This window comes from Ricinus communis, chromosome 6 (genome assembly GCF_019578655.1).
Source record: "Ricinus communis isolate WT05 ecotype wild-type chromosome 6, ASM1957865v1, whole genome shotgun sequence".
NCBI classification, from domain to species: domain Eukaryota; kingdom Viridiplantae; phylum Streptophyta; class Magnoliopsida; order Malpighiales; family Euphorbiaceae; genus Ricinus; species Ricinus communis.
Genome location: NC_063261.1, coordinates 25,982,353 through 26,054,441, shown reverse-complemented (window position 1 = coordinate 26,054,441; position 72,089 = coordinate 25,982,353). Strand labels below are relative to the sequence as shown.

The 72,089-nt window shown below is 30.7% G+C and overlaps 6 protein-coding genes and 1 pseudogene across 10 annotated transcripts; 1 reads left to right on the top strand and 6 right to left on the bottom strand.

The window, feature by feature from the left end:
• The first annotated feature begins 13,499 nt into the window (after positions 1-13,499).
• LOC8260111 (tyrosine-specific transport system) lies at positions 13,500-18,462 on the top strand. 2 transcript variants are annotated; one of them, XM_048375575.1, is made up of 9 exons: positions 13,500-14,037; positions 14,178-14,418; positions 14,836-15,226; positions 15,358-15,495; positions 15,582-15,741; positions 15,878-16,031; positions 16,147-16,287; positions 16,739-16,864; positions 18,143-18,462. In XM_048375575.1, exons 1-9 carry the CDS (start codon positions 13,784-13,786, stop codon positions 18,407-18,409), a joined length of 1,872 nt encoding a protein of 623 aa, XP_048231532.1. In that variant the 5' UTR covers positions 13,500-13,783; the 3' UTR covers positions 18,410-18,462. The 2 variants fall into 2 exon arrangements, with proteins under 2 accessions (XP_048231532.1, XP_048231533.1); XM_048375576.1 differs by lacking the exon at positions 18,143-18,462 and having other exon boundaries at positions 13,589-14,037; positions 16,739-17,250.
• A 319-nt stretch (positions 18,463-18,781) lies between these two features.
• Positions 18,782-29,807, bottom strand: LOC8260112 (V-type proton ATPase subunit G 1). Of its 3 annotated transcripts, none has more exons than XM_048375579.1 (4): positions 29,670-29,807; positions 20,439-20,556; positions 19,717-19,817; positions 18,782-19,154 (listed from the first exon to the last, which is right to left on the bottom strand). In XM_048375579.1, the coding sequence occupies exons 2-4, from the start codon at positions 20,524-20,526 to the stop codon at positions 19,011-19,013; spliced, it is 333 nt and encodes a 110-aa protein (XP_048231536.1). In that variant the 5' UTR covers positions 20,527-20,556; positions 29,670-29,807; the 3' UTR covers positions 18,782-19,010. The 3 variants fall into 3 exon arrangements, with proteins under 3 accessions (XP_048231536.1, XP_015581114.1, XP_002529578.1); XM_015725628.3 differs by lacking the exon at positions 29,670-29,807 and adding an exon at positions 22,020-22,145; XM_002529532.4 differs by lacking the exon at positions 29,670-29,807 and adding an exon at positions 21,721-22,007.
• On the bottom strand, positions 27,378-29,798 carry LOC8260114 (caffeoylshikimate esterase-like). 2 transcript variants are annotated; one of them, XM_048375578.1, is made up of 2 exons: positions 29,670-29,798; positions 27,378-28,524 (listed from the first exon to the last, which is right to left on the bottom strand). In XM_048375578.1, exon 2 carries the CDS (start codon positions 28,506-28,508, stop codon positions 27,522-27,524), a length of 987 nt encoding a protein of 328 aa, XP_048231535.1. In that variant the 5' UTR covers positions 28,509-28,524; positions 29,670-29,798; the 3' UTR covers positions 27,378-27,521. The 2 variants fall into 2 exon arrangements, with proteins under 2 accessions (XP_048231535.1, XP_048231534.1); XM_048375577.1 differs by lacking the exon at positions 29,670-29,798 and adding an exon at positions 29,393-29,605.
• Positions 29,808-34,795: 4,988 nt separating the features above from the next.
• LOC107262080 lies at positions 34,796-35,927 on the bottom strand (annotated as a pseudogene).
• A 4,221-nt stretch (positions 35,928-40,148) lies between these two features.
• Positions 40,149-41,046, bottom strand: LOC125370488 (protein TRACHEARY ELEMENT DIFFERENTIATION-RELATED 7A-like). Its single transcript, XM_048376245.1, has one exon. It carries the CDS (start codon positions 40,810-40,812, stop codon positions 40,324-40,326), a length of 489 nt encoding a protein of 162 aa, XP_048232202.1. The 5' UTR covers positions 40,813-41,046; the 3' UTR covers positions 40,149-40,323.
• Positions 41,047-41,180: 134 nt separating this feature from the next.
• LOC8260116 (protein disulfide isomerase-like 1-3) lies at positions 41,181-44,139 on the bottom strand. The gene is made up of 8 exons (XM_015725625.3): positions 43,495-44,139; positions 43,276-43,396; positions 42,973-43,144; positions 42,757-42,872; positions 42,591-42,668; positions 41,906-41,995; positions 41,707-41,784; positions 41,181-41,558 (listed from the first exon to the last, which is right to left on the bottom strand). Exons 1-8 carry the CDS (start codon positions 44,025-44,027, stop codon positions 41,436-41,438), a joined length of 1,311 nt encoding a protein of 436 aa, XP_015581111.1. The 5' UTR covers positions 44,028-44,139; the 3' UTR covers positions 41,181-41,435.
• A 9,991-nt stretch (positions 44,140-54,130) lies between these two features.
• On the bottom strand, positions 54,131-58,433 carry LOC8260117 (WPP domain-associated protein). The gene is made up of 4 exons (XM_002529537.3): positions 55,024-58,433; positions 54,762-54,888; positions 54,490-54,591; positions 54,131-54,317 (listed from the first exon to the last, which is right to left on the bottom strand). The coding sequence occupies exons 1-4, from the start codon at positions 58,044-58,046 to the stop codon at positions 54,252-54,254; spliced, it is 3,318 nt and encodes a 1,105-aa protein (XP_002529583.3). The 5' UTR covers positions 58,047-58,433; the 3' UTR covers positions 54,131-54,251.
• Between the last annotated feature and the right edge of the window lie 13,656 nt (positions 58,434-72,089).

Below are 72,089 nucleotides of genomic sequence, written 5' to 3'. Positions count from 1 at the left end.
TCTTGTCGAACAAAATAAAAGCATTTCTTTTATAGGACAAGATTTTTTGATCGGTAAACTTGAATCAGGGTTAAACCCAAAAATATACGGCAAAAAAGAAAAAGAAAATCTGGAAAGCCAAATTTAATTATGTTGGGTCGGACAAGCAATTGGAAATCCGAATGTTAAGATGAGCTTGGTGAGATTGACCAGGCAATTGCTAATTAAGTCATATGATAAGAAAAGCTGAAGACCCGGTCTTGGTTACCACTTATAAATTAAACATATTGAAAAGATGGTCCAAACAATCTGAGAATTGCAATAAGTGCAAAATGGGCCTAAATGCTTCAGGATTCAGCAGAAGTCTGTTGCCGGAAAATGGAGGAAAGTCCATAGTCCTGAATCCTGAATCCTGACAGGCAGATTATGCAGTTCTGACTACTGATCACACCACATATCTGTCAGAAAATAGAGGGTAAAAATATTCAGACCTTCTCTTTTCGGGTCTCTGCCATTGTAGCCCACAACGAATTTCATTCAAGATTCAGGACTAGCTTTGGGATGCATGTGCAGGAATTCATGTTGAGGGAGAGGATAATTTTTTTCTTTTCTTGGTACATGGAATAGTAAACAGAAAGGAGTATTAGAGATTGAATTCTTATATTAAAAGAAAAAAAAATCGTATTCTTAATCCAACAGCCCGAATAGGAATTTGATAATCCTGTTAATTCACGAGCTAGGTTACACAAATTATACCGACTCCATATTATCAAAGTTTGAATTCGAATATATTCTTTTTTGAATTATTATATCTTAAATTCAAGTACACGATGCATTATGTATCAAGGATTAAATATATGTGTGTTAATAGCCTATTAAGTTAGCGTATTTGTAAATTCTAAAATTAGGCTTATAAGTTCAATTTGATCGACAAATAATATGATTAAAAGTCTGATTAATTAAAACGACAAACACCTAACACTGTAAATTTGAATTCATTGCAAGACACATAAATTATTATACTCTAAAATAATTATTTTACTAAGTTCCAATTTTTATTTTTTATTAAATACTACTAATAATTTTATTATTTTATTTTTATTTTTATATTTTAGTATATTTTATGGTTCTTTTCATATAAATTTATTCTTTTAATAATATAATAGTATTTTTATGAAGAAAATACTATATATTAATATTAAAGAAATTTTAATCAACATAATTAAAATTTAACATAGGGAAAAATAATTTTATATTTCTAAAAATAAAAATAATTTTATTTTTATCTTTTTTTTGTCCTCCCTTAATTTAATTCCAAACATCAACATTATAATTTAAATCTATAAAATGATTTGTAGATTGATTTGTTATAAATTATAAGTTTATCATATGTATATATGAGATTCATAGATTATAGTTCAGAAATTTATAAATTAAATAAAAATATACCCATATGTTAAGATAGGTTCATTAGTAAAAATTAATAAATAAACAGTTTATATTTAATGAACTTAATAAGGATGTTCACCCAAACCGGTAACTCCACCAATCCAAAATATCATATAAAAATATATTAGATCTAAATTGTTTTGGGTTGGAGATAATTTGAAAATGTTCAAAACTGAGTAAGAGTGAGTTAGGTCCGATTTTGAGTTTGAAAAATATAGTAAAATCCGACCTGATCTAATGTAAAGTTAAAAAGTTTAAATCCACATTTAGGACATATGACCTTTTGTTCATGAAATTGTTCTTTTTGATAACTCATAACTTTTCTCATTATATGGATGATTGAATGGTTTATATATATAATATTTTGATGAGTTAAATAATGTATATTTTACTAAATCTAATAGTGCACATGATAACGACTATACTAGTAGCTCATTGGCTAAAATAATTACTTTTTATTATGAATTATGGATTAATTGACGAGTACATGTTTCATTATTTTATAATACAATGCTATTTTTAATCTGACACTAATAACAAATGAATATACACTTTATAAATAATCAACCTGAAATTTATGTTTAATGAACCTAAACTAATACCAGACAACTATACACTTTATAAGTAATACTTGAAATTTATGTTTAATAAACATGATACTAATAATAGATAAGTAATGAATATGTCACATGTGCAAAAAATAAATTAGTATAGGTTAAATAATAACAGGTTCATCATCAACAAACTATAAGTTCATTAAATATACATTTGAGATTCATATAATATAGTACATATATTCATATAATATTAACGGTTTTCATCGTTGCCGGTGGCCTTTTTTTTTTTTTTTTTTTATCTCTTTCTCTTGATTTATCTCCTCTTTTATCTTTCTTTCATTCCTCTTTTCTTTATCTCTATTCAACTAATTTTTTTAATATTTGTGTCCTATGTTTGCGTTTTTCCAATTATAAGATTGGTTATAGATTCACCGATTATGATGTGTTCTTTTTATCCCTTGTATAAAGATTTACAAATTTTCATGCAGTAGAGTTTTAAATTCATTTATGGCGCTGATTTTTATTTTTATTTTCGAAATTGAGCATGAGAAAGATATTTATCCTCATTATTATCTAATTAGACTCATTTTGGGGTGTCGCCTTACAAAATCACCAAGTATAAGTTGGCAATTAATAAGAAAAATCTCTTCCTTATTATATGTATTTCTTGATTATTGTTGTTAATTTTATAATTAAGATGTGCTATTTATCTCATTTAAAAAAACAATGAGAAAGTCCCTATTGACATTGTAGTTGTATTAAAAACTAAGAACTTAGATTTGTGATTTTAAAATAACCATTAACTTTAGCACATTAATTGCTAGATTGAAGATTAGAGAAGTCGTGTCAATGCCATTAAAAATTATCAATACAAACTTTTATTATTTAAGTGAGATTCTTTTCTTTTAATACTTTTTTTATTGTACTTATTGGAAAATAATAGCACAACTTGGGCAAGAATAAAATAAAATTGAGTACAATTAAAAATAAATTCTAATTGAATAGTAAAATTTTATATTTATATTTTTAATTTCGTTTATAAAACCATTTCGATATACAACTGAATAATCTGCATACTTCATTGAGTGGCTATATAAAACCAAAAACAAACAAAGAGATTAATTAAAGGTCTAGTTGGTAACATATGGCCACAAAAGAAGAAGAAGTGATAGCATAAAATATGTCAATGTAAATTAATAATCATGTAAGCTTAATTGACTAAAAGAAAAATTGTAAATACTTATGGGGACCTTTTAAGCAAAGTACCATAAAATTAAGGTGGAATTTATATCAACTCCTAGTGATATATCTGAAATAATACTTTATAGATTATTCATTTGTTTTCTATTTATAAATATAAGATTTTTTTTTACATGTGAACTAATCATATACTAACTTTAAGTGGAGAAAAGAAAAAGAAAAACATATTGACTATAATAAACTAACACAAACTACATATAACTTCATTCCTTATATACGTGATAGGTAAGATACCTTTCTAGTAAATAAACCAAAAGGATGTATAAAAAGTTATAGGCTTAAAGTAAATTGAGCAGTAAACCAAAATAAAAAATGGTAAAAAAAGAAACCTGATTAATTGTTTTAGATTAATGATTTTTTTCTTTTGGAGAAATTAACAACAAAGAAATAGACTGATTTGATATTTAATCTATATTCAGATTATGAATAATAGAAACCTCATTATATTTATAAATATCTCAATTTGTACAAAAAGTCTATTATCCCTTTAACTTTTAAAAAACTTCTTAGACACTCTAACTTATATATTTTATTATTTTTAAACATCTCAATATTGAAGTCAACATACATATATAGAGTATGTCAGCAAAGTTAATGCTAAATATTTTATTTGGTCTTTATAATTTTTATAAAATATCTCTTTGCCTCCTCAATTTTTTTTAATATTTTATAATTTTTAAAATATCTTTTTGATCCTTTTATTTTTTTTTAATATTTCATAAATTTTATAAATATTCTTGAATTCCTATAAAGTTTCTTAATATTTTGTAATTTTCATAAAATATCATTTTGATCCATAAGGAATTTTAAAAAATACATTAATTTGTTAGATTTATAAAATTGAATAATATAGCTTATAATTAAATTAAGATTTTCAGTGTATATAACTAGTATTAACAAAAAATAATAGATAACTCATAAAAATTTCAAGGATTATATATCCATAAAGTAAGTCAATTATGAAGATCAAAATGTAAACAAAGCATATAAGTTTTCCATCTGTATTGTCTAGAAATTTGCAAGCATAAAAAGAAAAAACTTTCAGAATTTCAATATAATTATTAAAATATATTATTTACCTTTAAAAATCTAAACACATGCATGTTAAAAATCTTGAAAGCTTTAAACAAATATTTCATTAAAACTATATTAAATTTTTCTGAAAAATTTAAAATATATTTTACAAAATATAAAAAAGAAGTAGAAAGGTGAAAAAGTATTTTATGAAAATCATAAGAATCAAATATAATATTTGACATTAATTTTACTGACAGTCAACGCGTATGGATAGGACATGTATTCACATTAGCACCAAGAGATTTAAAAGTAATTAAATATACAATTTTAAGTGGTTGAAAGATTTCTTCAAGAATTCATGAGGGTGTTAGGTTTTTCTCATACAAATTAAGGTGCCAATAGATGTATTGAACGAATAAAAACATCAGTAACATATAAGACCTAATTTATATATTATATGTTATGTTATAGCAAAAGTATATTCAAACCCTAATTTATCATTATGGGTAAAAGAGAAATACCTTTTGATTAGGGAACCCATTCATTACGAGATGAAAAGTTTCAGGAGAAAAAGTTTCTGGAACTCACGTACCATATAGTAAATGGGTTTGCTTCCTTTTTGTTTAGGGTTAATGGACTGTTTTGGGATATTAAAAGTTTATTAGGGATTGAAATTAAAAAATTAATATTTCTTCATTCTTTTTAAACGATGAATTTGAAATTTTCCACCTCTTAAGTGGAAAATTAAAACTTTCAAAAATGAGATATTTTAGAGAATATGAAGAATTTTCTAAAATCCATGGATTTTTAACTTTTTTTTCCATTAACCAAACAATAGATTTAGTTTAAGCCGATAGATTTCATAAAATCCATCATCTGAAATTCCTCAATCTAAATGAGTTCGATTGTAAGAATATTAAAAAAAATAACTCAGTCCTGTTAGCATTTCTCTTTTTTCTTTTGGATAAAAGTCATGACTAATAAAAATGAAAATCATTGAAATCAAGAAGTACAAAAGAAAAATCTCACTTGAATAGTAAGAACTTATGTTCATATCCTTCAATCACATTGACAAAACTCTTTTAATTTGTAACTTGACGATCTGTGCATTCTATTCGGTGGTTATTTTAAACCACAAGTTGACTCTTTGATCTTTAAATGAGTCTGCTTGTGCGAGTATCAACAAAAAGAATTCTTACTATCAATATTTCAACTCCATAAATTCAATGAATGCATCCATAAAGAAAGATTCAAATTTCATAAGGGTATATTCAAAAGCTCCACAAAGGGGATAAAAAACTCCACGAAGAAGAAATCAAGAAATTCTAATAATAATAATATTAAAGAAACAAACAAACAGATATGAAAAGATCTGTATTTACTTATCAAAATAAGATAATATAAATAAGGGAAAACCATCCCAAATACCCTAACCTTTAACCATTTTCGCGAATCTACCCTCACTTTTAAAACGTATCAATTTGATCCACCATGTTTGCGTCTTGTATTATTCCTACCCACCCGTGTTTTGGCGTGTGCCAGTAATGACATGGCGTCCACACGTGGCTCCACATGTTTGTCTACGTGGCTGAGCATAATGAAGGACCTCAAAACTCACCGTTTCGTCCTAACATTTCTCCAATTCTTTTCCCCCAATTTTTTCCTCGGTGAAATCCCCAATTCAGTATTCTAGGGTTTCTAATTTCTATTTTGCCTTTAAAACCTAGGGTTTTCTTGTTCCTCTCATGGCAAGTCTAAATAGAAGGGGCATCGTCAAGATCTTCTATTGTCAACAATTGATAGTATTTATGTGAGAGTGAAGTAGCATTTTATGAATTTGAGAGACCAGCGAAGCTGATGATATGAAGGAGAACGAAAAATTCCGGGTGTCTGTGACGAGGTTGCTCTTACATTGGGGTAAGCTTTGTTAGCAATATTAGGATTTAGTTATTTTATTTTGAAAGATTGAATAATGTATGATGATTTCGTTTCAATTTGGTCATGTAGGGGTGGAGCTGTATTTTGTTTAGTTGTCATGACGATTAGGTGAATGAGAAGAAGTTTGGCAATTGGGGCGGAGTTATGCTCTTACACTGACGATTGTAAAAAATGTGAAGGAACATTTGATGCTTTTCAAGTTCGGTTTCTGTGGTATGGTTGAACATTGTAATGAATGATTGTGAAGCTGGAAAAGTCATGGCAGAGAAGTTTGATGAAGGAAAGTTTGATGTTTGATGATCAGTTTGTGCTTGTTCTTGCCAGACAGGAGTTGCATTGCCAGACAGGCTTTATGGTTGATGTAGCAAGGTGTAGGATTTGGTTTTGTTGTAGATGGGTGGGTTGAATCTTGTAATCAATGGTGAATTGTATTACCAACTTTTATAATTGATTATGCAATGAAGCTCTTATTTTTCTGTTAAGATATTTTGCATATATTCCTTTTGGCTTTGATGAAGTAAAATAAACCTATAGTTAATATGACAAATTCACATTTGGACAGATAAAATAGGCATTAAACAGCCTTTTATCATTACTGTAATATACAATCCTTACAAAAATCATGAGGTACATTAAACATATGTCTTAGAAAAGAGAAACACATAAAACAATACATATGAAGACAAACTAATTGATATGGTACAAATGACAGTTTTGTTCCATGCAACTTTATAAGCTCTAACAAAAATACAGTACTACAACTTCTCTAAGGCAACTTCTTAAACTTCTGCATTGGCTTTGGCAAAACATGTTGCCCTTCTTGAATCACCAATTCTGCATTGTTACTAGTCTTTGTCTTTGTAGGTACCAACTTCTGTTTGCCTTTAGAACTATCTACCACATTCTCTTTGCCTTTGGAACTAGCTACCACCTTCTCTTTTGCCTTTGTAGCTGTTGAAGTTTGGCTACAAACTTTCACACTTTATACATGAGTAGCTGTAGTTGATCTTTGTTCCTTTGTAGCTGTAGTTGATCTTTGGGTGTCAGACCTCTTTCTGGATTGCCTTGCTGCTGTTGTTGTTTCTGTATAACCACTAACAGTCCTCACATTCCTTTTCCCTGGCATCTGCATTATGCTATTTTATATTTAGAACATGAAACATATGAAAACACACAAAATTAGAGATTCACATCTGACATGTTGAGTAATGCAGCAATATACACACAACAATTATATTAGTAATGCAACAATAAAAATGCCACTTTCTAGTAATAACAAATGCAAATGCATGTAGTAATAACAAATGCAAATGCATGTAGTAATAAAAGACGCAAATGCAAATGCAAGTGCTCAAAAGTTGTAGTAATAATAAATGTATTTTTCGTACAATGTTATACCCACGACAATAAGATTCCCCACCACTTGCATTGCTTTACCCATTCAATGTATTAACAAATACATACCTTCGTTGTCTTTTTCTGGAAGAAGCCATCTTGCGGGGGACCACAGACACGAGCTTCAACAATATTGGACCACAGAAGAAGGGACAAAGATAATATAGCAAATTCGGCGAACTGCGCGAACTTAGGCTATATGTGTGGACGAAACGAGATTGAAATTAGAAGCCCTAGAATACTGAATTGGGGATTTCGCCGGGGAAAAAATTGGAGAAATGTTAGGACGAAACGGTGAGTTTTGAGGTCCTTCATTATGCTCAGCCATGTAGACAAACATGTGGAGCCACGTGTGGACGCCATGTCATTACTGGCACACGCCAAAACATGGGTGGGTAGGAATGATACAAGATGCAAATATGGTGGACCAAATTGATATGTTTTAAAGTTGGGGTATCTGGGATCGTTTTCCCTATAAATAAAAAAAGAAAGAGAAATGTATTAAGTGTTCTAAAAATAATAATCTTTAGAAACAAAATATGGTGAGTAATATTTAAAAAAAATGAATAAAAATTTTAAAAAAATTTACCTAATATTTTCTTTGATGCTAAAAGAAGATTTAAAAGAAAATAGAAAAAAAGAAATGAAGAAATAGCAAAAATTGTAAGTAAGGATGAATATGGATATTTAGGACATTTCTCAAGTAAAATGAGTTAAATTATTACTTTTTAATTTATAAAACCTATAAGAAACATCATAATATATGTAAATTAGTAGGCTCAAACACTTGATTGAAAAAAATAATAATTCAAATACTAAAATAGAAAAGTTAAGACACTAAATTTATAATTATCTTAAATAGAAAAGAACAAACAAATTTGAAATATTAGTAAAATATGTGTATATTGGCAAATGAAGTGAAAAAAACTTGATTCAGTTCATTAATTCATAATCATAAATTTCTTAGGTACAAGGACTTATATAGACTCTTATTTACAAGACTCATATTTTAATACAAATTAGGAACCTAAAGAATAGGAACGTATATGGAAGGAGATAGATACATGAGATATATATTATTTAGGAGAAAAACAATAAATCAATTTTTTTACACTTCCCCTCAAGTTGGTGCATAGGGATTTTGCATGCCCAACTTGTCTAATGCTCGGTAAAAAATTTTCCTTGATACTGCTTTAATAAGGATGTCGACAAGCTGATCTTCATATCAAACATGAGGGACTTGAATTATCTTGGCTTCTAATTATTCCTTAATAAAGTATCTGTCTATCTCCAAATGTTTTGTTCGATCACGCTGAACTAGATTATGAGCTATATTGCATGCAACTTTATTATCATAATATAGTCTCATAGGACTAATATGTGGAACTCGAAGCTCATGTAGTAAATTCTTAATCCAAAGTAATTCACAAATATCTTTAGCCGTTCCTCTATACTCGGCTTCTATACTAGACTAAGCTACAACACTTTGCTTCTTACTTCTCCATGTAATAAGATTTCCTCTAACAAAGGTTAAGTAACCTGTTGTAGATCGCCTATCATCAATAGAACCAGCCTAATCTACATCAGTATAGCCCTCAATAGATAAAGTTGTCCCTTTAGTGAATATAATGTCTTTCCCTGGAGAGAATCTCAAATATTGCAAGATACGAAGAACAACGTTCATATGATCTTCACTTGGAAAGTGCATGAATTGACTTACTACACTTAGAGAATATGCCAAATTCAATGGAGTATGAGCAAGATACATTAACCGACCTACAAGTCTCTGATATCTTTCTTTATTCGTAGGTACTTGCTCAGAAAATATGTTGAGCTTCATATGTTTACTAGCAGGAGTGTCAACTGGTTTGCAAGCTAGCATACTCACTTCTTTAAGCAAGTCCAAAGTATACTTTCGTTGAGATAAGAATATACCTTGCTTAGGTCGTAGTACCTCAATTCCTAAGAAATACTTGAGATCACCAAGGTCTTTATTTCAAACTCTTTAGAAATATAGTTTTGTAAGACTATCTTTTCATCATCATCATCTCTTGTTACAATCATATCATCAACATATATGATAAGAACAATTTTTCTTCCCTTCTTATGTTTTGTAAAAAGAGTATGATCAAAACTACTCTGTTTATAGCCAAAGGCCTTTATTGAACCTTCCAAATCAAGCTCTCGGAGATTGTTTCGACGCATATAGAGACTTCTTTAGCTTTCGGACTTGCTTACTTCCTTCAACTTGAAGTTTACATTCTAGAGGTAGTTCCATGTACACTTCCTCTTGGAGATCTCCATAAAAAAAGTATTCTTTACATCAAATTGATGTAGAGGCCAATTTAAATTCACAGCCAATGGCAGAAGAATTCTGTCAGTATTTACCTTGGCCACATGACCAAAAGTTTCTACATAATCTATCCCATATGTTTGACTATACCCTTTCACAACAAGCCGAGCTTTGTATCTCTCCACACTTTCATCTGTCTTGTATTTAATGGTATAGATCTACCTACACCCAATAAGTTTTTTTCCATTTGGTAGATCAACAATCTCTCATGTTTCATTCTTTCGAAGAGACTTCATTTCTTCATTGCTTCTCTCCACTTCGAGTCTTTTAAGACTTCCTGCACATTGTTAGGTACATAGACAAAAGATAATTGATTTATAGATAATTCACATATCTTCTAGAGCCTATGGTATGAAACATAAGTATTTATTGGATATTTAGGTTCAGAGTTCATCATGGGTTCATAACTTGATTTAGGCTTTTCTCAAGTAGTTCGGTTTGGGAGTATTCTAACAAAGGGTTCACAAGTTATCTGAGATTCAGCTCGGGATGAGTCATCAAGTAAAGGCGATACTAATTGCGATGCTTCAAGCTCAACTCTATTACCTTGATTCCGAATATCAAGCTCGCAATTCTCGGTTGATCCAAGGTCGAGAAAATAATGTTCAGATGTTTTGACAGGTCGAAAGTTTCAGTTGGAAGAAGGTCGAGAGTCTTTGTTGGAAGACCGAGTTGTGTTTATGGAAGGTCGATTGTGTTTGAAGGTCGGCAAAATATTCAAGGTTAAGTTACCTTTAAAGGTCGAGTTGCAAGTCAATGTTTCTCTCCCCCTGACTTGCAATAGGAAAATACATCTGATGTTCATGAAATTGAACATCCATACTGACATACATTCATTGAGTTAGAGGGTGATAACACCTAAATTCTTTTTGATAAAGACCATATCCGATAAATTTACAACGAATAGCACGAGGTTGGAGCTTACAGCGTGTGTGGTGAGGAAGGTAAACAAAGGCTATACAACCAAGGACTTTAGAAGGTAAGTTCGGTAATGATGGTGAGATAAGGCTTTTATTTAATGTATCAAATTGGGTATAAAAGTCTAGGGTACGAGATGAAATTCGGTTTATGAGATAAGATGCTGAGAATAAAGTTTCTCCTCAATATTGGAGAGAGATATTGCTTCAAATAGAATAGCTCGTACCATTTTCAAGAGATGCTGGTTTTTACTTTATGCAACCCCATTTTTTTAGGAGAATAAGGATGATGTGGTTTAATGGATTACACCATATTGTTGAAGGAATTGTGTGAGTACATGATTAATGAATTCACCTCCATTATCCGTCTGTAGTACTTGAACTGAAGTTTATATTGAGTTTGCACCATCAAATAGAACTTCTTGAATAATGAGCAAGCCTCCTACTTACTTTTCATTAAGGCATATCCATGTCATATGACTATAATCATCAATAAAAGAAACAAACCACCGAGCTCCATTCAAGCTCGATACCTTTGCAGGTCCCCAAACATCAGAGTTTATAATCATAAATGGTGCAAGACTTTCATTTAAACTAGTCAGAAAAGAGACACAATAACTTTTTGTCAGTTCACAAGTTTTGCATTTGAGGTTTAAAGTAGATATTTTAAAAAAAAAGACCTAGGAAACAAATATTTTAAATATTCAAATGATACATATCCAAGGCGCTTATACCATAACTAGATCGTATCTCCTATACTTGTCAATACCAAGCTATTATTTCCCAAACTTGATTTAGTCAAAGCACTTAAGCTAGATGGTGCAAGGTCAAGACAATAGAGCTTTCCTTTTCTAGTAACATAACCAATCATCCTCTTTGTCTTGATGTCCTTAAAACACAATAATCAGGTAAAAAATTACTATATAATTCAAAGAGGTGATTAGTTAGGATACATATATTAAATTGAAGTTTAGAGATGGAACAATTAAAATAATGAATGACCATTTACGAGTAACACTAGCTTCTGTATCATTGGTTGTAGATACAATGGATTGTTCGATTATTTTTAGCTCGTTAGGTGTATTAAAAGATATAAGATCAGTTGATCCAGAATCAATAATCCATCTATACGACCTAACAGTGGTAGAACTACAAAAAGAGTTGCTTGGTGGTTCTGAAGATATGTATAATGCAACAACATCTAGCGAGGAAGGTTGTTCGGCCACAACTGTTGATATTGATGCAGTTTTTTAGTTTTTAAATTCTTTTTGGCTTTAGACAGATCCCACTATTCAGAATATCCAATCAGATCATAACATATGCTTTGAGTATGACCTGTCACACCATAATGTGTACATTTCTTTTTTGAATTTGTCTATTTATTACCAATGCCAAAGCTACAAGTAGTATTATCCCGAGCTGACGAGTTAGTTCTTTTGGCGAGCAATGCAGTTAACTCCGAGGAAGCCTGTTCTCCAGTCAAAATTTTTTTTCGATTTGCTTCTCAACGAACATATGCATATGTTCGTTCAAGGTCTAAACTCGGATCCATTCGAAGAATTTCTCCTCTCACTTGTTCAAACTCGACATCAAGTCCGTTTAAGAAGATGTGGATTCTCAACTTCTCTACAACTGCTTTATACATAGTCACGTCTTCAGAATCTTTCATTCTTATTTTATCCCGATGATCAAGCTCTTGAAATATCTTAACTAGCTAGCTATAGTAGGTTGGAATCGATCTGTCAAACTGTCGACTTAGGAATACTCGTTGATTAAGAGCAAGAACCTGAGTTCCGTCTGATCCATCATAGAATGTTTTTGAAAGAACTTTCCAGATTTCACAAGCTGTATGAATACGAAGATATCTTTTCATGATTAGTGTCATTGATGTGAGTAACCAACTTTTAACTTTCTGATTTTCAGCATACTACTTGGAGTAAGACGAATTAGTTTATTCGGGTTGAGGAGAATCTCTCATAATATAATTCAATTTTTTATGCCCAGTGATATGCATCTCTATGATTTGAGACTATGTGTCATAATTAGTTTCGGGTGAGGGTTATTACAGGTCTAAAGCCCCAATTTTCAAAGTTGACATGGATAATTTGTGGTAATGGTATGGTGGTTGGTTTAGTAAGGGTTTCAGATGGAGAGGAAGACATTTTTATAATAAAAATTTTATACAAGCTACTCAGATATCGTAAAGAAACTTAATTCAATTAATTAATTCATAATCATAAATTTCTTAGATACAAGGACTTATATAAACTCTTATTTACAAGACCCTATTTTAATACAAAGTAAAAACCTAAATAGTAGGAGCATATATGGAAAGAGATAGATACATGAGATATATACTGTTTAAGAGATAAATAACAAATCAAATCTTCTACATGAAGTAGGACTCCATATATATTCTACCATGTAACATTTTTATAGTTTATTTGCTAAAAATTTCTTTTCTTTCTCTTTTAAATGTCTTTTTGTGTCTTTCTGTACGAGATGAAACAATATTGATTTCAAAATTAAACAAAAAAATAATTTTTCTTGTAATTTTGATAAATCATTTTCTTATTAGATTGTCTATTAATAATTAATATAAATATCAACATCTATAATTAAGTGTCACTCTCTAAATTTCAATTCAAATTATTATATAAATTTTTTTAAATTTTAATACAACTTTTTATTTGAATATCAAATTGTAGATGAATTGACAAATTTACTAATATTTGGCTTATTAAATAATATATTAAAAAAATTAATGAAAATATTTTAGTAAGAAAATAGCTAAAGATAATGATATTAATTGAAAAAAAAAAAAAAAAGATAAAATCTTTTGATCTTTTATACAAATTGAAAATGACCTGTATCATTTACTACTTGTCAACGAAAAATGTTGTAATGGTCCTCCTAGCATGCCTTGTTGCAAAAAGATCTTGTGGACCGACCAATCACATTCAACAAATGGTCCACTTCCAAGATATATGGGGAACTTGCATTTATGCTCCATTCATTCCATAGCTCTATCATCTCTCTCAGTAATGGATATACAGCGCATGCCTTCATCTTCTTCCTTGTATTATAAAGCCAGTAAAAGTGCCAATCCACCATGGCCAACAAGTGGTCACCGACTAGAAAGAACAAAACTTTGCTTCAAGTATTACAAAATGTAGGAAGCAGCTCACCTAGTTTCTCTTTTTTTATGTTAAAGATGGACTCTGGCGCCATTGAGCCAAAGCTAGTTCTTTCTGTTTATGCCAATATTGTTAATGGTACATGTAACTGAAAAAATCTCTCTTCTTTTCCCAGCTGTGGCAATCGTATGTGTGCCTGCATATGGCTGCAGCAAAAGACATGGCCTGGTATTCAAAGACCTATTGTGACAAAGGCAAAGAAAGGTTCCATAGAATTGACTGATGAGGAGGAGAAGAATCCTGCTGTTAAGGTTGTAGCTGATAAGAAAGGAACTATTGCTGGTGCTGTTGCTCTTATTATTGGTACAAGTATTGGTTCTGGGATTCTTGCTCTTCCTCAAAAAGCTTCTCCTGCTGTAATTGTCTCTCTAATCTATTTCTTTATTATCTGTATATTCTGATATGTTGTCATGCTTTTCAAGAATTGTGAAAATTATAACGTTAAATTCTATTGATTTTAAGAGGAAAAGTAAATTGGAACCTTTTTTTTAATGGTTGCTAAAAACACACCAATCATGTTTCTGTTTAATTCAGAAACTTTAAATTATGTCTTCTTGAATAGCATTTCTAAGTTTGAATAGAAGAGAAGGAGCAGAATCTTCATAGAGGACATCTGAGCTTGCTGCATATGAAACTTGAGGATATACAGGGTAATAGAAGATGTTTCTAATATTTTCCTTTAATTAGAATCTAAAACATTGAATCAATCTTGTTGAGAGAGGATCATAAGAAAGAGGTGTTTCCATAGTCATTGATAGTATTTCAACTTGCAGGGAATTATTCCAAGTTCAGTTACCATTATAGTGTGTTGGGGCTTTCTCTTACTTGAAGCACTATTACTTATTGAAATCAATGTGGGTTTGAGGAGAAAGAAGAAGAAAAGAGGAGGTGAAGGTGAACTAGATGTTATATCATTAAGGACTATGGCTCAAGAGACTCTAGGAGATTGGGGTGGAACTTTAGCCACTATGACCTATGTCTTCTTGGGTTATACTTCAATGATTGCCTATAGTTCTAAATCTGGGGAGCTCCTTTTCCATTTGATCAATCTTCCTGAACCACTCTCAGGCTGTTTGTTCACTGCTCTTTTCACTATGCTAATCTCCATTGGTGGCACTTCAGCCACTGATCAAGTCAACCAATGGCTCACTGTTACCATGATAGGTATACAGAGATTAATCTGTTGCTACTAGGGAATTTGCATGATGACATATGATAGCATGAATTTGTTGCAAAACTTTTACAATTATTAATTATTTATAGTTGTTAATAATAATGAAGGAATTGATGCACAGGTTTGCTGATAGCAATAGAGGTGCTAGCAGTTGTGCTTGGAGGGTGGTCAGGATTAGAAGGAAGTTGTGACTGGGGAAAAGTCCCGACTACAGTTCCTGTAATAATCTTCTCTTTGGTATATCATGATCTTGCTCCTGGTAAATACATAGTACAGTATTCAGAATTCACGAGTTTTATAAGCTGCAGAATGCTTCTTGGTTTAATATGATTGATAATCTTGCAGTTCTTTGTGCATATTTGGGTGGTGATCTGCCGCGACTGAGGGCTTCAGTTCTGCTGGGTAGCCTTGTCCCTTTACTGGGATTGCTTGTTTGGGATACAATTGCACTTGGACTTTCAGCTCAGACTGATCAAGTTGTTGATCCTGTAGAATTACTGATGAGGTCTGCATTCTTTCTGAATTTAGAATTTGAAGACTACCACCTCCTTGGCCAGTGCTTTCGTTGAGCTTTCTTCGTGTCCCAAGTTATTTTTGACACTGAAAATCCTGAATCTCATAGTCATTTGTTCTTGGTCCAGTGTGAGATGGAGTGGGGTGTCATACATGGTAGAGGCCTTCTCACTTCTGGCAGTAGGAACATCATTAATTGGCACCCTCCTAGGCTTCTCTGAATTCTTCAAGGAGCAACTCAAGGATCTTTCATGGCATTCATCTGCTACACAAATATTACAGGTAGCAGTTATTCCGTATCCAACTCTACCACCTTGAGGAGTTCAGTAAATGTAAGCTTTCTGCTACATGTTGCAACATATCACTAATCATTCGATGCAATTCAAAACTATTGCAGGAACGAAACATGATATTCGTGTTAAATAATTGGTGGGAAAGAAATAAAATTAGCTTCACAGCAATGGCAATGGTTGTTGCTCCAACACTGCTTGTCTCAACCAATGTTCCCGATGCCTTCTCTGCTGCTACAGATATTGCTGTAAGTCAATCATGCAGGCACGAAATACATTCAATTGCATAATGCCCGTTTCATAAGCTATAAAAGAGGAAACATTAATTTCAAAATCAAGTGAAGCACTTCTTTTAATCTCTAAGAATTTTGAGCCACAAATTGTTTCCATAGAGATCATTATTTTAGCATATATAGTTACTTTAACGGATTAATCTTGTTTTGTACTAATCTTTTTATCCTAGTGCTGGTATAACTTGTATAAAGCTGGCTAGTAGATGCGAAACTGCGTGATGACATTGCCATTGCGCTAATATTTCAATAATCGAGTGTCTGTGTGGTAGTGCAATAGTTTAAGGCGTGACAACTCATTTCCTTTATGAATTTCTGATTTACAAGAACATATTTGTATACAAAGGCTGTAATAAAATACTTGCATGATAATGTTGTTCTTATTATTGGAACTTTTAATATGGAACAGGGAGGATACTGCATGACAATGTTGTATGGAGTTCTTCCACCAGCTATGGCATGGGCAATGTACGACAGAGAAAAGGAGGACACTAAAGAAAAAGTGTTATGGAAAGCTAAGCCTGCACTTGTTGGAGTAGGTATCTTTGCTTGTGGGATAATGGTTGAACAAATCTTTCAGTATTTCTCAGAACTACACCTCTAACCAAACAGTACATAACCCAAAAATTATTATTTGACTACAAATATAACAAAGTCATTTTGAATTGAATCAAGAATTTCATAGCCTATAGCAGGGAAAAAAAAAAAGACATTCTAATCTTGCAGAATCTTGTACTTGGCCAGTAAAGATTTCAATGTCTTGGATGAGGGAGCTATGATATCCTGGAAAGAATTGCAGTATAATACAATGTGGAGCTCATTTGGCAGAATTATCAAAAGCACACTGCTAAATATTTTTGTAGAAAATGTATATATAACTAATGAATGATTAATTACCATAATTCTGAGAATTTTAAACTATCATATTTCTTTTATTGTTAGTCCTGTAATAGTATTAAAAGAAATTATGAATCAGCAAGAAACATAGTAGTCCGTAAACTTTCGACCGAAACACAATTAAACTCTTAAACTTCACAGTAGTTCAATTATATTTATAAAATTTCAAAAATTGAACAATTACATCCTTAAAACTAAATCCGTTTACTTTAATATATAACTGCATGAGAACTAATTAGTTCTTTACATTAAAAACAAATTGCTTTAACTCTTTTGAACTTACATCTTTTACATATGAGAAAATATTAGCTATTGAGCTATTTTGTAATTTTGTCGGCTCCAAAAGTATAATTGTTTTGTTTTCAAACTGTAAAGGATGTAATTGAGCTATTTTAAAATTTAAAGATTTAATTATTCTTTGGGCAAAAATTTAGAGATTTACATGCACCTTTTGCCTTATGAATCCGTATGGCTTTTTTTTTTTTTTTTAAAGTAAATTTATGTCAAACTTTTATTCTGGGAAATAAAGTCAAATCAAAATATAAATTTTTGTTGATAAGAGTAATTTAATTTTGCTATTTTTATTAAACACCAAAAAGTACACTTGGTAGTATACAATTTGTTGAAAATAAATATTAAATCAAAAGTATTTTTTTTTGAGGAATAATCAAAAGTAATTTCTCAATCTTATAAAGAATAATTAATATACATATAAATTTAGCATTTCATCCTTCGCTAAAATTGCTATTGAAAACAAAAAACTTCCCTAGAAGAAACAAGAAAATGGATCAACGGAACCTCTCAGACCTCGGTTACGTTCTGCTATGGCAACTATTGTTTATACTGTATCTGGAGGTTCCATAAGAAAGGCATGCCCTCTCCTTGTTTTTTACTGATGCAAGAAACACTCTCTCAGGTATTTACAAGGAAAGCAATCAATTGGGATCCTTTTCCATTTCGATACAGGAGAAAACTTCAAATGCCAATGATGTTCCAACAAACTGAGAGAATCTTACATGTCAATCTGAGGTCCTGCTACCTCGTTCGTTACAGCCATGAACTGCCTGTAATATTTCACTTTCCATGCTTGTTTTGTGAATTGTGTTTGGCAAAATCCATGCTTAACCCTGAACTTCTCTGTTGTATTTTATTGAACCTTTTAAATTTTTATTTATTTTATTAAACCCTAGCACTTTATTCTTTATTTTATTGAAGACTACTTCTACATATTTCAAGAGGCTTTTATCTATTCTATTGAGAACTCAATGAAATAAAATAAAAATTAAAAAACCCAATAAAATAAAACTGAAAAGTTCAAAGACTTAAATATACATTTGGCCACTGCATTTCACAAATTGATATATTCTGACATATCAGATTTCTTACATGCACTTTCAATCACATGATATAGACTTGCCATATGAGCGGAATGCACATCATGTAAGAGTAGTCTACATACGATGGGATTCAGAATTGTCATGGATTTGGTAATTTTACTTTTAGGATATAGGGGAAAAGAAAACATAACACTGTTATTATACATGATAGCTAATTGTAAAAGAAAGGATCTCTTAACCAGAGCTAATTTATTTCATGAAGTAATCAAGCAATACAAGCTATAAATTTCATAAATAAACATAATAAAGCAATAGAGGTCATAAATATTTTAGAGAGAACTGAAATAAATGCACTCTCACCAAATCAGAACACCAGTGTCCGAATCAAAATGGTACATGCACAAGGAGAACATTTTAACACGATTAACCTCTTGGTGCAGCCAGTTCCTAGTTCTTCACTGATGTCACATGCTTGAGAAGCATCTGTACCACATCATAGGATATTCTTGATGCTTCTATCTTGAGGTGGTGTATCTTTGTGTCTGTTTCTTGCTCCAGCCGCTTCACATTTGCACCAGAATCCCCGCTACTCTGTTTGTTTTTACATGAGCGGAATCATGTGACGTTCTAAGTAAAATAATATTAATAATACAAGAATCTAGCAGAAGTAGCAAGCAGTTGATTTGCGTTTGACTCAGTCTATAAATAAGCAGCTCAACTACTATGACCAGGAAATCTGGTGCGTGTGTGTGTGTGTCTCAGTTGCATGAGAAAACATGTGCATGCACTTGGGTATAGTAATGGCAGCTAAATTAGACCAAAACTATCAAGAATGGTTCAAAATTTGAATTGATTATCAACAAGGAAAAGAAATAAAAGGCATCAGCATCAAAGCTGATCATAAAATATGATTGTGAATCATCAAATACATGCCTGTAGCATACAAGTCTAGCACACGATTTATAGATAATCAATTGTCTTGAAATTATGTTGTATATCTCCATGAATCCAATCACCTAAAGCTAGCAAGATGCTTCAGATTGCAGATAGATATGACTGGCTGTGACATGCATCAATTTCTTTTTCTTTTTTCCTTTTTCAAAACAAAAAAAGTGAAAAGTTAATTCTGACATCTTTGGTTTGGCGTTCTCACCTCTGCAACCTTCCTCTGAAACTCAGCTTCCATGTGAGCACGGAATGCAGCAATATCCTTTTCAGCCTCTTCCTTGGCTTGTTTCAGTCTAGCCATTTTTTCTACAGGAAAAGAAACAGGACTTATTAATATCTCAATGAATGTGATGACTTCCTCCATCATCTCTTTTAATGAACAAAAGGATGGAGGGAGTGTGGGGTGGGGGTTGGGGGATAAATTTGTTAAAACTTAAAGGTTCAATTAAGAATTGCTTCCCTTAAATTCACCTCAAGGAAAACTACAAACTTATAGTTATGCATATAATTCTTTGAGAATAATATAATACTAAAATTTTCACTTCAAGCCATGTTTTGCATGTATAAAAAGTCAAAGCTCTTGCCAAATAGATGGGGAATTTTATGGTAAATAAACAGCAGCTGGCACTGATAAAGGCTAGAAAGCTGATCTTCCTGACTACCCAATTAGAATCCATCCCATTCTTTTAGCCTCCTCATAAACAGACAAGAGATGCAAATAAACAAGAAGGTTGTATAGTAAAGTCCTAAGTGCCAAGATAAAATAGTTCATCAAGATGCCTAGTATCCTTAGCACAAAGATGATATCAGAAGATAGTAAAATATCAGAAGTTATACAATCACAGGGATGATAGATGATTTAAACAGAATGTCAGAAGTGTGACTTTCAGGTAAGAGCAAGATACAAGGAAAAGGGAGAATACTTACGACTTCTGGCAGCATTGACAATATGCTGAGCTTCCTGTTCTGCAGCTAGCAGGAGTTGAATTCCATTCTGACCCCTGTTGGAATCCATTCTTCCAGGAATTTCTAGTGGATTACTAAACTGTGAAGCAGAACACAAATGTTATTCTTAAAGGGAGAGAAAATGAATATTAGCACTAGATAATATGAGAACAAGATAGCTCTTCCAGTAGCATAGACAAGTGGCTTGTGTAAGGATCCATTCAAATGAACAATATCATCAGATCAATCACAAACATTTGGAGAAACTTCCATTTCAGAAAGTTTAAATACAGACAGAAGTGAGCCAGCAAAATGGCGTCCCTTTCATACAAATAGTTTTAACAAATCGTACTAAATTTCACATCAAACAAACAGTAAGTAACTCCACTCCTGTCCTCATTCCTAAATAAAGTAAAAAGAAACAAGAAGTGCACTTGATTTGTATTTATTTAGATAACCAGGTCTAGAACCCACATGGGAAAATAGCAGTTCATATTAAAAGGACCGGATAACATTAAACTTCAGGATGTGAAAAGTTTACAACCCCTAAATCTAACAAGGGGTTGTGGGTAAGTTAACACCAAGCCTGACTAGGGAAATGCAGACGTGCTAAAAGTAAAAGGTTATGCCTATTGAATATGGAGTATCCAATTCACTCACAAGCCACGAAATAGCTGAATCAAAGAAGGCCCCATAACCAAAAATAATAGGAAGCTCATGCTTAAATAGCTCAAAAGCTATGAACTAACATCTTAGTTCAGAGTACAAAAGTCAATGAAAGAATGACTTCATATCAGATTGGTAACTTGATTATTTAGTCCTTCCAATTATTCTTAAGAAGATATAAACTTATGTTATCGCGAGTCCAAAGAAAAACTAAATATCCTTGATAATTATAGGACTCAGAAACCAATAATTTAACAAATCCACAGGAAACAATATCAACCAAGAGAAGAGAAAAGCCATTGTGCTGATATCCTTCAAGATAATCAATAAGTATTACCCAAATTTATCCATTCTTCCACTATCTCCCTAGAGTAAAATCAATTAAAAAACAACTGAGTCTCCAGATTCCAATCACTACCCATCATTTACAAAGAAAAACCCATAGATCGAAAAATCTAACTGATCTGATCCGTTACCTAGTCTTACCATATCAAGAGTTCTACCAATGAATTATCCCAGCTCAAGAAACAGGAACCCACATAAATAAAATAAAGAAAACATCAATTGCACAACACTAAACCATGAAATCAGGTCATACCCAACATGAATTTCATCTAGGATTGATGATTAAGCTTCAGATTTATCTGACATGTTCAAGAAACTGAAGATCACAAGATCAGAAAGTTCTTATCTTTACTGAAAACGTTAGTGACCTATAATTAGAACCCAAAAGAAAGAAAAGAAAATTTAATAGAAATAATGATTGTAACAATGGGATTTAAAGTAATCTAAAAAGCACAGAGAGATAGGCTAAGAAATAGCAAAAATCAAGAAAAACAAAAGAGAGAAGAAAAGAGAGAGAGAGAGAGAGAGAGAGATAGAGAGAGATTGACTGACCTGAAGAAGCGGTGCTGTGTTGTATTGATACGATTAGTGTTGGAAACTTTCACTGGAAACAAACACGTTCAATTGCTGGGAACTGAACTGTAATATTGTCCAATCCAGAACTGGTGTTCAATTACGAAACTAGCCTTATACTTTTTTTTATTAATTTTTAATTAGCCTCAATTTTCAAGTATCTGTCCTGCATTCTTTATAAATTACATGACCTCCCGCGGTTATGTACTCTCATTTTTCAATTATATATTGTAATCTTTTTAAAGTTGATTATAATACATTCTTTTTATCTTTCTATTAAAATAATTTATCAATATAATATAAAAGGATGATTTTATTTTTAAAAACATTATCAAGTTTTTTAAGATGAACTACTACGATTTATATGTTGCTGATGCTAGATTTGAAGGAATCCTCTGGCTGTTACTACAGATTATTGATTTGCAAGTCTCTAGAGTGATAAGGCAATTAAATTGAAAATCTGGTATTGTCTAGGGTTCAAAAAATCTTTTGTCATTCAATAACAAAACTTTCATAATCTAAGTTCTTTTTTAGTGACTTATTTGTCTAGTTACCCAAAAAACTCTCTTCCTAAATGAACCTAGGGTTTTCAAATAACGGTAATTAATATTCATAAGGGCAAACAATACTTAACATTTTGCCTTTAAGTGCTCTCTTGCAAGTTTTAGGAATAATATCTTGAAATTTCAAGTAAAAATAAAATAGAGCAGTGTCATGCCCGTGACCAATGATTCCCCCTCTGAAGCAGCTGAATGAAGGAAAGATAGAAAATGAACAAAAGACTCCACCACTTCTAATCCTAACCATGAACTTTAAACTTCACGCTTGTGACATAGGCTTCACGCCTATGAAGAGTTCCTCTCTTGAGTTTTTGGAGAAAAGGGACATAAGACTTCATGACCTAGCTGTCCCAACCGTGGACATCAACCATTATGGTTGTAACAATAAGTTCACACTCATGAAGATAAAATTCCCAACCGTGAACAATTATTCACGGGTAGGACGACTGCCTTTTTTATAGACACTAGTTTAGCAGTAAGGAATGTCCGTGAAGAAAAGATCATGCCCGTGAAGCTACATTTATTATGGTGGTTGAATGACTATTTACATTTTCTACGAAGCTCCAACGACTCTATTTTCCCTAGAAATATAAAAACATTATTGTCAGCACCCATTTTCTTGATCTATATATTGAGGGAATTACAAAAAAAACCCAATGTTAAGAGTCACTACCTTTCACAAGTTTTGGGAGGTTGAGGATGAATAAATCTCATTTAGGTTTGAGAATAATTGAACTAACATTACTTTCTAGAATCAATTTGGACTCAATTATTAGAAAAAATTAAGTTTAAGGGGAGAAATGATAGTTTCCTCAAGTTCAAGGACTAAAATACAAAACTGTCTAAAACGTTTTGATCCTTAAAGTCAATTGGCTCTGCGTACAACCGAATTGGCTCTATGCAGAGCCAATCGCTCTACTCAGTTCAAATTGGCTCATTTTTTGAATCTGACATTTTCTATATGTATTTTGACTTAAGAACGCCAAAAAGTATCAAAAGAAGATTCTAGAAAGTTTTTATGATACTTATTAGGATTTTACAGGATTTTTATTGGATATTAATGATCGATAAAAGGAAATCTTTTTTCTTTTAAAATTTAAAATCAATTTCAGCTTATATGTTGTCTTAGGGTTTCCTAAAAACCTACCTCTATAAATATATTCTTAGTCCTAATTCTAGGGTTAGCATGTCTTGGCCATTGATAATAATTATTAGCAATTCTTAACTAGTAACAGATATTTGAATTTTTTTTTTTTTTTAATATCTAAACACCTATAACTTTCAACTAACATGCATATAGACTTTATTTTTTTAGTAATATTTAAACACTTTTGTATAATATATGTGGACATATTGAATGAAAACATATGTAAAAAGTGTTAAAATATCACAAGAAAGCAAGTTCAAATGTCTGTTGGTTAAATTGAAAGCTAAAGGGTTAAACTGACTAAATGACTAAAGTTCAGGAACATAAATATGCATTTGGCCAATAAAATTATAATTTTGCTCTCTATTCTTGAATGAAGTAAATATGAGATAAAAGACCTATTTCTTTTAAGATGTGTTTGAATGTATACTCTTTTATCTTTTTTCTTATTTAATTCATATTTGTTCATATTTTAAATTTTTTGTTGATTTCTATTTATTTTTTGTTGATTTTATATATTTTTTCTAATTGAATAATTTTATTGATATTTATTTGATGTTTGGTTGATATTAAACTAGGTATCATTGATATTTGATTAACTTTTTAATCAAACATAAATTGTCTTAAACTTCTTTTCTTTAATTGTTATTTACTTATTAAAGATGATCTAAAATATTAGAAATTAATATCTTTGGTAGAACAATTATATTTTAGTATTTAGATTAGCCTTATTTGTACTTGATTATGGTTGATTTTGATTTGTTTTATTGATACATAAAACAATTCAAGAAGGAAAAGAAATATTGAAGATTTGTTTGAGATTGATATTGGATGTCTAAAAAATAAATTTGAAATTTTTTTAGTTTAATATCTTGATTTTTTAATTTTGTATAATTTATTTTTCTCAAATATGCTTTTGGGAAGAGACACTTTTCCAACCAATACTAAAAATAGTTGAAGTCATGGACTAATTATGAATCTTTTTGAGGATTGAGTTACCATACAATTAGCAAACAGAGAGAAGCAACCGACATGGGAAACAATTGACAAGTGAATAATATTGAGAAAAGTTTATTTTATTATTTATTTTAATTTTTTGTTGTATTCTATTTATTTATTTTAGGGTTTTTTATGTAATTTAATCTTTTTGTTGATTTATGATGTTTTAGTTGATTTATAGGTCTTTAATTTTTTTTAAATTATTATTTACTTATTGAGAAAATTAAAAATATTAGAAATTAGTTTTTTCTGTTAAAATGCGAAGAAATAAATAAATAGAAGTTAGTAAGGGCTTAGATTTTCAACAAATTAATTCTTAATATCATTAGATAAAATATGAGAAAAGTCTACATCAGGAAAAAAATGAGCACACTGTAAGAGAAAAAGAACGATCAAAAAAATTATTACTATTATTATTGGAAGACAAATTAACCACTTTTGCCATCACCACACCATCTATATGAATCTATCAATGAAAGTGTGACATCTCAACCTCTAGGACATATGGTGATACCCAACTACATTTTGTTAAATTGGCAACCATATTTATTGCACTACATTGTATTGCGAGATTGTGAATTGTCTAAGGGTGTTTGGCTTTGCAGTATCCTGGGAATGAGAACTGGGGTTTTTCATGAAAAGTAACTTTTTGATTGGATTATTAATCTTCATGAGATGTTGCATGATGAAAATTTTTTAATGGCTTGCATGATCCTTTGGTCACTCTGATTTGCTCGGAATAAAAGACATTTTGATAAGGTATTTCTTGATATGAACCAAATCCTTGGCACAGCGTGGAAATGTTTGTGCGAGTATAAAGAGTGTAACGCTAAGAAACAGGCTCATCCATATAGAGGTATGGTGAAATGGAGTCTACCTCCAATGGGCTTTATCAAGGTTAACTGTGATGCTACTGTTTCAAATAATCTTCGGGGGGTTGGGGGCTGTATGCAGAGATGAAGCAGGGCGGATTCTGTTTGCTGCTGCAAAATGCAATGAGCATTAACTGTCAGTTGAGTTTCCTAAGCTGCAAGTGATAATTTTTACCTTACAGACTGCCTCTTGCAAGGGATGGAAGTATATTATTGTTGAAAGTGATTGTCTCCCTATTATCATTGCTGCAATGAGCTTGAGAATGTTATTAAAATGTGTCTGGATCTTGCGAGTTTGTTTTTGGTTTGCAAACAGGGGGCTCATTCCCTTGCAAAGATCTACCTTTCTCCAAGTCCATCGGTTGGGGTGGACCACTTTCCTGCATTGTTCGTGAGTTAGAAAATTTGGATCTGGTGTAAATTGTTGTGTTTCTCTTTGCTTTGTCTATGTTCTTATTTGGCCTTTTTTTTGGCTTTTTTACATAGAAAAAGCAAATTCATTTACTCCAGTTTACATTAGCAAGGATTTTATTGAATAGCAAATCTATGGGTTAGAAACAGAATAAACGAGCCAACTAAACCAATCGAAAAATCGACTAAACCGAAGTATAAAAATCGATTCCCTGAATAATATCACTCTACTTTTTATTTTTTTGTTTTAAAACTTTAATTAATTGATTGGTTTTTTTATTTTAATTCAAAACTGAATTGATTGATTATATTTTTACTATTAATTATGATTTTTTTTTAAATATCTTTTAAATATTTATGTTATATATTTTATAAAAAAAAATATTCTTTTATAAATAAGTTAAATATTTATAGGTTAATTAAAAAACTGGTGAACCAAATCCATTTTTTTCTCCTTTTCTTTTTATATATATTTTTTTATTTTTCAATTAACTGAAAATTTATTGTTAAAATATCGACTCTTTGATTAATCAAATTAATAGCTAACTAACATTTGACTAAAAAAATAAAATATAAAAACTAAAAATGATTGGTTTCTTTTTTATGAGTACTTGACTAAAATCTCTAAACAAAAGTATTAGAAATCTAAATAATTAATAAATAAAATTTCAAATAATAGAAGATCTCTAATTAATTTTTTTTAAAAAAATGTTATAACTTTCTTAATTGTAAGAAATAATGTTTGATTTTGAATTAATTTACTTACTAATTCTCCAGATTGTGAGCTAAAGTAGCCATTACATGCATAACTTGTGAGGTTCATCACAATACAAGTTCTACCATCTTTTATGCCTATTTATTTATTCTTTTACTAAACATATAATTTTTTAATCAATTAGACAGATTTGGGCCAAAAATCCTTACTTTATTGAGTCTACAGGAAAAAAAGGAAGATCGTAATCATATCCATTTAGGTTCGAAATCACATGATTCTGTTAAATCATTTACTCCACATGAAGATAATAAATCATTTCACCAACTTCTGCACCACTGGCCCTCTTCTTAAAAATAAAATAATTGAAAAAAAAAATTGTTGCTTAATTCTAAATTTTAACATGTCAATAATTTAGTTAAAAGAAAAATGTTAATTCTTTTTGAAAAAAAAAAAAATCATTTTCATTGCTCACCCTCCATTTCAGACCATTGAATGAACGCATCCACCGGATGTTGGCCAATTAAATTTGATCCAAAATTGGCAAATGAAAACTTAGATTAATATGATATTATCTCTTATCCTTAATATCTTATCCTTAATATCTGTTTTAAATAACAGATAAAATAATAATAATAATAATAATAATAATAATATCCTTTTATTTTAATTTTAAGCTACAGTTATTTTGCCACATTTAAGATGCCTGAAAACCGTTTCAACAACTACTTGGTTACATTCCTACGCGCCACTATCTTCCATGATGGGAAGTGAACAGCCCTAACCACTTCTCCCCCTTTCAGCACGGGATTTCAGCCACTCTACAATATCACCAAACACCAAATTAACATTCTCTTCTGGTTCACCAACGATCTGATGCCACATTCCTGGATAAATCTTCAACGTCTTGTCCTTACTGGCGGCGAGTGTATATAGCTGCTCAACGCAAGCAGGATCACACACGACATCATCACCGCCATGCACAATCAACAACGGAACATCAACTTCATCGAACCTCTCTTGTAACTCTCCACACACTCTTAGCATCATTAGCGCGGTAGCTGCTCGTGGCCTCGCAGCTACTCTTCTCGGACTAGCAGTCGCCAGCTTCCTCTTCCAATTCTCCTTAAAGGACACATCAGGAATTGATCCGCGCGTGGGAACCACAGACCATGTGGGGACCACAGCCGCGACTATAAAAAGCAAATGCTCCAACGGCCACGGAGGTTTGAATTTAGCGCTAATTCCACACATTGCTCCATTTAAAATTAATCCGTCCCACACGCCTTTCTCACGAAGCGTGATGTATAGCGCGATCGCGCCGCCTAAAGATTCAGCGTATAAGAAGGCTGGTAAGCCAGGAGCGTGGGATTGACGAAAGCGGGTGAAGAAGTGAATGCAGTCGTCTACAACGGGAGCGAGGTCGGGGATATGGTAGATGAGGCCGTCAAGGCCGTCGGAGAAGCCGTGGCCTTGGTGGTCGATGGCGCAAACAGCGAAGCCAGATTGAGCGAAGAGGATGGAGGTTAACTGGACGAACCAGCTGGATTCGCCGGTGAAGCCATGGATGACGGCGACGCAGGCGGTGATTTTGGTCGGAGGGAGTGGAGTCCACCATTGAGTGAAAAGTTTGAAGCCGCGGGAGTTTGTTATGTATTCGGAAGAGCAAGTGACGTTGTGGCGGGCATAAAATTCTGAGGCGGACAATTTTCCGAATGGGCTTTCTTCGCTGGCTTCTGCTACTGGGTGCTGAATTGGTGCTGCCATTGTTGCTAAAGTGCACCTGGGGTGCAGAGAATACAAAGAAGAGGTGTAAGGATCCATTCAAATAACCAATATTTAGCAAATCAATTACAAACATTTGAAAAAACTTGTATTTCAAAAAGTCCAAATACAGACAAAAGAAGTGAGCCAGCAAAATAGCGTCCCTTTCATACAAATTGTTCTAACATACCTTACTAAATGAATAATTAAGCAAATCCATACTAAAAAATATCCAACCGAGACAAAAAAAAAATGCCATTCTGGTGACATCCTTCAAGATAATCCATAAGCATAACTCAAATTATAAAAGAACCCTTATACTTCTTTTTATTGATTTTTAATTGGCCGTGATTTTTAATTTGATTCCTAAATTTATATTCAAAGGTTAAAAATATCTGATTTAAATATTTTCAGCAAATAGCTTTATAGACATAAATTAAATATATCTAAGTAAAAAATTTCCTAAATTTGTGTACAATTATTCTTGAGAAGTTTAGAGTCCAAAGAAAAACTAAATATCCTTGATAATTATAGGACTCAAAAACCAATAATTTAACACGAAACAATATCCAACCAAGAGAAGAGAAAAGCCATTGTGCTGATATCCTTCAAGATAATCAGTAAGAATTACCCAAATTTATCCATTCTTCCACTATCTCCCTAGAGTAAAATCAATTAAAAAACAACTAAAGTCTCCAGATTCCAATCACTACCCATCATTTCCCAAGAAAAACCCATAGATTGATAAATCTCACTGCTCTGATCCATTACCTAGTCTTACCATATCAAAAGTTCTACCAATGAATTATCCCAGCTCAAGAAACAGGAACCCACATAAGAAAATAAACATTAATTGAACAACACTAAACCATGAAATCAGGTCATACCCAACATGAATTTCATCTAGGATTGATGATTAAGCTTCAGATTTATCTGACAAGTTCAAGAAACTGAAGATCACAAGGTCAGAAAGTTCTTATCTTTACTGAAAACGTTAGTGACCCATAATTAGAACCCAAAAGAAAGAAAAGAAAATTTCATAGAAATAATGATTGGAACAATGGGATTTAAAGTGACCTAAAAAGCACAGAGAGATAAGTAAGGAAATAGCAAAAATCAAGAAAAATAAAAGAGAGAAGAAAAGAGAGAGAGAGATCGACTCACCTGAAGAAGCGGTGCTGTGTTGTATTGATACGATTAGTGTTGGAAACTTTCACTGGAAACAAACACGTAGAATTGCTGGGAACTGAAATGCAATATTGTCCAATCCAGAACTGGTGTTCAATTACGAAACTAGCCTTATACTTTCTTTTATTAATTTTTAATTAGCCTCAATTTTCAGATATCTGTCCTGCATTCTTTATAAATTACTATGACCTCCTGCGGTTATGTACTCTCATTTTTCAATTATATATTATAATCTTTTTACTTTTTTATCTTTCTATTAAAATAATTTATTATTATAATATAAAAAAATGATTTTATTTTTAAAATGTTATTAAATACTTTAAGATGAATTACTACGATTTACCTGCACTATATTAAAATTGCAATAATTCTGAAATTATTATGTGTCCCATTTATGAAATTAAAAAAATATATATGAAACTTTGTTATATAACCAAAATCAATAATATAATTATAAATTTTAAAAATAATTATATTTAATACTATTTATAAAACTTAATAAAGTATCTAAGATTATATTTCTAACATTAAAATCTTACTACATTAAAAATATATATCTATAAAATTAAAGAAAGCATATATCAAATATTGTATATAAAATTTATAGAAAAACATTTGTTACTTTATTGATTATTTTAATATTATAATTATAAAATTAAATTTACTAACTTCTTAATAGCTTAATAAATTTTAAAATTCATAGAAAATTATTTGATTTAATTTTAAAAATATATCATAACAAACTTATCATGCTTATCTTATTTTTTAAAATTTTAAAATTATTTATTAAAGAGTTCATTATTATAATTTATTTTATTGAAATTTTTATTATAATTATTTATAAAAAATCAAATTATCATAATAAATTTTTATTATCGTTCATTTTGTTATGTTAATACATTTCACTAGTTCATAATAAAAATAAAAATTAATCTCACTTTTTATATTTAAGGACCTGCTAATGCATTGTATCATAATTGAGGGAGAAATAATAAAATATATTTTGAGAAAAATTTTAAAATATTACAAATTAATGTGCTTTGACTAATAAAATATTTTTTTTAAATTACAAAAAAGTGAAAAAGTATATGAAACTAAATTTTAAGAAGGTTATTATTAAAAAATGAAGGATCAATCGGTATATTTCACATAATCTCCGAAAAATCATAGTAATTTATCTTTATATTCATATCAAGTTTTTTATTATATCATCCTAAATTTTATTTTTAGATATAAAATAAAAGTTTGATTTGATTCTTTATATTTTAGAAGTAAAATTTCTTTTTTTATTTTATTTTGATGAATACACTATGGATTTTTATATTGATATCTATAATTTTAATTTTCTATTGATAAAAGAAATAAATAAAAAATTATTAAATATTTATAAAAATATATAATATAAAGTAAAATATAAGAAAAAATTTGTTGGATTTAAATAAAAAAAGTTTTTACTTTTTATAATAATTTCTATTTACATCCAAATTTTGACTCGTTTCATTTTTACACTTTTCTCTTCTTTTTATTTCTTTATTTTCTCTTTTATTTTTAATGCAACCTTTTTTCTTTCTCTTTCTATTTTATTTTAATGCTTTCTCTTTTTCTTCTATTTTGATAGAAAGATAGATAAAGAAAAAATTTATCTTTTTTCTTTTTCTCATTGAAACAAATTTTAATTGAACTTCAACCTCTTATGAGGCAAATAAAAAAGAAAGTAAATAAAGAAACTTAAATATATAAACATCTTTCTTTTTTCTCTCTTTCACTCTATATCGTGCCTCTAGACTCCTTCGCTCTTTTGCCAACAAATTTGTTTTTTCTAATTTTGATTTAAATTTAAGAAATAAATTTTAATAAAAAAACATAACTACAAAAAAATATGAGAAAATGTTGTCTTCGTTATGATTTTTGCTCTTCCTCGGTACAAATTACTTGTTTTTTAATTAGGAGTAGAGAGAGAAATTCAGGTTTAGTTGGTTCGATTTCTGTAAGTTAATGTTGATTATTTCATGTATAAAAATGCATCAATAGTTTGGTAGAAATATGGTGAGTAGTGTGAATCTTTATGTGAAACGAAGATAAAGAGTGAGTTTCGCATTAAATTTGGAAAAACGCTTTTCAAATCTCAATTTTTATTTTAAATAATTTTTAAGTTTTGAAAATTACTTTTACAAAAAATATGTATGAATAGATACTTTTCTTAAAAGAAACTTTGGAAAAAGTAATTTATAAAAAAATTAAAAGATTAATATATTAAATTAAAAAATTTTAAATATACTTTTTTAATGCCAAACTGCAATTACAAACACACCTAAAAAAAAATCTCATGTGTCATAAAAATAATTTTTAAAACAATTAAATTGGCTAAATATATATTTATGCCTTTAAATTTTTATCAATTAGTCAGTCTAACATTTTAATTTCCGATTTAACCTAATAGATATCTGAATTTTATTTTTTTTAATATCTAAACATCTATAAATTTCAACTAACATGCATATAGACTTTATATTTTTAGTAATATTTAACCACTTTTGTATAATACATGTGGACATATATTGAATGAAAATACATATAAAAAACGTTAAAATATCACAAAAGAACAAGTTCAAATGTCTGTTACTAAAAAGTTAAACTCACTAAATGACTAAAATACAGGAGTATAAATATGCATTTGGCTGATAAAATTATAATTTCACTCTCTATTCTTGAATGAAGTAAATATGAGATAAAAGACCTATTTCTTTCAAGATGTATTTGAATGTTTATTCTTTTACCTTTTTTCTTATCTAATTCATATTTGTTCAAATTTTAAATTTCTTGTTGATTTCTATTTATTCTTTTATTTTATATATTTTCTTATAATTGAATAATTTTATTAATGTTTATTTGATATTTGGCTGCTTTTAAAATAGGTATTGTTGATGTTTGATTAACTTTCTAATCTATGAAGAATTGTCTTAAACTTCTTTTCTTTAATTGTTATTTACTTATTAAAAAAGATCCAAAATATTACAAATTAATGTCTTTTGTTGAAAAGTTATGTTTAGTATTTAGATTTACCTTATTTATACTTGATTATGGTTGATTTTGATTTGTTATGTTGATACAGAAAACGATTCAAGAAGAAAATGAAATATTGAAAGATGTGTTTGAAATTGATGTTGGATGTTTAAAAAATAAATTTAAAATATTTTTAATTTAATATCTTGATTTTTTTTTTGTATAATTTATTTTTCTCAAACCTGATTTTGAGAAAAAACACTTTTCCAACTTTAATACTAAACATAAATGAAGTCGTAGACTGCATATCAATCTTTTTGAGGATTGATATACCATAAAATTAGCAAACAGAATTTGCCAAGAGAAGTAACCGACACGGGAGACAATAAACAACTGAATAATTTTGAGAAAAGTTTATTTTATTATTTATTTTAATTTTTGTTGTATTCTATTTATTTATTTTAGTTTTTTTTTATGTAATTTAATATTTTTTTTATGTATGATTAATTTTTAGTCAATATTTTGTTAATTTATAGATTTATAAAGAAATTATTTTTATTTTTTTTAAATTATTATTTACTTGTTGAGAAAATTAAGAATATTAGAAATTAATTTTCTATGTTAAAAAATCATATTATGCGAAAAAAAAAAAAGAAATAAAAAAAGAGGACACTGCAAGAGAAAAAGAAGGATCATAAAAACTATTACTATTATTATTGGAAGACAAAGTAACCACTTTTGCCATCACCATATAAATGCATACTTCAGCGTCTATATGAATCTATCAATGAAACTGTGACAGCTCAACCACCAGGACATATGGTGTGATACCCAACTACATTTTGTTAAATTGGTTAGAAACAAAATAAACGAGCCGACTATACCGATCAAAATCGAACTATAAAAGTCGGTTCACTGAATATATCGCTCCAGTTTTTATTTTTGTTTTAAAACTTTAATTAATTGATTGGTTCTTTATTTTAATTCAAAACTGAATTGATTGATTATATTTTTACTATTAATTATGATTTTTTAATAATATCCTTTAAATATTTATGTTATATATTTTATAAAAAAATTATCTTTTTATAAATAACTTAAATATTTATAGGTTAATTAAAAAACTGGGGACCCAAATCCATTTTTTTCTTCTTCTCTTTTTATATGTGTTTTTTATTTTTCAATTAACTGAAAACTTATTGTTAAAATATTAATTTTTTGATTAATCAAATTAATAGCTAACTAATATTTGACTAAAAAAACAGAAAAATAAAAACTAAAAATGATTGGTTTATTTTTTATGAGTACTTGACTAAATTTCTAAACAAAATTATTAAAAATCTAAATAATTAATGAATAAAAATTCAAATAATAGAAGATTTCTAATTAAATTAATAGCTAACTAATTCTACCGTCTTTTAAGTCAATTTATTTATTCTTCGACTAAATATATAATTTCCTAATCAATTAGACAGATTATGTGGAGCTAAAAATTTTCTTAAAAATAATTTTTAGTATTTTAATTTGAGTCAAGTCAACCCTAAAAATACAATAATTGAAAATAAATTTTGTTGCTTAATTCTAAATCTTAACATGTCAATAATTTAGTTTAAGAAAAAATGTTAATTCTTTTTGAAAAAAAAAAAAAGTCATCCTCATTGCTCACCCTCTATTTCAGGCCATTGAATGAACGCATCTACCAGATGTTGGCCCGTTAAATTTGATCCAAAATTGGCAAATGAAAACTTAGATTCATTTGATAATACCTTTTATCTTTAATATTCCACACAAATAAATAAGGGATAATAATAATAATAATAATAATAATAATAATAACAATAACAATAAAAATAACAATAACAATAATAATAACAATAGTTCGAAAAGGTAAAATCTTTGATGATTTTATCATACATGATTAAGCTGCGAAAACTTCTAGATAGGTATCTTATATCTGAACTGAATTTTTTCTGATTAAAAAATCTCTTTCTAGTTTTTCCTGAATAATTAGAATTTTTTTTAAAAGAAATGTAGGATTTTACTTCTGGCGGTAATAATAATAATAATAATAATAATAATCATAATCATCACCGTCACCGTCACCGTCACCGTCATAATGATGATGATGATATCTTTTTATTTTAGTTTTAAATTATAGTTATTTTGCCACATTTAAGAGACCTGAAAACCGTTTCAATCACTACATGATTACATCTATACGCGCCACTATCTTCCACGGCGGGAAGTGAAAGGCCCTAACCACTTCTCCCCCTTTCAGCACGAGATTTCAGCCACTCTACAACATCACCAAACATCAAATTAACATTCTGTTCTGGTTCACCAACGATCTAATGCTACATTCTTGGATAAATCTTCAACGTCTTGTCCTTACTGCTGGCGCGTGTATACAACTCCTCAACACAAGCAAGATCACACATGACATTATCACCGCCATGCACAATCAACAGTGGGACATCAACATCATCGAACCTCTCTTGTAACTCTCCACACACTCTCAGTATCATTGGTGTGGTAGCTGCTCGTGGCCTCACAGCTACTCTTCTCGGACTGGCAGTCGCCAGCTTCCTCTTCTAATTCTCCTTAAAGGACACATCAGGAATTGATCTGAGCGTGGGAACCACGGACCTTGTGTGGACCACAGCCGCGACTATCAAAAGCAAATGCTCCAACGACCACAGAGGTTTGAATTTAGCGCTAATTCCACAGATTGCTCCATTTTAAATTAATCCGTCCTACACCCCTTTCTCACGGAGCGAGATGTATAAGCGATCGCGCTGCTTAAAGATTCAGCGTATAAGAAGGCAGGTAAGCCAGGAGCGTGGGACTGACGAAAGCGGGTGAAGAAGTGAATGCAGTCGTCTACAACGGGAGTGAGGTCGGGGATGTGGTAGATGAGGCTGTCAAGGCCGTGATCTTGGTGGTCGATGGTGCAAACAACGAAGCCAGATTGAGCGAAGAGGATGGAGGTTAACTGGACGAACCAACTGGATTCGCCGTTGAAGCCATGGACGACGGTGACTCAGGCAGTGATTTTGATCGGAGGGAGTGGAGTCCACCATTTGAGTGAAAAGTTTGAAGCAGTGGGAGTTTGTTATGTATTCGGAAGAGTAGGTTACATTGTTGCGGGCAAAAAACTCGGAGGCAGACAGTTTTTCTGAATGGGCTTTCTTTATTGGCTTCTGCTACTGGGTGCTAAATTGATGCTACCATTGTTGCTAAAGTGCACCTGGGTTGCGGAGAATACAAAGAAGAGGTTGCGTAAGGATCCATTCAAATGAACAATATTCAACGGATCAATCACAAACATTTAAACAAACTTGTATTTTAGAAAGTCCAAATACAGATAGAAGAAGTGAGCCAGCAAAATGGCATCCCTTTCATACAAATTGTTCTAACATACCTTACTAAATGAATAATTAAGCAAATCCACACTAAAAAATATCCAACCGAGACAAAAGAAAAGCCATTCTAGTGACATCCTTCGAGATAATCCATAAGCATAACCCAAATTTATCTATTCTTCCAATGTCTCCATAGAGTGAAATCAATTAAACAGCAACTGAATTTTACAGATTTCAGACACTATCCATCATAAATAGAAAAAACCTATAGATTGAGAAGTCTGACTGATTTGATCCATTATTTGGTCTTACCATATTAAGAGTTCACATCTACCATTGAATTATCCCAACTAAACAAACAGTAGCCCACATTAAAAGAAAATAATCCAATAGATTTGCGATTGTAACAATGAGATTTAAAGTGATCTAAAAAGCACATAGAGATAGGCGAAGAAGTAGCAAAATCAAGAAATATAAAAGAGAGAAGAAAAGAGAGAGGAAGATTGACTCACTTGAAGAAGCGCTGTTGTGTTGTCCAATCTAGAACTGTGTTCAATTACGAAACAACTCTTATACTTCTTTTTATTGATTTTTGATTGGCCACAATTTTAAAAGTGTCTGTCATGCATTATTTATATTTATATCAAATCCAATATTGTAATCAGTCATTCTAATTTTTCTGTTAAGTGTAAAATAAAAATTGAATAAAAGATCAATTTGCCTCCTAAATTTATATTTAAAAATTAAATACATCTGATTTAAATATTTTCAGTAAATAATTTTTTAAATTTATGTTTAAAAATTAAATATATCTATCTAAAATTTTTTAAGTAAATAATTTTTAAAATTTATGTTCAAAGACCAAATATACTCAATTTAAAATTTTTCAAAACGTAAAATATCATTAGATCTTTAGGTTTAATTAAATATAAAAATTAAAAGTAATATTTATTTTATTAATTTATAGATACAGTATTTAGTGACGCATTATATAAAAGCATATTTAAAAAAATTTAATTTTTTTAAATTAAATAAGTTATATTTTAACTTCTTTAATAAATAGGCTCATAATTTATTATTTTTAGATTAATTAAATTTAATAAATTTATAAATGACACTCTTATATAACACGTTACTAGATCCTGTATCAGTATAAATTAATACAATAAAAATAATTTTTAATTTTTATAATTCAGTTAAAATCTAAATATCTAATATTATTTCACTTTTTAAAAAGTTAAATTGAATGTACTTTATCATTAGAAACAAGTTCGGAAGGAATATTTAAATTTAAATTTGATGTATTTGACCATTGGATATAAATGGAAGTGGCAAATTTGATTCTTTTGTCCAATAAAAATTTGGTTTGATTTTTTATATTTCAATTATTTTGCTTTTGATAAATGTATTATGAATTTTTATTTTAATAGCTATAATTCTAATTTTTTAATGTTGATTTCTTCATGCAGAGAAATGGGTCAAAACTCAAAATTGATGAGTAGTTTGGACTCTCTAAAATATCTACTCTTTTTTTTTCATGAATTTTTATACGGAAGAGATAATGAAAAGCTGTCACGTGTCATAAAAATAATCTCTTAAGAAATTAAAATTATACTTTTGCTTTCCATTTCTGACCGAAGTAAATATGAGATGAGACCTATTTGTTCTAAGATGTGACTGAACGTACATTTTTTACCTTTTTTATTATCTGATTTATATTTATTTAGATTTTAAATCTTTCATTGATTTCTACTTATCTTTTTTTTTTTTTAACGGAATGGTTGCATTGGCTTTTATTTGATGTTTCATTGATTTTAAAATAGAAATAGTTGATATTGAATTGGTTTTCAGATTTATAAATAATTGTCTTTAATTTTTTTATTTTAACTGTTATTTATTTGTTAAGAAAATCCAAAATATTAGAAATTAATATTTTTTGTTAAAAGTTATATTTCTGTTTTTAGATTTATTTTATTTTGTACTTGATTACGATCGATTTTGATTTATTTCATTGATGCATAAAACGACTAAAGAAAAGAAATAGTGAATTTGTAGACTAAATATGAATTTTTGAGTATTGATTTGCTACCAAATTAGCAAACAGACATAGCCACAATAAGTAACTGACAAAGGATACAACAAAATAAGTGAATAGTTTTAAGAAAAGGTTTATTTTGTTTCGTTATATTTTATTTATTTATTTAAGATTCTTTTATACAATTGAATAATTTCGTTGAAGTATGATTAATATTTGGTTGATTTGCATATTTATAAAAAGTGATCTTTAATTTCTTTATCTATTAAAAAATAAAAAATATTAAAAATTAATTTTATTTGTTGAAAGTTATATTATGAATAAAGAATAATTCATAGAAGTTAGTGAGAATTAGTTAGATTTTCAACAAATTCATCCTTGGTATCATCGGATAAAATGTGGGGAAAGTCTTTGTCACAAAGTTATGAATTTCATTTCGGGTGTAATTTCATATTTATCATTGAAATAAAATATCTTGGTATCGGTGTGTCTCGGCGTCCCGTTTTGAGCTGTTTCAGATTATATACATATATATACACTATTAAAATACAATACTGTGAAATCAACATCCAAAATATAAGATAGAATTAGCAAGCAATAAGCAAACAATGACGCAATCTCCAGCATTATAAAATTACAATAATGAAATCTTTTTCTATAATATAGCCGACCAAAATATAAAATAGTATCTTTAAGGCAACAAAGCTATAAAAATCAAATTACATAAGTTTTAAGTTGTTATTACTAAATAATATAGATTAAATTATAAAAAATTCAAAGATTAAGTGAAATGAACTATAGAGCATAAAAATGAAATAATAATAAAAGATAAAGAGATGATTTTGTGGAATTTTTGGATTTTTAGTTTTAGAGTTTTGAATTTTAATTCGTTTTTATTGATAGAGAAAAAAATAAATTTTATTGACTTAGAATTAACTATTATGAGCTATTTAATTCAATTCAATAATATAATAGTATTTTTTCACAAAATTACCTCATCTCGATTCATCTCGTTAATTTCGAACGGAATGACCATTCTGCCTAATTTTGTCTGTTCCGGTCTGAGATAACTGAAATTTTAACTGATATTTTTATTTTATTTTTTTCTTAATAAAATAAGATATTCCGATTATTCCAGGTGGAATAGAGCGGAATCAATAACTTTATTTTATCAAGCATAAAATATAGTCGACCACATAAAAACCAATCTTGAAAATCGTTATTAACATTATTAATATATAGTCCCTACTATATAGAAATATAAAACATAATAACTGTAAAACAAACTAATACTTGCTCATTTACTTATTTATTCTTCCGAAATAAATAAATTTAAAAAGACTTTAGTGATGGTCATGTTATATGATGGTTTTTATTAGACTTTAGTGCATGGTCATGTTATGTCGTGATTTCTATCAGCAGACTCGAAGGAAGGACACGCCTATTACATCCCGCATCAAGCGGAGGTGGAGGAACATCATTCAGCTGGTATCCAAAAGCAAGATCAAATCCCATATTAGCAAGAAAATTCTCCCTGATCGTGAGTAAACTATGTGGTAAAAGTAAAACTGTAATTCATGTTTTTACAATTTACTTGTGTTGAGAGTTTTCCTGTAATGGTAGTAGATACAAAGGGGCCTGCTTCAGTCCTTTGCTATTCAGGTACATACAAATGTGAAATAATTTTGAAATCCTTTCAAGATTTTGTTGTTCTCAGCTGCTAATGCATATTTGAGGTAAGTAAACAGTTCCAAAAGCTAATATAATGTGTTTAAGATCTTATAATCCCAAAATATTAAAATGTAAATTATTAAATGGAATCAGGTTAGAAAGAGAGAAGAACTATTGTTATGGAGTAATTTAGATTTACTTTTTCAATGATTCAAAAGGGATAAAGAATGAATACTAGTAGCAGCTTTTATCGGGTATAATTATGCAAATTCCCATGGGCTTTTGTGAAATGCTCGCATGGCTGTAGCTACTGACGCTAGATATTGCAGTACTAATTTGGATTAAACAAGAGATTTTCAAGTAAAGTGTGAACTGTGTGTTTTTATAAGAGAAATAAATAACTCAAAAATCCTCCCACATAAATTCTATTGTCTCAAATACAAATAATTTGACATTCTTATTTCTCGCCTCGAATTTCTTACCCATTAAATGTAAAATAGTAACTCACATATCAGTACATTTGTCCTCCCTGTGATCAAGAATCTATAAAAGTGCATATTCAAAGAGCTGGCCTTCTTGCTGCTGAACCGAATCGTGCTCTTCTTATGTTAGATCGGCGTTTCTTGTATATCATGCCACCAAAAACCAATAGGCCAGCCCCTGCTAGAGTTCCAATGGTAATTCCTGCCTTCTGTCCACCACTTAGTCTACTTGACGACCCTTTACCTTGTGATGCCCCATCAGTTGGCGGAGGTGAACCTGGTGGTGGTGGAGGAGGAGGAACCCATGTTGGTGGCGGTGGAGAAGGAGGAACTGCAGCTGGAGGCGGTGGAGAAGGAGGAACTGCAGCTGGTGGCGGTGGAGAAGGAGGAACTGCAGCTGGTGGCGGTGGTGATGGAGCAGGTGCTGAACCCACAGCAAAAAAGCTTGCAGGTAATGATCCAAAAAAAAATGTTTTTGGCCGTGATTCGGGTTTAGAAGATGTGGTAAAACTTATGCAGTGAAGGAATAGGAAAAGAAAGAAGCATACTTGGAGATGCATTGCCATGAGAACAAGAAAACAAATAAAAATAGCTGAAGCAATTCGAGCGTAGAGGGTAGAGACTTTATCCTGTGTTGATAGAGAAATACAGCAAGAAAGTGATTGCGATAAAAACAAAGTTACTGATCATACAAGGCTGGTATTGAAGAACATATTAAGCAGAAGAAAACAGGAGAGAGCATTGTAATGATCATCAGTTCTTGCTTGTGAGTATAAAATGGAAACATTATGCGGCCGGCAGCTACTTTCCCTTAGCAGTTTCCAAAGAGAAAATGCTGAATGTATTTGTCATTCTACAAGTCCAACAAGGTTCATTGGTAACATAAACATACACAAGAAGATGCATGTATGCAGATTAGAGACAGTTGCTACCATGAGAGAAAATATTATTTAAATTTAACTGATAAATCGAAGCAACCCCTTACATTAAAGACCTTACAGTTTTTGAAAATGGGAAAAAGAAAAAGAAAAAAAGAAAAGAAACTGAAGACAGAAAGAGAAGGGAAATAGGAAGAACAAGAAGAAAGACAGCGATGGTGGATTTTCTTCTTCCTACTAATTATCATTATTACAAGAGGATCATCTTCTGCTTTCACAGAAGTTGTTTACACATTCTTTTGTCAGTATGATTAATATGTTTGTGGAAAGGAACTTGGATCAGAGGTATGAGAATGTGATGGAAGTCTAAGAACTGTCTCCATGTGTTTTTCTGTTCTCAGAAACTTGCCTTCAAGAAACTGCTCCGCAAATGACTACAAGGCATACAGCAGCATAGAATTAGTGTCATGGATTGAACCTTGCTCTATGCTTGCATTTATATATATATATATATATCAAGTCCTTTTTCGTTAGGTCATCCATCGTAATTGATATGAGAAGAGGAGAAAATAACCAAAGTACCTTAATACCATTCAAGGTCAATTCACCATGATACACATGCTTCTTGGTACCATCGACTGTATTATATTGAGCAACAACCTGCGAAAAAAATTTGGCATCCAGATTCAGAACTTCAGGTTCATAAAATTCATCTGCTTTTCTTTTTTTCCTTTTTTTTTTTAGATGAACGGAACTGGCGTACTGGGGGCAAGGAACTCACTCTTGGAGCATCTTCGGGGACACTAAATTCATAAGCAAGATTTCTTCCAACAGAACCTTCATTGCCAATTTCCACATGTACAAAGAGAAGCTAACAGGTATACCAAAAAGAGGTGCATTTCAACAACATTGTTAGATATTTCTTGAGAACCCCTTCTACGAGTTCAGCATTGTAAAACAGAAAAACTGTTTAGCAGCCTATTTGAAAGTTATAATATGTAAAAAAAGATGTCCTCCTTTCAATGGTTTGAAAGTCAGGATACAGATAAAAGTTTTACCATAAATTAATAAGGTTAAAAAATATCAATGCAATCATCAATCTGAGGAAAATTCCTTGCAATAATAGATGCTACATTGAAATGGTCTTGTGAACTGGCCAAGTGACATATGATATTCATATGGGTTGCATATCTATTAGATAACAGAAATAGAAACTGATGCTCGTGCAGCTATGCCACTTGCCGCAAACATCAATTCAAGAAATATCATGGCAAAGAAAGAGAATTATTCAAGATTTGCTAGTTGTAATTTAGGATAAGTGAATTATATTGTTAATGACTAGATCAGTTGCATTCATTTGAAATTTCTCTGAAACTATATATAGTCATATATATATCCTGGTACCACCAAGGTTTTTTCACAAGTCACAACATGGAGCTTTAACAAGTGAAAATACTTATAGTCACCTTTCCTTTGAAAGCATTTGCTGTGTCTTTGAATATGGATAAAACCTCGCAAGATCCATCAGGAGTAAAAAGCCATAACTATTAAAGAAACAATAGAAATGTTAATGCAATCATTATTAAGTTATAAAATAATTAAAAAAAATTACTGACATAATCAAAATCTTACTTGTTTCATAGGATTCTCAAAAATATTTGAAGCATCCTCTACTGTGAAAGTGATCACTGAAGGAACCTTATATACAGATACGAAATCAGCTATTGCCGATCTGGTGAACTGACCTTCTGTTGGAACAAGAGCAAGAATAGCATAAAGTCGAAGTATAAACTCAAAACTACTAAACATCAAGATATACAAAGCAAGAGTATATTTGCTGAAACTAACCATGACCAAAATGGGTATGATTTTCACCCTCTCTTTTCAACAATACAAGAGATGGACGCTTGATTTGCTCGTCGATGTGGAACAACTTTGCAACATCGACATTGGCAGTTTGATAGAAGTAGACATCCATATGTAATTTTGAGACAGCAGCAAGTTCCTCGCTCTCCGGACCCTGTCAATTTTGCATCAAATTAGCAATGCTTCTTTCACACTTTCCACCTATATGCTTATCAAGTATATTGTATATACGAGGCTAAAAAAGCTAAACCGAATTAATTGAAAATGGGTACTAAAAAAGTTTACCTCTAACAATCCCAAAACCATCACAGGTTTTGCCGCTAATACACATTCTGCATCCTCCAATATTGTCAAATTTTGAGCACCAATGTTCATTTTGTGATTCACCCAATTCACTATAGCATTCCTACAATGTAAATAGATAATTTATAAACCAACACAAATAAAAGAATAACCTAATTCTCTTAGAAAAGAAGGGAAAAAAATAAATATTGATTGACCAACCTGGTCCTTTCTTCTTTGGGGTCATAAAGAACCTGTTGAACTCCACCGCCAACCAAGAAATACACAGTAGGATACCATTTGATCTTGAACATTCTGCCCAACTCTATTTCTTGAGTGCAATCAATCTTTGCAAGAACAGCCTTACCCTTCAACATTGTAGCTGCAGCAGCATAAACTGGTGCTAACTTCTTACTAAAATAACACCAAGGAGCATAAAAATTTATCATCACGTACTGATTTCTTGCAACAAAATCACTGAAGTTATGTTCTGCCAAGACCACCACATCATTCTCGTCGAAAGCTGGCAGCACGCTCTGCATGTCGAGGGAGCTCTCCTCATAATCATCCTGTTGGTCAATGGAGGTTGGAAAGACGTCATCGTATAGGACTTCGTCGTGGCCAAAAGATGGTAAAGGAAATTTTGCAGAAATTGGTGAAGCGAGTTGAGAAAGAGGTGTGACAGAAAAGAGTGTGACGAGAAGAAGGGCTGAGATGAAGAGAGTAACAAGAAAAGTTGGTTCTGCTTTTTCCATTGTTAATTCTTCTGGAACAGAAGAAATTGGAGGAGGAGACTTAGATCATAATGCCTGGCAGATAAGGGAGTTGACTGTTGACTTCTTAGAAAGTAGAGAGAAATGCATGTAAGAGAGAATAAAAAAAGAAAGGAAAAAAATTATTGGACCAGTGGTGGTTGCACAACTCACTTTTCTCTCTCTCTCTCAATTTTTCTAAATTTTTTTTTTATATTTTAATAAATTAATTTATTACTAAAAATATTTAAATAAAAAATTACATAACTCTTTATTAACTATCATTTAATAACCATCATCCTAATAATTTTTTTTAATTTATTTTATTATTAAAAATTTTAATAATAATAAAAAATATTTACATTGTTGATTATATAACTCTTCATTTAAAATATTTTTTATTTATAAAATAAATAATATTTTATTTACATTTTTATTAATATTCATACAAATCTCTTTTTTTTCTTACTATATTTTCAACTTAATTTTTCTATAAATTGTCTTGTACTTTGATGAATTTAGTTTATTATTATAAATATTTAAATAAATAAATTAGACAATTTTTTATTAATTATCAACTATTATCTTCTGAAAAGATTTTCTTTTATGGCTTTCTAAACTCTCTATCTCTTCCTCTTATTCTTTGGCTATGAGTCTTTAGTTTGCACGATATGTTCTTCTATAATTCAAAAGAACTAGCTCGGCTACAAGAATCCAATAGAGCATATAGACCATTCATGGCTGAGTTGCCTTCAGTTGGTCTTAGCTTGAGGATTTATCCTGCCTTGAGCTTACAGTATGAGAATTATTAGAATGAACAACTCTCGGATCCCTTCTAGTATCAGAGCCTTTGGTGAAAGAGAAAGAGAATTGAACCAATATGGCTGCAAGTTCTGAATTCACTACACAAACTGCTACTCTTTAACTTTCCCATCTTGTAGAAAAACCTTAGCCAATAAATAGACAATCTTGTAGAAATATCCCACATTCCTGAAACTGTCCAAATTGATAAAACTCTTGTCCCTATAATCAACCCGTACAATATTTTTAGAAACAAACCTTGGTAAGAAGAACCTTTAACCAATTACTATACAAACCTCCTCTCACAGTCAAGGAATACATCCAATCTTCTGCATTATCCCAATGTTTTTTAATAGCTACTACCCAAGAACAATGTCACTTTAGAAATTCCTGAGTCTTTTATTCAGCAATGGAAGAGACAAGGATATACTCATCTCCATCTCGGAGCCATCAAATTGGTGTTATCTTACCATGGCAGAATGGGTTTACCTGTCATTGCCCAGATGTCACTCTTAGACACCAGATATCTTAAATATGAGCATGCTGTTATTGGAACAATTGTCACAACCCTCAATACAAGAAGTGTAGTACTCACTTTCTTCCCTAATTTCAATATGTCACTCAATGACCCGTATCTCTCTACGACATTGAAAGTACAGATCCAAATCACTAGAGCTGACTAGGTGGTTGATTCTCTTGCGGCAACATTGCATCACCAATTAGTATATCGGCTGCAGGATCATGCGATAAACCTACAACTACTAGGTCTACAATCTTCATCAGATGCCATGTTCATCATGGCTGATGCATGACAAGTTCCCACAATTGTGCAGGCACCACGACAATTGAAAAAAGGAGATCTAGAGAAGCTTATCCCTCTTAAATGGGCAACAAACTATGAGAAACTTTACCAGTCTCAAGATAAGTAGATCCAAGCCACGGATCCCTTTTTTATCAAAGAAAAGGATGGCACTGTAAAGACCATCTTCAGAAAAACTGAAGAATCTTCATCTTCCTCTCCGTCCATCTTTCAAGCATCAATGATACAACCAGTCTCATCTCCAAAACCTGAAAAAGGCCTTCCGGTATATGCCTTTTCGCCTTCCGGACGCTATGTCTATCCAGCCAAAATCAACGGCCACTTTATTTGGGATATAGATCCTTCAGAATGTGACCCAGGATGCAACTGTGCAGAAGAACTAGGAGAACCATATTTTTAGAGACCCAAATCTGAAAAGCCTAGATTGATTCCAAAAGTATTCTACAGTTCTCCATGTTTACACAGAAAACCCAAACGCGATGATCAGAACTCGGATGGTGCATCAAAAGTAAGGACTCCTTTGTCCATCTATGAAGAGGCTCTAGAGATCCTACAAAAAGAGAGACCACTCTCCAATAAGGTCTCTCCTCCATCCTGTCACGCGAAAATACAAACTTCTATGTCCACAGTCTTACCTGTCCAAAGCTGTTTTATGCTTCAAGACCATAATTTTCCTCCTTTAGGAAAGTCAGAAAATATGAGAATCAAGGTCACCCTTTCAAAAGTGGCTCCTTCTAAGCAGATTGAAAAGCTAACTCAAGCAGAAGAAGTGCTAAACTGGCAAACTTCCAATGCTCTAGCCCAGAACACGTACCTAAAAAAAATCGATGGCAAGTTAGACCAGGCCTTACATTTCTCGTAGAAGCTAGATCAGAAGTTGGACACCTTCTCTCAAGAAGTACTCCAGCTGTATTCCCTCTTAACCTCCAAATACCAAGCCCTAGATAAAGAGCTTCGAATACCCCAACCAATTACACCAGCCTTTACCCAAAAGGAAAAGGAAATTACGAGAATTAAAAAGCAGATTGATCAAATTAAATATGACCCAAATATCAGTCTTCTATGGTCCCTTCATTCACATCTGCAGCCTCCACATCTTTTGCAATAGCCCCCTCATATTACTCTGCATTTCCTTTCCTTCCACAGCTAGAGCAAGAAGAAACTCTTTACCCACCTTTTGGTACTTTTTCACACCTCTATCCAAAAAACTCTATACCGTAACAAAAGAAGGTTTTGCATCCTACAGTCTTGAAAGGCAATAAATTGCCAAACCAATCTCTAATCAGCCCCTATGATTTTGATTCTGATTCTTCTTCTAATACCTCTGGAATGGCTGATATAACAGAAATACTCATGAATACCTCTACTACTGAATGCTCTCCAGAAGTAGTAGAGCCTGAAGATGGCACAAATGATGCATAGTCATATTTTGTTCCTACTGGAACCCCACACCCAAGGCCAAAATTTACAGCTAGAACAAGATCTTAGTTCACTTTTGATGATTTTCCTCCATCAAAATGGAGAGATAAACATTCTGAATTTTTAGCATGGATTGATCTTCAGATGACCTTTGAAGGCGCCACACTAAAAAAGGTTCTTGTTGAATTTGTGACAAGATTCATAGGCAGTTTAAGGGATTGGTTTCAATCACAGCCTGAATATACCAAGCTCCAATTCGTGACTTTGCCAACTCCATCAGCTGTGGTCACAGTCCTCCATAATCAGTTCCTTAGAAGTGTTGATCTCATTATACGACAACAGAAACAAGAATATTTTGATCGAAAATATTGTTCGTTAAAAATTAAGGATCTTGAAAGACATTACTCTACAATGTCCAAATTGTATTATGTCATTGGTAGACACAATGGTGACGATATGCTAAAATATACTTTCATCATCTCATTACCATATGAGATCCAACCAGAAGTCAATAATATGATCGCCGCAACAAAGAAGCCGGTTACCTCAATTACTCTTAGAGAAATCTAGCAGTTTACGCTCTCCTTTATCAAGAGACTATATGACCAGCAAGAATTATTCAGGAGACTGTCTCAACGAGATTTGATTGTTCAAAAGGCGTGCAACAAAAGTCACCTCAAGATTAAATGTAAGTCCTCTAATTGCGTTTGCTCCAGTCACAAGAAGAAAACAAGACACCATTTCCAAAAATATCCTCATAATAGAAGCAAGGAGTTCAGAAAGAAAAGGCCATATACTAAGAGGTTCTGATATTTCCAAAAAAAAAATCAGGGAAACAAATCAGACAGATGCTACATCTGCCGAAAAAATGGGCATTATGCTAAAGATTGTCCTCAAAATCCAAAAAAGGTAGCAAGAATGATCTAGCAAGTTAGTATGTCCATGTCTCTACCAGATTCATTTGAAGAAGACATAGAGTCTCTCTTATCAGAACAAGATGATCTCACTCCAGAGAGTCTCTTTGGAATAGAGGAAGAGCATTTCGATTCTACCGATTCCTCGGAAGAATCCTCTTCAGACTATGATGCTAATATGATTCCAATCTTAATGATCAGTCACCCCACAAAAGGTGAAAATGACATACTAGCAAATGTGATGCAATATCCTTTCTCTCCATCACCAATTCCCCAATTGTCTCAACTTGCTACTAAGGTACCTCCAATACCTTATGTTCCTGTACAAGTATTACCTTCAAGGTATTCAAAGCCTATCTCAGTCATAGCCTTCTTTGACACTGAAGCTCAAAGAAGCATGATGAATCTTGATATTCTCCCATCTGAGCACTGAAAATCTCACATCCAATTTTTCAGAGCAGCAAATGGCCAGACTTTCAAGACTACCTTGGTCACGAGACAAAAAATCGGGATACAGTTCTTTCCTGACTGTGTGGTATGGACACACATCATTGGCTCAGACCTCCCAAAAAAAGACCTCTTGATAGGTTTTGATGTATATCATCAAGCGCAAAGGCTTCAAATTCTTTCTACAAGAATAAAGTTCAAGAGACAATTCCGTCCATACACAGATACTTCTAATCTGTTCGCTATAGCAGACACAAAATCGCCATTCCTGCAATACAAGGAGAAATTCCTCCGTTTCTGTCCGGAATCCCATTCATATTTCCAACATCCACTACCTTTATGAAAAATCCTCAATTTTATATCAAGCTCCCTTTCAAGCTTAACGAAGATGTCAATCCTACTAAGGCCACTTATATAGGAATGTCTCCTACAGGCCTGACTCTTGCCAGATCCGAGTGCCTGACTCTTCTACAACAAGGTCTCATCGAGTCCATAACCTCACAATGGGTCTATCAAGCCTTTTATGTAGACAAAAGATCTGAAAAAAAGACTTGTTATTGATTACAAGCCTCTGAATCACTTTTTGCAAGACAACAAGTTTCCTCTTCCTCGCATCTCGAACCTAAAAGTCCACATCCAGAAGGCCCAATACTATTCAAAATTTGATCTTAAAGCTGGATTTTGGCAATTAGGTATCCATCCCTCAGAAAGATACACAACAACCTTTTGTATCCCAAACGCCCAATGCTAATGGACAGTCATGCTTTTTGGACTCAAAACAACCCCTTCCCAGTTCCAAAAGACAATGATAGAAATCTTTAAACATATCCTCTATTCCTCCCTAATCTATAATGATGATATTCTCCTATTCTCAGAAACGGCTGAAGATCATCATCAGCTTCTAAAACAATTCCTTGCTATCATCCAGAAGTACGGAATAATGCTTTCAGAAAAGAAGAGTATTATTGGCCAGCAAGAAATAGAATTCCTTGGAATGCATTTTAAGAACGGTCAATATACGTATGGACCACACTTGACAAAAGTGCTTGACAGTTTTCCAGATGAGAATCTCTCTATAAAATAAATCCAACAATTTCTTGGAATACTCAACTATGTCAGGGAAGCCATACCACATCTATCCAATCACATATGTCATCTCTCCAAAATGCTCAAAAAGAACCCCTCCCCTTTCCTTCTTGGGGAACATAACAAACAGCGGCTGTCAAGAAATTGAAGAATTGGCCTAGAATCCTCCACCACTTACTATCCCATCTACATGACATCTTATCCTACAGACAGATGCATCAGACCACGCATAGGGGGCAATTCTTCTTGAAAATCTTAATGACAAGAAAAAACTGTGTGGCCATGCATCAAGACAATTTTCTCCAGCAGAAAAGTATTACCATTCAACATATAAAGAAATTTTGGCAGTCAAATATGGAATAAAAAGGTTTGAATTCTTTCTTATCAGTCAACACTTCTTGGTACGAATGGATAACTCTTCATTTCCAAAAATTCTTGAATTCAATCAGAAAACCTTACCATAACCATAATTATTGAGGTTAAAGTCATGGTTCAGCATGTATGATTTTGAAGTCCAGCATATAAAAAGAACAAAAAACCTCATCCCAGATTTCTTATCCAGACTATCGAAGCCATAACCAAAACCCCAATATATTGTCCTCCTCACCTCAACAGCCAAACTTTCGATAATCTTCATGGCCTCTACGTCCTCAACAAAGCCTCTACAACCCCCCTCTCCACCAGATCTTCCTACAAATCTCACAACAAAACAGGTCAACAGTTTTGCCAAGAATATGATGTTCCATTATCTGGCAATCATCCAGCAGACTTTCTCACTACCTATTCAACCCAATTTCTTTTATCCAGATTACCTTTGGTGCTTAATCTACTATCTTTCTCCTACCCATCCACAAATCTAAAGTGAACTATGGTTTCTATGGTGTCTTTCCACATTTTGTTATCATGCTATAGAGGTTCTAGTCATGGACCTTCTATCCTTCTTCAATATTGATACAAATGCAGGGACATATACATTAAAATATCTCACTTGGTTCAAAACCCTATATCAATGGAAAAATGATCTCCTCAAAATCATTCATGAAAATAAATTATTCACAAATAATGACTTCAAGGCTCCAAGATCATGTCATCTTTATTCTTCACAGGCCTTACTTTAAGCTATCAGAAGATACATATGCCACCCAAAACATCTGTCAATACTGGAGGACAATTGAAATGCCCTTACATCTTCATCCTCCACCAATAACAAGGGAATTAAAACTTTCTCTACAATTAATAAATGATCTAGGAATGACCAATGTCTCTACACCACTTGTCTGCACTTACAATGAACCTGATAATTAATGGATTGAACACTCCACCACTGAACAGTCCACTTTACCTTTGCTGCCATCACCTCTGGATGATCGAAGTCTGACCACAGAACAACAAGATACAATTATGCAAGATTCCCAGCCACTAGATAATGATAGTGGTCCATGGTATCCAACCTTTTTTGATGGCAATCCAAGCAATAAAGATAACACAACACCCAATCTCTCTCCTCCATATTTCATGAAATAATTGAAAGAGTGTAAGAAGATAAGATTCCTATCTTATCTATCTTTATGTAAAGTGTGTAATCTTATCTTTTCTGTCCTTATGTGTGCATGTATAAAAAGATAAGATTCCATATCTTATCTTTACTGTCTTATTGTAAATCGTGTATGTGTATCTTATGTGTAAAAGTGTGTATCTTATGTGTAAAAGGATGAGATTCCTATCTTATCCTTACTATCTGATGTAAGGCTCCTCTATATAAAGAGAAGTCATGTGTAGTGTATGACAAGTTGCATTCTTTCATCAATTAAGAAGTAAAAAGGTTTTCTTTTATGGCTTTCTAAACTCTTTATCTCTTCCTCTTGATCCTTTGGCTATGAGTCTTTAGTTTGCACGATATGTTCTTCTATAATTCAAAAGGACTAGTTCAGCTACAAGAATCCAATAGAGCATATAGACTATTCATGGCTGAGTTGCCTTCAGTTAGTCTTAGCTTGAGGATTTATCCTGCTTTGAGCTTACAGTATGAGAATTATTAGAATGAACAGCTTTCGGCTCTCTTCTGGTATAAATACTACAATAATAATGAAAAAAATACTTATATTGTTAACTATATAAAACTTCTTATTTGAAGTTTTCTCTTCTACGAGATAAATGAATTTCTTTTTTATTCTTCTTAATGCTTATAAAAAAATTTATATATATATATGGACACATATTCACATTCATATAATTTACACCATTTGGTGTACAAAATTACTAATTTTTTGAATTTAAGGAAATAAGTTACGTAATTTGGTTAAAAATTTATTAAATCAGTTGCATTTTACATAAAAATATTTTTATGTACTATTTATGATGATTATATAAATTTTATTATATAAAATAATTTATTCTATATATTGTGCAAATAGAAATTTGCAAGTTAATTGAAAAAAATACTTAATTTGATAAGAAATTACACAAGTTAGTAAAAACTTATAAAATAAATACTATTATGTAAATATAATAGAATTTATGTTATTTTTTCATTTATTATATATTTTATATCATATAGTACAATTTTATGAAGTTAGGAAAATGAGTTACATAGTTTGATTAAAAGTTTATTAAATCAGTTGTATTTTACATAATAAATTTTTTTATGTAATATTTATGCTAATTATATAATTTTCTATTATATAAAGTAATTTTTTCTATATATTATGCAAATAGTAATTCTAGACAAATTAATTAAAAAATCACTTAATTTAATAAAAATTCACACAAGTTATAAAAATTTACAAACATATATTATTATGTAAATATAATGGTATTTATGTTATTTTTTATTTATTATATAATTTACACCATATATATGGTGTACAAAATTACTAATTTTATGAACTTAAGAAAATGAGATTACATAATTTAGTTAAAAGTTTATTAAATCAGTTGCATTTTATGTAAAAATATTTTTATGAAATATTTATGTTGATTATATAACTTTTTATTTTATAAAATAATTTATTATATATATTGTGCAAATAGAAATTTGCAAGTTAATTAAAAACAATCACTTAATTTGATAAGAATTTACACAAGTTAGTAAAAATTTATAAAAGAATATTATTATGTAAATATAATACTATTTATATGTTTTTATTTATTATATAATATATATCATATATGTCATATAAAATAATTTTATGAAGCTAGAAAAATGAGTTATATAATTTAGTTAAAAATTTATTAAGTTAGTAATATTTTATATAAAAAATAGTAGGTTATGTGTAATAAACAACTATTGTTTGGAATATATCTAACAAAATGAGAACAACCGTTAAAATTGATTATGAAATTTATTAAAGTTGACTATGAATTTAACTAATAGTCTGTAAAGCATGATAGTATGTCATGTATAATAATCAACTATTCACTGTAACAACCAACAATCTTACAAACTTTAACCGTATTTTAAGAACATTTAACTATTTTTGTTGCTAAATAATAAACTGTTGATTGATTGAATTACGATTTTAAGTAAGTTAAAGACTTAAATACTCCTAATTCATACGATATTTACATTACAATAAATAATATTATCTTAAAAAATTTAACTTAATATAAAAAGAGGGAAAAATCAGTTAAGTTAGAAAAATATTTAACAAAATATGACAACCTAATTATAAAATTAGAATATATATAATATATATAGTGTTGTGAAATTTGACTTTTATTTATTAGCAATCATATTCACAAGGTACTAAATTAATAAAAAGCAAATCATTGTAAAAATACATTAAATCCGCATAATAGTTTAATGAAATTTTTTCTATATTATTGATCTCCACCGTGAGAAGAAGTTATCAACTATTTAATACTTTTATAATAAATAATATAGTATTAAAGATTTTAGCCATGAATATTTTAGCAGTAAGATACAGAGGCCCTCCGATCATTAGTATGGCAGTCACTCCCCTGCACTGTAACGAACAGAAAGGTCCACCAATACATAATGAAAAGTAAATAGTTCCATTGTCAGGAAGCATGGCTGTTATTTTTCTGAGGTTCGGATTATAATGTTGAAGCAGCCAATAGAGAAAAAGTAAGGCATTTCTGTAACTGGCTTTCACTTTTAGTTTCCTGTTTAGGCATATGATTGATTTCATCTTCCTACTGAGACTTGGGAATTCGTGGGATGTAACCAAAATTTAGATTACGGCCAAGAATAAAGTACATATTAAACATTAGACACACTCTTGCTACTTTTTCTGAAGATGCACTTTGGAGGATCTGATTATCACTGTTTTAGCTGATGTTTTCAAGGAACTGAAGCAATATGAACAGATGATTTAAGTTTAATTCCACATTGTATCAGAAACTACCGTGAAACCAGACCAAGTAACAATTGAGACAAGCCAATAAACAACTCACCTGCTGCTATCAGAATGACTGTTGGGCCCTCTCCAGCACAATGATGGCAGCTGCAATGAAATGGCTAGAACTCTTCTTATAATACTGTGTCTATTTTTTCTTTAATTTAAGTATCTTCACTCTGAAAAGAATTCCATGAAAAATTGCTTCCAAGCTGGGTAACATATTTTAAGATGATTAAATTTTTATTATGCTGTAATAGATCAGCTTTTAGATTTAGAATATCAAAATTCAAAATTGATGTCTGGTTAGCAATACAGAATACAGCATAGTTGTCTGCACAAGATAATTCATTCTTGTTGACAGTACTATAGAAAAGATCCACTAGTCAGTGAAACCAAGAAGTTCACCATCTAACTCTTTCCTGATCATCTTCAAAATGTCTGATACCTGTGCAGCAGAGAAGAAACACCACCACAGATCACATTCATCTTGCACCAATAAAACTATTGATTAATGTTAAATTAACTAGAAACTTTCAGATATGGAAGCATATATCAGAAATAATGTTCCAAATCCAATGTAGAACAGAACATATAATTGGAAACAGAATTTGCCTCACCTCAGAACAGTTTTTCAACACTGGCGAACAGTTATGCAGTATGGTATATATCTTCTCAAGTAGGACTAGAAGTACTTCTACCTGGTTGCCCAGCAGGTCTACCTACAAAAGAGAATTTTGTGGAAAATGTCTAAAGTAGAATTCAGGAACATTTTGAAGATTACAGTGCTTTTAGTAAAAGGGTGAAAATATTTTAAGATAAAAGAATCATAAACACATAAACCAGCAAGAAAACCAAACTGCCAAGAAAACAAAAAGAAGTAGCTCAAAACCTCAGTTTCAGCCTTTCTTAGATTCTCACATCTACTGATAAATGCCTTTCTATAAAGCCTTTCCTTCCTCCTTCGTCTGGCAACAAGCTCAGCAAGTGGATTCAAATGCTGCATCGCTCCTTCCAACCTGTTAGAAAATAACAAAGAAATCTGCATGGTGAACAAACTAGGGATAATTCTTAAGAATGTAAAGTAGCAGAAAGGTCATTCCTATATAATTCTAAACATTAGAGAGCAACAACATCACGGGCAAGTGAAGTACCTCAAAATATTCAGCTCTAACTTTTCTTCAACTGTGCACTGGAAGTCCATAAATATTTGTAAGAATTCCATGAAAGGTGTAAAAGCAGAATAAGGTGGGGTTAGCTTGACCCTCTTAATTTCTTTCTGTTGCAACCTGGAGGGTCTGGTGTTAGGTGCAGAATCTACAAAAGCCTTCTGATCTTCACCTGCTGCCCCTAGACAACATCTTAACTCGTTCACTATTTCCTTACTCACTGTTAACTGCTCCAAAGCTTTCTCAACTTTGCTGCTCAGACAAGTGAAATTGCTTCCCATCTCAGTTAACAACTCTCGAGAGATCTTTAGCTTATCTAACTTTTTATGCTTCAGTTGAATGATGTCATGTTGTCCACTGTACTCTTTACTCTCAGAACTCATGCTTTGAATCAAACCCGCCTGAACTTCAACGCAATTCATTTGTGAATCTTCTTTGTTAATCAAAACATCTTCTCCATTAAGTTCTTGACTTCTTTGAAATTTTTCGCCAGAGATATTGAAATGATCCTGAGCTGCAGTTTCTCTGTAAGCAGTATTAGCCTCTTTAATAGCTCCAAAAAGAGCAAGTAAGAAAATTTCTTCCCCAATGAGACTCTCAAAGTTATGGGCATCTGTCTCTTTCTTCCATTCTTTAGACATTTCCTTCAGAAAAACCATAAGGAGATCCTCCTTAATTGAATGTTCTATTAATTTAAATGACTCATTATGAAATGGGAAGCCCTCCATACCATTCTCTGAATTGTTCACCTCATTGAGTTTGCTTTCTGGAGAATTTCCAGTGTGTGCTATATTTATGAAAGTCTCTTGAATGGCAATGTTATATATATCTTCTCTAACAAGGTTTTCAGTATCTGATCTTTCTATATTCTCATACCACTCCTTGTACAGTTCTCCAAAGAGGAACCTCGAGATTTCCTCCCTCAATTTTCCCTCTAAATTGACCTCTTTGTATTTGCTTATTTTGTGATTAGTAGTGTTTCTTATCTCTCTAAGGGTCTCCTCAAATTCAATTTGATATCTCTTTTTCAAAGTGAGATTTGCAGCATCAGATCTTTCTACAAGCTCATTCCATTCCTTGCATATTTCCCTTAACAAGACCTTGGTTACATCCTCCCTTAACGTTCCCTCCAAGTTATAGTCTACCAAACAAGAGCTTTCAGCCCTGGAATCCTGACATTCTACTAATATAGAGTCAAGAATAGAATCAAAATCTTTCACTGCCTCACTCAACACAATATAACTTATCTCTTCTCTAATCTGAGCATCCATCTTGTAACATCCCATCTGTCCATTCCACTCATTGACCATTTTCTTCAAAAGATCTTCATGTATCCCTTTTGTTATCAGGATCTCCAAGTCATACCTAAGTAATTCAGTGCTAGACTCATATACACATCCTTCCCAAATAGTAGCATATGTCTGCTCCATTATCATGGTCTGCAAACTTGCATCTTCTTTTTCTTCTTTCAGCATCCTTATTTCTTTACGCAGTTCTTCACTTACTACATCAGAAATTGAAATTTTATTCACTTTCTCCTGGCCGTCTTCTGAAATCTCAGCAAGAGATCCCTCCTGTTGTGTTGTAGTGAAGTTGCACAACCTTTTGGTCGAAGAACCTTCTACATTTTCATCACCTTCATCGTCCTCGTAATTTTCGCCAAGTTCTGCATTCCAGTTAACTAGATTCTGCATTCTCTCAATAACATCTTGAATCCTTCTTTTTGAACTAACAAGATCCTCTTCTCTCCCAGCATCTGAACTTCCTTTTCCCCCAGAAATTTCTCGCTTCAGCCAATTCAACTCTTTGTTTTTTCTCTTGATAATGGACTCGTGATTCTTTATCAATTTAGCAACATAGTTACCATCATTATCTTCTGAACCCTTTTCACCAAGCTGCTTCTCTTGGTCAACTTCCTTAACACTGGAGGAGTAACATTTGGGTTTCCTGTACTGGTCTTCTTCTGCTGGAGACTCTCCTCTTGGCTTTAGAAAATTCTTGCTTTCATGGTTACTCTCAGATAGGCAAAGAGCTTCTAGTTCATCATGTAAGCATTTCATCTCTTTCATCAAATCAGACAAATGCTTGCTCAATCCACAAGAAACTTGCTTCTGTCTCCCTCTAACTTGTGCTTTCATATTCTCCTGGATATCCCCCATAAAACCTTTCATCAGAACTGCTAATGTATCTTTCTCAATCATCAACCTCCATTGCTGCTCTACAGGCTCCATCTCCGACAGGAAAATAGCACTCTGCATCTTTCCAAAAGCAATATCCATAGTTTCTTTTAAGATATCTATATCTGAGCTCATCTGCTCAATCCTTAAAATGTCTATATCTGAGCACATCTGTTCAATCTTTAAGCTTTCACAACCCTTATTTCTCCTTCTTTCAGACTTACTTTCAGGCTCAAGTTTTTGCTTGATATTCCATACCTGCTGTTCCACTGAATGTTTCAACCCTGAAAATTCCTCGTCTCTATCCTCTTCTGCACCTACCTGATTTTCAAGAACGTGTTCATCAATCCCCACCTGATTGCCATGATTAAGAAGCTCTTCAACACCCTCATTAATCTTTGTTGGCTCAAGCTTGAGATTGGCATGTAAAGAATCCAATTGTCTTTCTTTCACTTCCAGTGCTTTTCTAAGCTTCATCTCATTGTCTAGCCTCCAAGCTAACTCCCTATCCTTTTCTGCAATCGCCAACTCTGATTCCTTGTGTCGTCCAACAAGACGATCTCTAATTTCTGCCAAATCCCCCAACACCTCTTCATCACTGCTTTCAAAAGTGCTGTCTGTTTCTTCTTGAACAAACTTCAAACACCCTTCTAACTGCATCACTGCCAACTCATAGAACTTGGAAATCTCGGTCAAGCATTCTATAACACCTTCCTTGTACTGTGCTCTTTCATGTGCTTTATTCATTGCACGGTGCACAATCCGCATCATTGTTGAATCTATCAAGGATATTTTGAATCTACCCCCTGTCCTACCAAATGCCTCGTCCATTTCTCAAAAGTTCAAATGAGAAAGAAGCTGCACTGGGTTGTAATCGTGATAATAAAAAAAACAACAATGGAGGCTATAAAAGTATTGGTGCTTGAACTGTAATCTGCATCCCCATTTGATCTATAAGCACAATAGGATCAAAAGACCTGCCAATAAAAATTTTAGTCCATGTCAAAGTTCCAGTTTCAGAAGGGTAAGGTACAAAAAGAAAAAAGCAACATCTGTCAAGTAAACCCTTCCTATTTTTGTTCCTTTCCTTAAGAAGTGGATCACCCAACTAACTATTCTATAATCCATTTGTCTTTGTAAGCAGCTTCAGCTCTTTCTCTTTCACCCTCTCTGTTCCGTTCTTGATATTCAGGTAAAAGGCATCTTAATTAGAGTCAGTTGCAAGCTTCGGATCAAACAGGCCACGGACCAAACATTTGGGTGTTAGTTAAGAACCCTAGTAGCATAAATAGACCATAACCCGACAAATTATATCATGGACTAGGTATATTATGCATTATATTGTATGAATTTGATAACAATCATATGCGTACGTATATTGATTTCTAGTAAAACATTTGACTTTAAAAAAAAAGAGGCATAGCAGTTGTTAAAATAAAGTAACATTTTCTTATCTTTTCTTATTTATTTGTAATGCTGATAAATAAATTTTTTTTAATAATTCGAAAATAATTAAAATTATATTAATATTTTAAAAGATTACATTAATGGTTGGTTTATTTATTTATTTAATTTTAAAATTGAAATTATATTAATTTCGTTAAGAAAAAAAAATATTAATGGTTAAATCTTTGTATTTAAACCTAATGCTATTAAAAATCTAAACATTTATGTCTAATTTTAAATTTAATCCATCTTTTTAATTTTTATTTAAATGGTCAGATTTGACTAATTGATTGTAATTATAGTCAAATTAAAATTTTGATTAAAATAGGATGACATATTAAATGACGTGGCATTATCTATTATCAACAACTTACACTTTATTGCCACATATATTTACACATTACACATGAGTTATCAAAGTCATGTTACAAATGAATAAGAAAGTGAATGGCAAGTGAAAATCATGAATCAAGAAGACGAGTAAATGGTAAAGTCATTTTTTTCTCACTCTCATTGTGGTTTTATGCATTTCTTTTAAGGGGCAAGCGATATTGGAAAAGTAAAAAGAGAGTAGTATTTAGAGTTAAAAAAGTAGTATCTAATTTTGACTGAAATTTTAATTTGCTATAATTGCAATCAATTAGCCAAATCGAATTGTTTAAGTAAAAATTTAAGGGATAGGCTATTACAAGAAGAGACAAATGTTTGAATTTTTAATGTCATTAGACGTTGTATTTATTTAATTTTTCTAATGATAATTTTAATATAATTATTTATATTAATTTAATATTTTAATATTTAATATTATTATTATTATTATTATTATTATTATTATTATATATAAATAATATATATTTATTACATATATTATTATTATATATATATTTATATATTTATATTTTAAATTATATATATTTAATACATGTATAAATTTTATTATTTTTTGATCCATTTATAATTCGGTTAAAACTAGGGTGCAAACGAGTTGAGCCTAACTTCACCAAGCTTCACATTAATCATATAACAAAAATATCTTTTTATGTTAATTTATAAAGTTTTTACTTTAGTATATTTCCTTTATCAATTAGACTATAATACATTTTATGTTAATTTATAATAGTTTTTATTCTATCTACAAGCTGCATATTAAGTCTATTATAAAAATATTTAGTCATATTTAATTTAAGACAATTTTTATTATCTAAAATGAAAAGAAAATTGTCATACGGATATGTCTAACGTTTAATACATAAAAAAAAAAGTAATGAATACGGTTCCATAATATAACAATTGCCATAACTCTTCAACGGCCTTGATATTGTTAAAAAAATCATTTAAGCTTTTAAGCAACCATTTTAACTGTAGTATCAAATAATTATTTTTCTAAAGGAATTAAAGTCTCGAGTTTGAATTATTAAAGTTTTAATATTTAAAAATATATAGATAAAATAATAAGAACCTTTTCTAGCTTAATTAAGATTTTGAATTCGAATTATGAATATACAGTTACATTAAAACTCTTTAAAAAGTAATTTATTTTCCTTAAAAATTATATCTAACACATTTTAAATTCGTCATTCTATTAAAAATTAAAGTAATTCAATTGGCCGGTGGATGAATGCTAATCACTAGACAAACATAAGAGTACATAAGAGCCCATCTTAGATATGACTGTACCTATAATACTGTGACACCTCAAACTTCAGCACATGTGGTGATAACCCAACTACATTTTGTTAAATTGGCATTCATATTTGTTGCACTCCATTTGAAGCTCTTCTTAGCCAACTAATAATAATGAATTATAGAAAATCCCTCAATTGTTTTGCAAATAGCAACATTCATTTAGTTCATATTACATGAGCAAGGATTTTGTTGAATAACAATTTTTTTTCATTAATAATATATATATATATAATTTAAGTTAATATGTATTGACAATAACAAGTGGAGGAAATATAACTTAATTTTAAATGTAAGAATAATAAAAGTTTTGAGGAAGAAAAAGAAAAGAAAGAAAGCTAAGGACTTTGCTTTAACCAGGTAAGTATGTCTGCATTCATGGTACCAGTTATGTAAAATGACTAATCACTTGCACAGAAGACAATCAAGAAAATGAATACTACACCTAATCTTCCAAAGGATATGGTTTGGCTTTGTAGCTCTACTTGATAGATATAGTTCAAACCTCTCTTAATTCTGAGTAAATACACATCTTCTCCTCTCATGGAGATTGTCATACACCATATGAGAAACTCACGGCATTGCTGCAAGTGTTCCATCCCGCGAGCAATTGCCCGGATGTTTATGCTTGTGAACAGTGACAAGCTCTGTGATGAGATCAACGCTAATGGGAGCGATTAATTTGGATGACATATGACAAGACATGATATGAGATTTGATTACATGAAGTAGGAAGCTTTAGGAAATGAAGTCCAGCCCCATTACTTGAAGAGCCCAATCAGTCAATAATTTAAGCAAATAATTTGTATGATAAAATCACAATATGGAAACTGTATGAATGCTGCATATGGTCATGGGTGAGATAAAACGTTTAATCACAGATTTAGTATCAGTTTTATAGGATAATCAATACAGAAATGCATTGTGTGGGACAAATTTGATCAAACGGCTAACATATCATTCTATAGCAAAAACTGTACAGAGTCTGCAGACCTTTTGCTCCTAATTATTACCTTCTACAATTCTATCATTATAGGAATAGAATCCATGACTAAAGCCCTGCCAAAAGCATCAATCCTCTTGATCAACACAAGCTGAAAGAAGGCAAAAAAGAAGAGGTACAGTCAACCAACAATTTTTTCCAACCAAGTAATTATGGATACTATTGATTTGTATCCCTGTAGAATATGGTATGTAGTAACTATTTCCAAGACAAATGCTTTGATGAATAGCAAAACCTCATTCAAGTATTAAGTCACCACAAATTTTCAGAATATTGTCAAACATAAATATTTGTTCTAACAAACCAGTTCTATCTTCTCCCTACAGCTACAAGTAAAGAAGTAAAACAATAACAGGTAAATGGAAATATAAGCATGATAGTAGCACGCATATCATCAGTTTCAAAATTAGACAGAAACGAGGAAGGAACAGATGAACAAGTGGCAAGGAAAAGGTTTCCCTTTCATATACACAAATGAACATCTTCAAAGGCCTCCAACATCATACTTAATTTTGGATGTTGATCCAAGATCACCACTGCAGGATTAGTTATAAATGTCATTCTCAGTTTCTCAGTATCTAAAAATCCTTTCTAATATCATGTAAGTGATACTTTTATAGCATTATATAATATATGAATAATTAAGCAAGCCACTTATCTAAACTTTAGTTCCTACCTAGTACAATTCAACTATGTATACTATCTTCTCCATAATATTCTGTTTAGATCTATAACTTTTTGATAGCTACTATATAGCTAAATCTGTTTTAGTCGACTTGAAAACTTTTAAACTCCACAGCCTCTATAGCTTTATCTTGTGGTTTAAGCTGAATCTGATTTCATATATCAAAACTATGTCTACAACCAATAGCATGCACCATAAGCAAAGAAAAACAATGGAAACAGGTATCTCCTTAGTAATAAGGAGCTCATCTATATCAGCTCTAATAGTTCTTAAACTAATTAAACATAAAATCATTGTTCTTGTTTAGAATTGCCTCGTTCAATATGCTTTTGTATTCCCTATGCATTGCTAGAATAGCCAAACTGTCTCCTCTATATATCCCCCATGTTTTGCTAGAATTTCTTTTCAATTTCTTCAAGAAAGCATTTACTCATCAATGATTAGCTCACATATTAATAACTAGCCTCCACAATAATAACTGTGGTTCGGAGAAGTATCAATTGAATTATATCAATTTGACATGCACCAAAAACATATGAAGTCATATCATTGGATTTGTAGGTGGGCTGGTCAAAACAGTTGACTCAGGAGGGGCCATGGTATCACCTAGTGTTCTAACACCATTACATAGTAGTGTGTGTGGCACTATGTATGAATTTGCAAAGATGCTTTTCCCCTTTAAAGCAGGTTTAGCTAAGTTTGAAGTATAATCTATTGTTCTTTGCAGGATAAGGATTCATTTTCCTCCAGTCCTAAGAAAAATAATTTCAAAAGCAGTTCCACAGCGGATAGAACTACAAGGCTAACTAAAGCCTTAGAGTAACATCTCCCTACAGTTATCATTTGCTTCGAGGACTATAATGTAATGGATGGAATCACTAGTATGATCATGATCTCCTCAAGCTCATGAAACCATATGCATCTACAAGAAAACATGAGATGGATTGGAAGACAACACACTTCCAACTATAGCATAAACGCCATCGTATGAAGAGACAAACAATAAGCACTAAGCAAGCAACATGTCTTTGAATCCAATCTGTTTCCAAATATATTCCAAACTACTTAATAAATTCCACCAAACTTGCACGCCAACAAGGATCGTCGTCTTCTGTTCCCAAAAAAGATCGAAAAACACTAATAGCATTGTTAAGTTCAAATCCCCTAATATTAGTAAAGCAGAAATCCTCTTACAATACATCATTAATCTAAAGGTCCTATTGCCACTGAATACACACATTCAAATATATGTCTATCAACTAAATTGACACATAAAAGAATCACGATACATTCTCCCACAAACCAAAACCACAAAGTCAACATAGACAAACTCAAAAAAAGACATAGCAGCAATTTGAGTTCTCTATTTTCTTGCAAAAGAAAGACATATAAACTAAAAGGGCATCACCCATTATCCAAACAAAATGAAAGGAGAACACATAATGAAACAAACTATAATCATATTAAAAACAGAAACCCACACAGAAGAACATTAAATTCAATAAAATATTCTTTAAAAGAACGCAAAGAAAAGCAAAATAAGAGGGAAAAGAGAAAAAGGGAATTCAAAATTACCTCCACAGCAAAAACAACAGTAGCAGCAACTGAAGATCATGAGAAACTCTTTACAAATCAAACCAACTTTTGCTAAACAAGAAGAAGTTTCATCTTCGTTTTTAGTATTATCATCCAAGAGTTTCTCTTGATTATTGTTACTGGTGCTGCTTTGTTGAGACTGCTTCTTGTCGCTGTTCATTTTATGGAGATTCCACTCTAGCTTTTTCAAATATGCGATCTTGAAAGAGTCCCTTATTCTCATTGAAGGCCATAGATGCATAATGCTTTATTTTACTCAAGAGACTGAATTCTTTAATCTCAGCAGAAAATTGCTTACTTTGCATGGAGTTCTTGATTTTCTGTTTTTTTTTTTTTCTTTTTTTCTAATTCTCAACTAGATTTCTAAGGAAAATACTCCAACCAACTAACTGAGGCTTGCGAGAAACCCAGCGACGACGTTTATGGATGCAACCAAGTCTAGGTCATTCATAGTTATTAGTTTGGCTAAAATGGCAAATTCCTCCTGAACTTGTCAGCTAGATACAATTAAATCCAAATTGAAAATCATGGCCAAATTACCCAACACAACACAGTAGATAAGGTCACTATGCCCCTGATGAGGCACTAAGCGCGCACGTGATTTAAAAGATAATTAAAATAAATAATTTTTGAATAATTATCATAATAAATGTCGATTCAATTTAAAATGGTAAAAATAGTATATTCAGAAAAAAAATTTAATTTAAAATGGTAAAAATTATATATTCTAAAAAAATTTATATAACAAATGCTCTTCTCTCTCGTTATATTCTTTTTCTCTTTCTATGATCTTTCTAGCATTATGCATGGATGGAAGGTAATTAAAAAAAAAAAGTGAATAAATAGAGAATTAGTTTTAGTCATGTTTGGCAAATAAAATCTTTTAGAAGGGGAAGAAAATTAAGGGAGAATGATTCCCTTTCATTCCCCTTGCAAAAATTGAATTTGATTATACATCAATTTAGACTGTAAAAACTTTCAACTCATAGAAAGAAATTAAAATATAATTAATTACTCTTTTTATCTCTATAATTGTAATAAAAAATTTAAAATTAATTAATTCTTTTCTCTTTCTTTTAATGAAAATTTTTATGTAACCAAACAAACAAGACAAATATTTTCTATTCCCTTGCCTTTAACTTCTTTCTCTTCCCTTTAAAATACCTTATGTTCCCCTCCCCTCTTCATTACTATGCATTATGTAATAGTCAACAAATTAAAAGAGGGAGAAGTATCGGCTCATCCTCTTTCACATTCTCCGACTCATTGTCAGTAACAAGGATCTCCTCAACATCTACTTCAAATTAGTGGCCTTGGCCTGAATAACAAGACCTAGAGATATGCTTGTATTTGTTTGTTTTGGGATAATAAGGAGTTGCAATTTTCAATAATTTCCTCAACAACTAACGCGGTGGTCATTGCTCAACAATCGTCGCCGTTGTGGTTGGTAACAACCGCCGCTAGCATGGTTGGCAGCAATTGTTGTTGTTGTAGTTGGTAGCCAGCATTACCGTTGTGATTACCATCACATAGCAGTTGTCGGCATCTTGCTTGCCACCAAGTAGGAACCATCTCAACAACCATAGCCATCTCTATTCAACAACTATAGCCATCTCCATCCAATGCTTTTACTCACAGCCATAGCTATTGTGATTAAAAAGGAACTACTCTTTATCTACATCCAATTATATTAAAAACATTGTTTAGGTTTTAAATTGAGAATTTGTAGCAAAATTCTAGACAAAATCTGTGAGGAGATAGATTTTCTCAGGTTATGGCTCACATAATCAATCATAGATTTGTAATTTCAAGTGTGATAAATTTTATTTTTTTGTTAAGATTTTCTAGTAAAGAATAAAAAGAAAAAAAATATTGCATTGTACGTTTATATTTTTTAATATAGTTCACTTGTCTATAAATGTGAGTAAAATGCATTTGTTTAAATTTGAGATAAACTAGCCATTTTATGAAATGAATGGGGTAATTGTGCCATAATTTTCAATTTGGGGTTAATTGAACTTGGCTAACAAGTTCATAGGACAATTTGCCACTTTAACCTTGTTAGTTTTGATGGAAATTACAAATTAGTTTTTTGGTTTTTTATTTTTTCTATTTTGGTGCCTAAATTATTAATTTAATTAAATATTTGAACCAACTAAAAATGTTAAACATGGTGTCTCTATCTACTTTACAAGTTAAAGTTCATATGCAACTTATTCTAAATAGTAATTTGACTTAAATGCTCTCGTAAATGATTTCATATTCTCTTTATTTATTCTTCTTCTTCTTCTTTTTCTCTCCATTTCTAGCACGAACTTTTAAAAAAAAAATATTTCTTTCTCAAGAAATTAAAAAAAAATAATTAAATTTTTATTCATCCAAATAAAACATTAAAAAAAATAAAATTTTCTTTCTTTATTCTTTTATTTTATTACATTCACCTAAAAAGAAATAATTTTATCACCTCAAAACAATAAAAGAAGAGAGAAAAGTATCAAATTCTTTTAAAAAGAAAATAACTTTTAAAATTAAAATGATGAATATCTTTATTTTGAAATAATGAATAAAAAATAAAAAAATAGGAAAAGATAAAAGCTACTCCAATCCCTTTGCTTTTTTAGTTCTTATACATTTTACAGAAAATAAAAAGAAGATAAAAAAAGAGAAAATTACAAATTACAAATCTGATTATGTAGAATACTAAATTAATTTTTGCTTCATTTAAAACATATAAATTTTAGATTTGTAAATGAATCTCATAAGATTTATGGATTTTAACCAAACACTACGTAAGAATGAAATGGTAATTGAATATGAAAATGACATGTCAATTATGAGAATATGAATTCAGTGTTTGACTAAAATTTTTGTATTGTTAGAAATCTTTGCCAGGTTTCTTCTTCTTTTAAATTTGTTTAGTTTTTCTAATTAGTTCTATATGTATTTTAGTTTTTATTGCCAGAATATAATTATAGTTATTCTTTTTTTAATTATTAATCCCTCTATTTCTTTTAAATAATTAAAATACTCTTTTTAATAAAAATTCTCAAAACTAAAAAATTACAATTTTATTAGAATTCTAAAGTAACATATTTTCAAAACAATATTTCTCAAAAAGAAATGTCAATTAATTGGAAATGAAAATAGTAAAAAAAAAAAATACTCTAACCTATATAGATTCAAACACTGAGTAGGTCTATACTAAAATATCAATTATGCATAAGTGTTCCTTAATTCCTAGGAATAAGGTTCAGATTGCCCCCTCAACTTGTTAGGTAGGGCCAAATAATTCTTTTGACTTTTTTTGGTCTTTTTAACCCAATATTTTGTAAAAATAGCTCAAATTAGTCTTTTTTATTAAGAGATTTGTGCGTGTCCTGCACTCTCTATTTATGAATATAAAAAATAAAATTAAAAAATGTAATAATAAGTTTAAGAAACTTTTAGATATTTATGATAGGACATACACTAAGTTCGTTATTTTAGGTTAAATCTCAAATTTTATAACCTAATTTCATAAACCTTCTAATTCCATAATGTTATGTTTGGTTGAAATCCAAAAAAAAAAATTATTTTATTTGAAAAAAGGTATGAGAACAAAATAAAATAAAATTCATAAAGTTGAAAGAGATATTTTGGTGTTATAAAATGTATTGACTTACTAATGTAGAATTCATTTAGAAATTCTACCTATTTTGTTAGAATTTAGTTTAGCTATAACCATTCTACATAAATTTGATTATATGAAATACTAAATTAACTTTCACATTTAATGTATATAAATTTTAAATTCACAAATAAATTTCATTAATTTTATAGATTTCAACCAAACACTATGTAAATCTCTTTTGCGAATCTTGAAGTTGTTGTGGAAATGTCATCTAATTCTTTTTATCATCTTTCTGATCTTCTCATTAATCAGCTCTTCTACCATGGTTTAATGGACCCAAATTCGATTATGATGGGGTGGAAAGGAAGTGTAAGTATTGTCCTATATCTTTGAAGGCTCCCATGTGCATTTTATGGACTCTATTAAATCCTGGAAAAATGTTCTTCACCTGTCCTAAGCTTAAGGTGAAGTGCTAAAATATTTTTTCTTTGAGTAACTAATTTTTTACTTCTCTATATATTTAGGTGTTGAGTGAAAATAGTTTTTTTTCTTACAGGGTTAGGGTAAATGCTCGTATTTTGAATAAGAGGATGATGCTTTACTCAAAGTTCTGTTGAGGTTATCAATTGATTGAGGGCAGTAAGAGATAAATTAATGGAATTGTTTAAAAGATTTAGATGCGATAAATACATAGATATTAGTGCAATGGAATATGAGATTCGAACATTAAGAACCTTGCTAATTGAGGTTGATAATGAAGGTGGAAGATTGAGGAAAAGGAATATGTGGTTGACTTATATGGTGGCATTGATTAGTATTATACTTACAGTGTTAATAACTTGGAAGTTTGTGAAGTAATTGGCTTAAAGCAATTAGGAACCAAAATATTGTATGTTTAAGCTGAGATGTGTGCCTTAAAGGCACTTTGCATTTCCTTTTTAAAAGCTAACTATTGTAAGGGGAACCTGTTGGTTTAGTGAAATTAGTTGTTAGTTATTATTGGTTGTGTAATATGTCTGTAAATTATGATTGAGATTTGTAGACTAAGCATGAAATAGTAAGCAACAGATTTATGCAGTTGGATTGTAGAATCTCTGCATATTATACGGAAATAACAATACACCTGTAATAATAAGATTGCATTGAGCAAAAATGTAAAAGTAAAGCATATTGTTTAAATTATATATATCTATATATATATATATATATATATATATATATATATATATATATATATATATATTGCATCAACTCTGTAATATTTACAGTTGCAATCAAAAATGAGTTTCCAAAAAGTTAAAAAGGAAACAAATTTATGAATTTACACCTTAGATTTCTGCATTTCCGAATAGCAAAAAAAAAATACTATGACCCCTTATGCACTATGTACGTCATTTACAATCAAATTAAGTGGCATTTACAATAAAATAAAATCCAAAAAATATTGTCACTTGAATTGCAAAAAGTGAACAAAGTGACTGCTATCAACATTTCTTAAGATGTTCAAATTCTCCATAGAGGCCTTTTTTGAAACTTTGGCCTCTTTGAAATTTGGTGATGTGCAGGATGTGATTCTGTCACATGTGATGTAGCTGCAGGATGTGTGCTTATCATAGTAGCATTGGCTGCAATTATGGTGGTAGTTGATTCTTGTGTGCATATAGGTGGTGGAGTTTCAGCCACAAAAAGATCCATATCAATGTCTGTATTCTTTCTTTTCAAGTTGCCTATCTGAGTTTGCTATTCATTCTCTAGTTTGTTGGCACTTACTGAAGGAAATATACCCCATCTTAAGCCTGGAGCTCGAAATCTGCCATAAGATGGGTTGCCTTCAATGGTGTCATGTTCTGTGTGTTTTTGTATAACCCTTTTCTCTAAGAACTGGACTTTCAGCTTGTATCAATCTCTCACTCATTAGACGAGGCTGTAATTCATTATAATTAACATATGGTTCAAAGTGGTTATGTTAATTAAAATCAATCAACATTAATTGCAATAGGTACTTACATTTAAAACTGTTTTCCTTTTAATTCATAAATAAGCAGACCATATCCAGTAGGTGTATATGTCTTTGATTTTTTTACTTTAAATAGGAGGTTAGTGTCACTTCCTTTGTCTAGCTTTGGCTTGTGCAGCTGCAGCTGCAATCCTTTTGTTGTCATTTCTCTTGCTTCTTTCAAACTCTTAATATCTTGTTGGTATTTAGTATAAAAAAAATATTAATATAAGACCTTTTAGTTTTAAACTTAAAAAAATGATATTTATTACCATCAATTCCTCAGTAATTTCAGCATCAAGTGGCGACCCCTCTTCTGCATGACTGGATTCTGATAAGGTTATGTTGCATGATTTGTAGTCCTTGACCTTTGTGTTCCCACTTCTGTTAGCTGCATAATACATATAAGACACACATAGTAGCCACTTATAAATAGTATTTATAGAATAAAACAAGGCAGTAATGCAATTTATCCCTATTTGCGATAAAAAAACAAAGCTTCCTCACCTCCCTCGTACCTTAACTGAGTTTCCTTTTCAAACCTAGTACCATGATAAAATTTAAAAGTAATTCCATTTATTGTCATCCTACATAGACAAATAAGCATTTTCTATGCATAAGCTAACATAAAAAATAGACAACCTAATTCAGCTCCTTAAACAAAATAATAAAATTAAAAAAATTATAACTGTAATATATAAAAACTTACCTTAAATTGTTGTTCTATAGTCTTCTCTAAAAGCTTCGCACCTTCTCCTAACTTTTCCAAATCAAGCCATTAAGCTAAATTAGATTTCAAAAGTTAAAACCCTAACTCTTTTTTCTAATTTTGTGTTATGGGTATAACGTTCACAAAGAAAGAGGTCTCTACAACTGCTACTTAAGCAAGCCACAATATCGTTGACACGTGCCTTTTTTTTCCACTTTTTTTCTTTCATAAAGTATGATTAACAAAAAGGTTCTTTAGATATAACAAAGACCTTATGTTTTTTAATTGTTAATTAATTGATACACGCACTTTGTAAATACACTGCAGGACACGCTCACATTTCTTGATAAAAATTAACCAATTTGAGCCATTTTTACAAAGTATTAAATTAAAAAGACTAAAAAACGTCAAAAGGAGTCATTTGACCCTGCCCGACAAATTGAGGGGGCAATCTGAACCTTATTCCTAATTCTTATAGTTGACGGCAGCTTCACTAATCATGGGTGTTAGAAATTGAATACTTTACAGCAAAAGCAAAAATAAAAAATTCGAGAGTTTAATAAAATAAAAAATTAAAAAAATTAAATAAGACTAAAAATTTAACAACTTACTAGTTTTTTACTCATGGGTTATATATGTAAATATTAATAGTTGAATTCATTGTTATCCATATAAAAAAAAAAACTAAAATAAAACTTTTTTAATGTAGTAAATTAATATAATATTTTAGAATATGATATTTATTTAAATTTTAGTTTATATTCTATAAAATAACCTCACGTGTTTACAGTTTGAATCCAATTTTAATTTGTATCCATATAATTATATATTTAATAATTTAATAAAATTACCAAATTTAAGTAAAAATATAAAATTAAATATTTATATTGTATTAAAATAACAATTAATACTTGCTAATAATAACAATTAATACTTGTTAATATTTTTTCTCTTTTTAATAACAATTTTAAATGGTTAATATAAATAAAAAACTAAAGTGACAATTAATTTTTTATAAGAATAATTTTAAATATAAATTGTGATTAGTCAAAATATACATTCGAAATAGAATGAATATATATGTAATATATATATATATATATATATATATATATATATATATATATATATATATATATATATATATATATATATATATATAAAATAAATTTTCTAGACTTCCAGGATTAGAACTTAATGATACTTAATGATTGAAATTCCAATTGAGTTAAATTTCTAGAATTAGATTTAATATTAATAGTTAGATTCGTTATTTTCTATATAATAGAAAATTAAATAATTATTGAATTTAAAATAAATAAATATTTTTAGCATGACAAATTAATAAAATACTTTTAAAAGTTAAATATTTATTGAAGTTTTAGTTTATTTTTTATAAAATAAATTATTGCATTTATTGTTTAAATCCAATCTTAATTTAGCGCGGTCAGCTATACCAAAGACTTGTTTGGTTCAACTGATCAATGCAACTAGTAGCTGATAACTGATAAATTAAACAATTTTGTAAAATATTATTAGTGATTGTTGTCAGTATGTTAAATGACTATTGAAAGTATAATTTATTTTTAAATATATTTTATTTTATTATTAAGATACAAATTAATTGAAATAACTTATAATAATTTTAAAAATAGTTAGTTTTATTTAGCTCAATTATATTTATTTATAAAAATATTTATAAAAATTACTGTAAAAATAGGAATTATTATTTTAATTATAATAATAAAAAATTTCTAATTTCAGATTTCATAATTGTAAATATCATAATATTTAACTATTGAGTATAATTTTAAAATAGTATTATTTGTTATGTTTATGAACTATAAAAAATTAGTTATATGCAATCAACTTAAAGAAAGTCATTGTAAATAACTTTTAATAAATATAATGATGTCTAAATAAAAAAAAAATTAAATTAACTATCAGCTAATATAAAAAAAACATCTAAAATATAATTGATGCAATCAATAGTTGATTGTAACTAAATCAGCTATCAGCGGCTAATTCTGAAATCTTTACCAAATACTTTAATATAATTATTAAGTAAAAAATAATCATCAGTTACACAAAATCTCTGAACCAAATATCCTTCAAAAAAATTTTAAAACTTTATTAATGTAATAAT

Coding starts and splice junctions, on each gene's coding strand:
- LOC125370488 (XM_048376245.1), bottom strand. CDS start 40,812: ATGGCAATGCATCTCCAAGTATGCTTCTTTCTTTTCCTATTCCTTCAC.
- LOC8260112 (XM_048375579.1), bottom strand. CDS start 20,526: ATGGATTCCAACAGGGGTCAGAATGGAATTCAACTCCTGCTAGCTGCA. Junction 19,818..20,438: donor TGTCAATGCTGCCAGAAGTC/GTAAGTATTCTC, acceptor CTTTTCCTGTAG/AAAAAATGGCTAGACTGAAA. Junction 19,155..19,716: donor TTCAGAGGAAGGTTGCAGAG/GTGAGAACGCCA, acceptor AAAAACAAACAG/AGTAGCGGGGATTCTGGTGC.
- LOC8260116 (XM_015725625.3), bottom strand. CDS start 44,027: ATGGAAAAAGCAGAACCAACTTTTCTTGTTACTCTCTTCATCTCAGCC. Junction 43,397..43,494: donor CCCAAAGAAGAAAGGACCAG/GTTGGTCAATCA, acceptor TTTACATTGTAG/GAATGCTATAGTGAATTGGG. Junction 41,996..42,590: donor CAAATGCTTTCAAAGGAAAG/GTGACTATAAGT, acceptor TATACCTGTTAG/CTTCTCTTTGTACATGTGGA.
- LOC8260111 (XM_048375575.1), top strand. CDS start 13,784: ATGCCTTGTTGCAAAAAGATCTTGTGGACCGACCAATCACATTCAACA. Junction 14,419..14,835: donor CTCAAAAAGCTTCTCCTGCT/GTAATTGTCTCT, acceptor TTCAACTTGCAG/GGAATTATTCCAAGTTCAGT. Junction 16,288..16,738: donor CTGCTGCTACAGATATTGCT/GTAAGTCAATCA, acceptor AATATGGAACAG/GGAGGATACTGCATGACAAT.
- LOC8260114 (XM_048375578.1), bottom strand. CDS start 28,508: ATGGCAGCACCAATTCAGCACCCAGTAGCAGAAGCCAGCGAAGAAAGC.
- LOC8260117 (XM_002529537.3), bottom strand. CDS start 58,046: ATGGACGAGGCATTTGGTAGGACAGGGGGTAGATTCAAAATATCCTTG. Junction 54,889..55,023: donor TTAGAGCTGAATATTTTGAG/GTACTTCACTTG, acceptor ATTTTCTAACAG/GTTGGAAGGAGCGATGCAGC. Junction 54,592..54,761: donor TAAGAAAGGCTGAAACTGAG/GTTTTGAGCTAC, acceptor TCTCTTTTGTAG/GTAGACCTGCTGGGCAACCA.